Source organism: Muntiacus reevesi, chromosome 5 (genome assembly GCF_963930625.1).
Source record: "Muntiacus reevesi chromosome 5, mMunRee1.1, whole genome shotgun sequence".
Classification (NCBI taxonomy): domain Eukaryota; kingdom Metazoa; phylum Chordata; class Mammalia; order Artiodactyla; family Cervidae; genus Muntiacus; species Muntiacus reevesi.
The window spans coordinates 20,383,658-20,455,746 of NC_089253.1; positions in this window are offsets into that span (position 1 = coordinate 20,383,658).

Consider the following 72,089-nt stretch of genomic DNA (forward strand, 5'->3'; position numbering starts at 1 on the left):
TACAACATTCGTATGCTGTCTTACAACTTCCATAGCTCAGAATTCCAGGCAGACTTGGCTGGTTCTCTGCTGAGCAGATCGGTCGGCTGGGTTTGGTTTTTATCTTGAGTCTCTGGGGAAGAATGTACTTGTAAGCTCATTCAGGTTGTTGGCAGAATTCAGTTCCATTTTCATGCTGAGTGTTGACCTGGGACTGTTTTCACCCACTAGTGACTATTCCTGGTCTTTAGTCTGTGCCTTTTCTATGTCAGCAAAGGAAAAACTCCCTCACATTGAATTCTTTTCTTCAGTCTGACTTCCTCTTCTACTAGTACCCAAAGAAAATGCTCTGCCGCTAAAGGATTTCTGTTAGACCAACCTAGATAAACTTCCTACCTCCTAACTTAGTTATCTTGGTTCCAAGATAATCTTACTAAACAGATTAGTAGATTTAATTCTATCTAAAAATCAGTTTTACTGTTTGTAATATAAGCCCTGAAATAACACAAGAGGGCAAAGTTAATGGGGTCAGATATTTTAAAGAGTCCACGCTACATGGCTTAAGCCACACTGTACATTATTTTATTGCCACTAGATTGGTACTATTTGTTTACTATCTATAAGTAATTGGCATTTGCCAAAGTATATCATGTTGGCAAAAGTACAGAACATTTTCAAATTCATTCTTGTTTAAGTGTTTGGTGTACTGTGGGAATGGAAAAAAATTATTTTTTAAATGTAACATTTAGAGCTACAAACTAAATATTTGAAGATCACACATATTCAAATTATGGCTAGTGATCACTTGGTTTGATATTTAAATCAAGGTTTCATTTTTAAAAAACTACATAAATATTGACTATATTCAAGTAATTCATTTTGAAGGTCATGCATGCACTTCATTTTTAGATCATGGCTAGTGATCATTTGGTTTGATACTTAAATCAAGATTTCATTTTAAAAAGCTAAATAAATATTGACTATATTCAAGTAGTTCACTTTGAAGGTCATGCATGCATTTCTTTTTTAGAATATTTGGGTATGTTTTAAACACAATGTAATGTATGCCCAATGAAGTTTTTTTTTTCCTTTACTTCATTACATACTTTATTTCTAATGTATTTTCTATTTTAATCACAAACCAGAGGCTCTGTAGGGCAACTTTGAATAATGCATTGCATAATCCTAAGACCAACTCTCCCCACCATAACACAACCCAGAAAACTCCTATGAACTAGATTTAAATTCAACTCCAAAACAAATAAAAGAAAATATTTTCAAATCTTCAAACCAAGAATACTTTGAACTAAATGACATTACTCATATGGATAGTTAAGTACAGAAGAATCTGTCACAAGAAAATTAATATAAATGAAGCAAGAACCTCTTTATCAGTTACTCTGAGCAATCTCAAAGCTCTGAAAATTCTGCCCAATAGAACACTTACTCATTCTTGCTGTTTCAGGAAAGGGTCTAAATGGCAAATATAACAGAGTTACTGTCTGCACTGGGCTTAGTTGCTCAGTCATGTCCGTCTATGCGACTCCATGGACTATATATACAGTCCACCATATATTTATGTATCAATATGTATTGTATATGTATATATATAATTTTTTCTTTTTTTTCTTTTTATTAGTTGGAGGCTAATTACTTTACAATATTGTAGTGGTTTTTGTCATACATTTATGGGAAGGTCCATAGAGAGTTCTTAAAATATATGCGTATTTAAATATGCACATATTTTAAGAACTCTCTATGGATCGTCCCATAAATACATGTACATTTCCAAACTGCTTATATTTTAAGTTAAACTGTCCTACAAACTATCCTGTCTTTAAAAAAGATAAATGTTTATATATAATCCACCATATAAATATATAAATGTGTATTAATTATGTATATATATTTTAAAGTCTCTGTGGACCTTCTATACAGTCAGCAAAAACAAGACCAATAGCTGACTATGGTTCAGATCATGAACACTTTATTGCCAAATTCAGATTTAAATTGAAGAAAGTAGGGAAAACCACTAGACCATTCAGATATGACCTAAATCAAATCCCTTATGATTACTCAGTGGAAATGACAAATAGATTCAAGGGATTAGATCTGACGGAGTGCCTGAAGATCTATTTATGGAGGTTTGTGACATTGTACAGGAGGCAGTGATCAAGACTATCCCCAAGAAAAAGAAATGCAAAAAGGCCAAATGATTGTCTGAGGAGGCCCTACAAATAGTTGTGGAAAAAATGAGAAGGCAAAAGCAAAGGAGAAAAGAAAAGATATACTCATTTGAATGCAGAGTTCCAAAGAATAGCAAGGAGAGATAAGAAAGCCTTCCTCAGTGATCAGTGCAAAAAAATAGAGGAAAACAATAGAACAGGAAAGACTAGTGATCTCTTCAAGAAAATTCGAGATACCAAGGGAACATTTCATGCAAAGATGGGCACAATAAAGGACAGAAATGGCATGGACCTAACAGAAGCAGAAGATATTAAGAAGACGTGGCAAGAATACAAAAAAGAACTATACAAAAAGATCTTAATGACCCAGGCAATCACAATGGTGTGATCACTCACCTAGAGCCAGAATCCTGGAATGCAAAGTCAAGTGGGACTCAGGAAGCATCACTACGAACAAAGTTAGTGGAGGTGATGGAATTCCAATTGAGTTATTTCAAATCCTAAAAGATGATGCTGTGAAAGTGCTGCACTCAATATGCTAGCATTTGGAAAACTCAGCAGTGGCTACAGGACTCGAAAATGTCAGTTTTCATTCCAATGCCTAAGAAAGGCAATGCCAAAGGATGCTCAAACTACCACATAATTGCACTCATCTCACATGCTAGCAAAGTAATGCTCATGATTCTCCAAGCCACGCTTCAACAGTACGTGAACCATGGACTTCCATATGTTCAATCTGGATTTTAAAAAGCCAGAGCTACCAGAGATCAAATTCCCAACACCCCCTGGATCATCAAAAAAGCAAGAGAGTTCCAGAAAACATTTATTTCTGCTTTATTGACTACACCAAAGCCTTTGACTGTGTGAATCAGAACAAACTGTGGAAAATTCTTCAAGATATGGCAATACCATACCACCTGACCTGCCTCCTGAGAAATCTGTATGCAGGTCAAGAGGAGACAGTTAGAACTAGACATGGAACAACAGACGGGTTCCAAATCGGGAAAGGAATGCATCAAGGCTGTATATTGTCACCCTGCTTATTTAACTTATATGCAGAGTACATCATGCAAAATGCTGGGCTGGATGAAGTGCAAGCTGGAATCAAGATTGCCGGGAGAAATATCAATAAACCTCAGATATGCAGATGACACCACCCTTATGGCAGAAAGCGAAGAAGTACTAAAGAGCCTCTTGATGAAAGTGAAAGAGGAGAGTGAAAAAGTTGGCTTAAAACTCAACATTCAGAAAAGTAAGATCATGGCATCTGGTGCTATCACTTCATGGCAAATAGATGGGGAAACAATGGAAACAGTGAGAGACTTTATTTTCTGGGCTCCAAAATCACTGCAGATGGTAACTGCAGCCATGAAATTAAAAGATGCTTGCTCCTTGGTAGAAAAGTTTGACAAACCTAGACAGCATAATAAAAAGCAGAGACATTACTTTGCCAACAAAGGTCAGTCTAGTCAAAGCTATGATTTCTCCAGTAATCATGTATGGATGTGAGACCCAGCAATACCACTTCTGGGCATACACACCGAGGAAACCAGATCTGAAAGAGACACGTGCACCCCAATGTTCATCGCAGCACTGTTTATAATAGCCAGGACATGGAAGCAGCCTAGATGCCCATCCGCAGATGAATGGATAAGGAAGCTGTGGTACATATACACCATGGAATATTACTCAGCCATTAAAAAGAATTCATTTGAATCAGTTCTAATGAGATGGACGAAACTGGAGCCCATTATACAGAGTGAAGTAAGCCAGAAAGATAAAGAACATTACAGCATACTAACACATATATACGGAATTTAGAAAGATGGTAACGATAACCCTATATGCAAAACAGAAAAAGAAACACAGAAGTACAGAGCAGACTTTTGAACTCCGTGGGAGAAGGTGAGGGTGGGATGTTTCAAAAGAACAGCATGTATATTATCTATGGTGAATCAGATCACTAGCCCAGGTGGGATGCATGAGACGAGTGCTCGGGCCTGGTGCACTGGGAGGACACAGAGGAGTCGGGTGGAGAGGGAGGTGGGAGGGGGGATCGGGATGGGGAATACGTGTAACTCAATGGCTGATTCGTGTCAATGTATGACAAAACCCACTGAAATGTTGTGAAGTAATTGGCCTCCAACTAATAAAATAAAATTAAAAAAAAAAAAAAAAAAAAAAAAAAAAAAAAAGAAAGCTGAGCACTGAAGAACTGATGCTTTTGAACTGTGGTGTTGGAGACTCTTGAGAGTCCCTTGGACTACAAGATCAGACCAGACCATCCTAAAGGAGATCAGTCCTGAGTATTCATTGGAAGGACAGATGCTGAAGCAGAAGCTCCAGTGCTTTGGCTATCTGATGCAAAGAATTGACTCATTGGAAAAGACCCTGATGCTGGGAAAAATTGAAGGCGGGAGGAGAAGGGGATGACAGAGGATGAAATGATTGGATGGCATCACTGACTCAATGGACATCAGTTTAGGTAAGCTCTGGGAGCTGGTGTTGGGCAGGGAAGCCTAGCATGCTGCAGTCCATGGGGTTGCAAAGAATCAGACATGACTAAGCGACTGAACTGAACTGATGGACCTTCCCATAAATAGATATATATTTCCAAATTGCTTATATTTTAAGTTAAACTATCCTACACACAATTTACCAATTTGAAACATATGTATAGATTATGTAAGTCTAGTTTTGATAGCTAGGTAACACAATTCCTCCTACATTACAGGAGCTGCCATAAAGTAACAAGCTAACTCTACATAAGTCATTCCCCATATATGCTACAGAATATCTAAAGTTTTAGGGGTCTCTCTCAGACTCTAAAAGACTACTCAAAAAGGCAAGAGTGATGAAAAATTTAAGGTGAAGAATAGGAAAATTGACCAAACTGTTTCAACCAGATGAACTGAGTGTATTTCTTCGGACTAAGAGCTCTAAGTCAGGTGGTATCTGAACTTTTTAATACAATAGTGGGAGTATGAACCAAGGTGTAATTTTCATTTAAAATGTCAAGAATATACAGCACTGATGCCAATTATCGCCGCAGTGGTCATGGAGATTTTTCACTTCAAAATTACAGCTCCATACACTAAAATGTGTGGGTACAAATTGCTGCTTTCACTTGCTCACACTCCCTCACTCTTTAACCCCTTTTAATCTGTTTTCAACTGCCCCTCTTGAGAAATGGTCATCTTGAGTTTTACAGGTGGTCATCTTTCTAGAAATTCAATTGAAAAAATAAATTTATTGAGTGCATTCTGTAGTCTCAGGGCTCTGAATACAGAGTTAAACAGGGTAAGAAACCTTGTTCTTAAAAAAACAGAAACAAAAATGACCTCTCAATGAAGAATATGAAAGCATGCAAATATTTATAATTCTAATCAGTGCGTTGTACTTTGATGCCATTATAAGATCTTATGAGGTGCTAGAGGAAAGAGAAATAACTTTAAAAACAATCTGGAGGAATTCACTGAAGAGTTGAAATTTAAGGTACACTTTTGTAGAAAACATTTTTTTCCTAGAAAATTAGCAGCAGGAGCAATGTCAAAAGTTTCTGGTAAGAATAAAAATTTCTACAAAATGTTTCTATAGTTAAAAACCTCCTGCCTTTTTTAGCCAGTCTCTTCAATAAATGGTGCTGGGAAAAGTACAGATACATGTAAAAGAATGAAGTTTTTCTCACACCATAATAAAAAATAAACTCAAAATGGATTAAAAAATAAATGTAAGTGAAAACCATAAAAACCATTTCTCTTACAAGAAAATATGGGCAGAATACTCTTTGACCTAAGTTGTAGCAATATTTTAAAAATCTGTCTCATCAAGTAAAGGAAATAGAAGCAAAAATAAATAAATGGGTCCTAATTAAACTTAAAAAGTTTTTGCACTACAAACTACACCACTCTCAAGAAGACAGGCAACCTACTAAATGGGAAAAAATTTTGTAAATGATGTAACCGATAAGGGGTTAATATCCAAAATATATAAACAGCTCATAAAACTCAATACCAAAAACAAAACAAAACAAAAACCACACATGATTAAACCATGGGCAGAAGAACTAAATAGGCATTTTTCCAAAGAGGTACAGATAGCCAACAAGAAATGAAAAGTTGCTCAACACTCTAATCATCAGAGAAATGCAAATCAGAACAACATTGAGATATTACCTCACACCTGTAAGAATGGCTACCGTCAAAAAGACTACTAATAATAAATGTTGGAAAGGATGTGGAGAAAAGTAACCCTAGGAAGCTGTTGCTGGAAATGTAAACCGATGGAGCCACTATGAAAAATAGTGTGGAGTTTCTTAAAAAAAAAAAAAAAAAAAAAAGCTAAAAACAGGATGACCATCTAATCCAACAACTGCACTTCTGATTATATCCAAAGAAAATGAAAACACTATTTTGAAAAGATACATGTACCCCTACATTCATAGAAACATTATTTACAATAGTCAAGATATGGAAGCAACACAAGTGTCCATTAGCTGAAACTGGATGTACAGACACACACACACACACACACCCACACACATACACACGATGGAATAATATTTAGCCGTTACAAAAGAATGACCTTTTATCATTTACAACAACATGGATGGACATGGTGGGTGTTATGCTTAGTGAAGTAAGTCAGACAGAGAAAAAAAAACACTGTATGTTATTGCATATATATGAAATCCAAATAATAAAACAAATGAATATATTTAAAAATCAGAAACAGATACACAGATATAGAGAACAAACTACTGTTTACTTCTTACCAGTAGGAAGAGGAATAGAGAGAGGGAGATTATAGGGATAGGAGATTAAGGGCTACGTACTTCTTATAAAATAAATTCAGCACAAAGATGTATTCTACAACACAAGAAATACAGCCAATATTTTAGAATAATTTAAATAAAATTATCTTAAGAATAATTTAAATTTAATAATTTAAAGTATTTTATAATAATAATGAATCACTATGTTGTATCAGTTCAGTTCAGTCACTCAGTCATGTCCAACTCTTTGTGACCTCGTGGACCGCAGCACGCCAGGCCTCCCTGTCCATCACCAACTTCCGGAGTGCACCCAAACCCATGTCCATTGAGTCAGTGATGCCATCCAATCATCCCATCCTCTGTGGTCCCCTTCTCCTCCCGCCTTCAATCTTTCCCAGCATCAGGGTCTTTTCCAATAAGTCAACTCTTCGCCTGAGGTGGCCAAAATATTGGAGTTCAGCTTCAGTATCAGTCCTTCCAATGAACACCCAGGACTGATCTCCTTTAGGATGGACTGGTTGGATCTCCTTGCAGTCCAAGGGACTCTCAAGAGTCTTCTCCAACACCACAGAGTACCTGAAACTAATGCAATATTTTAAGTCAAATATACTTTGATTAATATATATATAATAAATTTTAAGAAGTTGTCTTTTTAAATCAATCATGGCATATACCAAAGAGCACTATATTTCCAAGTAATAATTCTGTGAGTTCTGTATAGAATTAATCAGCTGAGAGGAGAAACAGAATACCAATAACAGAAAGGAGAGAGGTACTTTATCAAAAATTATACAGACATAAAGAGATAGTAAAGAAATATTTTGAACTAAGTTTAAACAAAATTTTGAAATATTTTGAAATAAGTTGTATGCAAGTCAGTCTGACAACTTATGTGAAATGTAAGCATTCTTTAATTTAAAAACTGCCAGAGATTACTGTATTAAGCAGTGTTTTCCAGTAAAATAGAACAATAGAATGTGTGTGTTTATTCAAGTACTTGTTATAAGAAGTTTGCTCACACAATTATAGAGGTTAGCAAGTCTCAGCCTCTGCATGGTGAGTCTCTGAGCTGGGGACTCAGTAAAATCAATGGTGCAACTCTAATCCAGTGTCTAGTAGGCATGAGACCCAATATAAGTCAATGTTTTGACTCAAGTCTGAAAGCAGAAATGAATTATGTGCACTGATTGTAGGAATCAATATTATTAAGGTGTCCATATTTATAAAATTGATCTAGAGATTCAATGCAAACACAGATTTAAAATTTGGAAAGCTTATTCTAAAATTGACAGAAAATATAAAGGAACTAGAATACTTAAACCTATTTTGAAGAGAAGGACAAAAGGGAAGAGTGTACAGTTATTACAAATCTATAATAATCTTGAGAATATGGAGTTGTCTTTTTTTTTTTTTTTTGAGTTGTCTTTAAAAAAGAAAAAGTAATTCAGTGGAGAGCTAGGTCCACAGATAGACACACAAGAATATAATTAATTGACACTACACAAAAATGCAAAGGCAATTTAGTGCAGAAAGTATATTCTTTTCAACAATTGGTCATTCAACTGAAAAATAATGCATTCAAGTCTTGCAACATATATAAAAATATCTCAAAATCAAATATTTATCTAAATGTTAATCCTAAAATATAAAAATACCCTAAAATATAAAGATTCTATAAAAAATAGATGTTGAGTTAGTTGGGGAAACTTTCTTAGATAAGACATGAATGCATGATCTATAAAGAATAAAAAATGATAAGCTGATTTTATTAAAAACTTATACTATTCAAAAGACATTGTTAAGGGAAATGAAAAGACAAGCCACAGACAAAGACAAAATTTGGGGCAAATAATTTTCTGCAAAGGGATTTTGATCCAGGCTGTATAATAAATTCTGAAAACTCAACAATAGTAAATAATCAACATGTTTTAAAAAGGCATTTCACATTTATATGAGATGTATGAATAGAAAATAAGTACATGAAAAAATGGTCAACAATTAGTTATTAGAAAAACACAAGTCAAAGCCCAAGTCTAACATCAAATGTTAATGAGGATGTAGAGAATTAAAACTCTCATACACTGCTGACAGTAATGTAAAATAGTACAACTAATTTAGATTATACTGTGACAATTTATCATAATCAAAAACAGAGTCATTGCTCTTATTCATATTGCATTAAGAAAAATTGTTTTTATCAGTTTCTAAACATGGAAGACTTTTAGTACAGATATTCTGATGTTTTGGTTGGCTTTTACAAAACTCACTTAAAACAGTTGAGAACACTTTAAGGCCCAACCCATTTCACTTCTGGGTATTTATTCAAAATAAATGAAAGAATGGTAGGTATTATAACTACAATGAAAATTGTAAACGTGCAAAATGTCTGTCAGTAGGGCAATGGATAAATAAGTTGTGGTGAATGCATAAAATGGAATGTGGGTGTGTGCTAAGTCACTTCAGTCCTGTCTGACTGTTTGCAACCCTGTGGGCCATAGCCCACCAGAATCCTCTGCCCATGGGATTCTCCAGGCAAGAATAGTGGAGTGAGTTGCCATGTCCTCCTCCAGGAGATCTTCCAGACACAGGGATCGAACCCCTGTCTCTTAAGTCTCCTGCAGTGGTGGGCAGATTCTTGACTACTAGCGCCACCTGGGAAGACCATAAGATGGAATACTAAACAACAAGAAGAAAGACATGGATGTAACATAACATAGATGGATCCCAGTATAATTATGCTAAAAGAAGTCAGAATAAAGGATAAGACAGCTTTATAAATAAATCAGACAGCATTATTTCACTTATGTAGAGTGTACATTTTAGATATCTCACAGAAGTGGAATCATGCCGTTTTTGTCCAACTATGACTGACATTTCACTCAGCTACAGTTCACCAGGCTCATTCATGTTTTCATATATGGCAGGATGTTCCTCTGTTTTAAGACTGAATAATATTCCATAGCATGTGTACACTGTATTTAGTTTCATCTATCCAATTGTAAAGGGCAATGATGTTACAATGAGACCAACCTAAGAACGAGAAGAGGGAAATGAGTAGCCGATGTTTAACAGATATACCAATTCATCAGGTTACGCAAGATGAATACATTCTGGAGATCTGGCATACAACTTTGTGCACATGGTCAACACTACAGTATTATGCACTAAGGTTTTTTTGATACAGTAAATCTCAAGTTGTATGTTTATCATAATAAAAATACATAAATAAATGCATAATACCATATGATTTCACTCATACAGAACTCTTACTGTTGTTTAGTTGCTAAGTTGTAGCCCACCAGGGTCCTCTGTCCATGGGATGTTCCAGGCAAGAATACTGGAGTGGGTTGCCATTTCCTTCTCCAGGGGATCTCCCCCACCCAGAGATAGAATCACATCTCCTGCATTGGCAGGCAGATTCTTCAACACTGAACCACCAGTGTAAAGAACTCTAATGTGTAAACTAATCTAGAGGAAGAAAACAGCTAAATGGTTGCCTGGGGAGAGCTTAGGAAGGGCCAGAAGGAGGAGTTAGAAAGGATCATTAGAACAGATTTTCTGCTGATGGATATGTTAATTTTCCTTAAGATAGAGATAATTTCATTGTGTTTATAAATGTTCACACTTTGTGCCCAATTCATTGTCTGTCAATTATTCCTCAACAGTAAAGCTCTAAAAGCCATTAGGGTCCCATGAACACATTTTTCAGGCCTTCCCTAGGACTCTGGAAAAGTTCTGTTTAAGTGAGACTTCTGGAACTTTACTTCCTTGGATTTACTATTACTATAAACCTATGATATTTATGAGATACAGCTAAATTTATACTGAGCAGTGTCTTGTTCCTCAAATGAGATAAGAGTTTGATCATAAAACCCTTTGAAGACAAGGACTTTTCAATCTCATGATTGCACAACAGCATTTATAACTGTGGCCAGAGATTCAAATATTTTTATGAATCAGCTCATATAATAATAAATAAGTGGCTAGTGATCAGAAATTCATCTGTTTATTATTCAACAATTAAACTCTTCTAAAAGAAGAGGTATGACTAAATGATTCATCACATCTTAAATATGAGAAAACCTAGAGATTCATTTCTACTAGATCATTTTTTTTTCCCCTCAAACTGTTACACAAATCAGAGGAGTGTGAAGAGTCAAAGAAAAGAGATGTATCTCAGGAGTAAGTGAAAGATGTGGTTGAAATAAAGATCACACCAGCATCGGTGATCAAAGAGACTAGTGAGACCAAGTAATAGATGGGCTGCCTTCCTGCTCACAGAACCTGCCCTCCAGGACAATGAGGGCTAAGTAGTCATATACTCAAGAATTTTTTTACACAGGTGGGGAAAATGAGGTCCAAAGATTTAGCCAAGTTAACAAACTCATACATTCCAGGTTCTTTATTTATTGCATCACTCTGCCCTGGTAGCTCAGCTGGTAAAGAATTCACCTGCAATGCAAGAGACCCTGGTTCCATTCCTGGGTAGGGAAGATCCCCTGGAGCTAGAGATAGGCTACCCACTCCAGTACTCTTGGGCTTCCCTGGTGCCTCAGACAGTAAAGAATCCACCCATGATGTGGGAGACCTGGGTTCCATCTCTGGGTTGGAAAGATTCCCCCAGAGGAGGGCATGGCAACCCACTCTAGTATTCTTGCCTGGAGAATCCTCATGGACAGAGGAGCCTGGTGATTACAGTCCATGGGGTTGCAAAGAGTTGAACATGACTGAGTGAGAAAGCACACAGCTTTTTATTTTTATCCAGATTTAGTTCACACATTTTTTCATGTATGTGCATATCTGTGTTTGTATCATTCTAAGGAAAGAAAAGAGGAAGTGTGTCATTAATAGAAAATTGATGTCATCACTTCATCAAAACCTGTTATTTCTATTCCACTTGGTGTTTGGTATTTCTAATACCACTTGGCATTATGCAAAATACCAAGTGGGCACAGACAAGAATGGTATAACCCTTGCTTAAGTCTTAGCTCTTCCCACACTTTCCAGGTTTTTCCAACTCATTTGAAGGCGAGTCTGTAATCTATTGCCAGCAACCTGGAAACCTCAAAGACAAGGTTATGAACAACCCACCCAGCGAGTATTAGAAGGAAATATTTTCTGGATGTAATACTTCAAATGATATCTATCTATTTCTATTTTATTAACCTTAATTCAGTGAATTATATTATATGTCACTAAAAAGTCTTCTAAGAAGTACTGTGAATATAAGTTAGGAATAAATGTGTGGACTAGCCTGGAAATCAGAGGTCTCATGTCAGTTTTTGCACTCATTTGCTATGCTACAAGAGGTTTTGACAATGTCGCTGTGCTGTGAGCTAATTCAAGATAATGGGACAGATAATCTCCGTTACCCCATCAACTTTGACATTCTAAACTCTAGCATAAGGATTTAATATGGCTATATTTTATAATGTATGATATGATTATATTTTAGATATAGACCACTAATATTCTGATGCCAGTTTACATCAGAGATTGGAGTGAGAGACTGAAGCCAGGAAGATCAGGTTAAAAATTACTGTAGCAGGAAAATACTAAGATGATCTTGATTAAAGTTTGGATGGTTGTTGTTTAGTCACTAAGTCGTGTCTGACTCTTTGTGACCACATGGACTACAGCCCACCAGGCCCTTCTGTCCTTGGGATTTCCCACGTGAGTGGGTTGCCATTTCCTTCTCCAGGGGATCTTCCCGACCCAGGGATGGAACTCACGTCTCCTGCGTTGGAAGGCAGATTCTTTACCGCTGAGCCACCAGGGAAGACAAAAGTCGAAAGCATTGCCTGTTTTATCCGACCTTGAATCACTAGGTCTCAGCTCACAGCCTAGCACAACATTCAGCATAGGGTCTGACAGGAAGCATGGGGAGTAGTAAAGAAAAAGAGGAATTAAATGAGAATAACTGGTCATTAGTAATAATGTTACATAAACTAGGGAATGAAGAGAAAGAGCTAATAATATGTAAGTAGGATGGATAAGTGACTCAAAAAATTGAGTTTTGCACATTTGTGGATATGGCAGGCAAAATTTTAAAACAGTCCCCAGGATCCCTGTTCTTCATGGCACCATATAGATGCTCAGTAAATATTTGTGAAATGTAAGGAAGCTTAAAATATCTTCTACAGAAATACATATATTTCATTATATATGTGTGTGTGTGTGTGTTTATACACACATACGTGTGTGTGTGCATATATCCTACTTCTGTGTTTTGTGTTCAGACTTTCGCATCAAAATAGATCCAGAATAAAAACATTTCTCATGGCCTGAAGCAGCTCCTTTCACAGACCCTTCTAGATCCTCTTAGTACCCACCTCTACATGCTAAAGTCAACTTAGACTTATATGAATCTCTACCTGAGGGCTTTGGACTTGTTACAGGAGCATTCTCAACCAGAAGAAGGCAAGCCAGAAATGTCCCTTCAAGCTGCCCTCAACCACTGCTTGACACACCTTTCCCACACCTCTTGGCTGGAATAACTGAAGTATTAACATGTTCTATGCTTTTTCGGAGATGCTGAGCACCAGGTGCTTGCAAGCGCTAGTAACTTGTCAGATGCTGCATTCTCATACTGACTCCCTTTCTCCCATCTATTCCAGTCGCCTCCCTGTATCTCCTTCTACTTGTCCTGAGATACTTAACCTCAAAATCTGCTTCTCCAAAAGAGCAAATAAAGATTCCACCTCTGTTGCTACTTGCTTGTCCAAACCACCAATACATTTTATTGGATTTTTAAAATAATGTTCTTCTTGCTTTCAACTTTGCAGTCTCTGCAAAATTTTCCAACTTGAGCCATTAGAATGTTCCTTATAAACTTGTCACACCATGTCACTTCTCTGATCAGAATACTCATTACACCCCTCACTTATTTACAAGAATGGTGAGAAGGCTCTGCATGGTCTCATTCCAGGCACCTCTATGGCCTCTCCTTCTCCTCCTCCTTCTGCTCCCTCTGCTGTGGCCACTGCTGTCTATGTTATTCTTCAACACAGTGGGCACAGACCACCCCCAGTTCCATCAGCCAGGGGTTTTGTACTTTCTCTATGACCCAAAATGGTCTTCCCCTTTACATCTAACTGTTGTGCAAATGCTATCCTCTCAGTGAGGACATCCCCCATCAGATTTTATTTATTTTTTTCCCCATCAGATTTTAAACTGTTGTGATTCGTGAGTTGCTATTGCAGTTATCACCTTTTAACCTGCTTCAAAATATATACCTCCAGCCCAGAACTCTCTTCAATTCTATAATTGTATACCCATGTCCAACTACTTTACTTTTCCATGTAGAAGTCTAACAGACATGTCAACTCAACATAGCCCAAACTGAACTGCTGATTTTACCCCCAAACCTGCTTTCCCTCTCAGTTGATGGCAGCTTTATATTCACATTTCCTCAACTACTTAGGTCAAAAACCTTAAAGTTAACTTTGCTTGTTTACCCCAGACCCAATCTTTCAGAAAATTCTACCAGTTCATTATTTAAAATATAAATGAATAAAATATAAGTTAAGTACATAAAGAATGCTTGAACTGCACTCATCTCACATGCTAGCAAAGTAATGCTCAAAATTCTCCAAGCCACTCTTCAATAGTACGTGAATCGTGAACTTCCAGATGTTCAAGCTAGATTTAAAAAAGGCAGAGGAATCACAGATCAAGTTTCCAACATCCGTTGGATCATCAGAAAAGCAAGAAAGTTCCAGAAAATTGTCTATTTCTGCTTTATTGACTATGCCAAAGCCTTTGACTGTGTAGATCACAACAAACTATGGAAGATTCTTCAAGAGATGGGAATACCAGACCACGTCACCTGCCTCCTGAGAAACCTGTATGCAGGTCAAGAAACAACAGTTAGAACTGGACACAGAACAACAGACTGGTTCCAAATTAGGAAAGGAGTACATCAAGGCTGTATACAGTCACCCTGCTTATTTAACTAATATACAGAGTACATCATGAGAAATGTTGGGTTGGATGAAGCACAAGCTGGAATCAAGATTGCTGGCAGAAACATGAATAACCTCACATATGCAGATGACACCACCCTTATGGCAGAAAGTGAAGAAGAACTAAAGAGCCTCTTGATGAAAGAGAAAGAGGAGAGTTAAAAAGTTGACTTAAAACTCAACATTCAGAAAAGTAAGATCATGGCATCTGGTCCCATCACTTCATGGCAAATAGATGGGGAAACAGTGGAAACAGTGACAGACTTTATTTTTGGTGGCTCCAAAAATCTCTGCAGATGGTGATTGCAGTCATGAAATTAAAAGATGCTTGCAACTTGGAAGAAAAGTTATGACCAACCTAGATAGCATATTAAAAAGCAGAGACATTACTTTGCCAGCCAAAGTCCATCTAGTCAAGGCTATGGTTTTTCCAGTAGTCACGTATGGATGTGAGAGTTGGACTATCAAAAAAGCTGAGCACTGAAGAATTGATGCTTTTGTACTGTGGTGTTGGAGAAGACTCTTGAGAGTCCCTTGGGCTGCAAGATCTAACCAGTTCATCCTAAAGGAAATCAGTCCTGAATATTCACTGGAAGGGCTGACGCTGAAGCTGAAACTCCAATATTTTGGCCATCTGAGGCGAAGAACTTACTGATTGGAAAAGACCCTGATGCTGGGAAAGATTGAAGGCAGGAGGAGAAGGGGACGACAGAGCATGAGATGGTTGGATAGCATCACTGACTCGATGAACATGAGTCTGAGTAAGTTCCTGGAGCTGGTGATAAATAGGGAGGCCTGGCATGCTGCAGTCCATGGGGTCACAAAGAGTCAGACATGACTGAACAACTGAACTGAACTGAAAATAAGTAAATAATAAATATAAGTTGTTTTTTAGTCTCTCAGTTGTGTCTGACTCTTTTGCAACGCCATGGACTGTAGCCCGCAAGGCTCCTCTATCCATTGGGTTTCCCAGGCAAGAATACTTAGTGGGTTACTATTCCCTCCTTTAGGAGATTTTCCCACCCAGGGATCAAACCTGCATTCCCTGCATTGTAGGCAGATTCTTTTTACTGCTGAATCATCAGGGAAGCCCAGTAAATATAAATAAGCAAATATAAATTCCAAAGTTACCACCAGTTCAAGCCACCATCAGCTCTCATTTGGGTTATACTGTAACCCTTCTCTGGTTTCTTCACTTCTGTTGTCAAAAAAGAGTAGCCAGAGTGATGATTTTAGGACATACTTCAGGCTCTTTTTCTGAAAAACCTGAGTTTTAGTCTGATCATGTAAATCAAAATCCTTGTAAGATTGTAGTACTTTGTATTACTGAATTCTTCATTTCCCTTCTGAGCATCTTAGCAGTTTTGATCTAGCTGCTCCCCCTTCTTGGAAAACTCTATTTTTATTTCTTGGCATCTAGCAAAAACCTTCATATTCTTCAAGTAATATCTACCCTACAACCCTATATATTGCTGCTTCAAAATGGGCCTATTGTTAGGAATACCAACTCTCTCAGACCCCCTTACTCTATTTTCTATGTTCTTTTTAAATAGGACACATCACCTTTTAGCAATGACTATAATTTATTTTAAATTTTTAATGTCTGTCTCTTCTTAGTAGAATACATAAGCACCATGAAATTTGAAATCTTTTCTTTGATTTTTCAAATTATTCCAAGTAAACAAAACAGGGAAGTAAGTAGTCCATGGAAGTAGTCAAGAAGATATGCTGACTAACTCACTATATTTTTTGTGTTAATTTTGTCCAGTGTATCTTTACTTACTTAAGCTGCACATAATATAATATACATATTCCGGTCTATGTGAATGACAGCCTTGGTAAAGCTGTAGGTATAGCCTTTGAAGCCCAGGAAGTTGCAACCTACACAAAGAAAAAGACTGTCATCTACGTTTTTCCTTGCTGTATCTTCAGATTCTAGAAAAATGCCTGATGCATAGTAGACATTTAATAAATTATTTATTAAATAAATAAATCAGTAAAATCATCCATTCAAAATATGAGGAGAGTGCAACTGGACTAAGGTGGATGCTTTAAACGTTTTACTTGTAGATCTCTCTGATATTGGCATAGTGAATGAGAAACTAATTATATCCTGTTAAAGAATAGATAAAATCAACACACAGAACTTAGTAATTGTTAATGATTATAATGGAAGATGAAAATCAAGAATAATAAGCTATATATTGTATTTCTTTGTATTCACATTCTTTCAAAGTATATCCCGTCATCTTGGACAGCTGTAGGGCAAGGGGAAAAGAAAAAGAAGGTCAAAGTTATAAAATATCTACAGCTGACACAGGTAGGGGATTGGGATAAGAGAGATTTCATGAGTTAGGTCACAAAAAAACATGGTGAAACAGATAATCATCACATGATGGTTCTCTGATATAGTCTTGTATACATGCCAAAGAAGACTGGGTGAAGCTAACAGCCATCTTTCAAAAGTAAGAAATAAATACCCCCAAACTTGGACATGAGAAAAGAATAATTCTGAACATTTTTGACAAGGAATGCAAGTACACAGTATTCACTTACGTAGTCACATATAGACAAATACACACACACACACACACACACACACACGCGTGCGCACGCGCACACACACACACACACACACACACACACACACACTACTCCAAACTGCTGGATTCAAATTTCTATACTCTGGAGTAGGATGATTAGGGTGGAGGTGGTAGAGAACCTTCACTGTCCCTTGATATTTATGATCAGCATTTTTTTTTCCCCACAGCCATACTGTTTATTGATCAAAAGACCAAAATCAATAAATTTGTATGAGAGGTGAGACAATGGGAATGGAATGTACAACTCTAGCCAATCAGAAGCAATTGTCGAGACTTTTATTGAACTGTCATTTTATTACCAACATCTACCATTTCTAGTTTTGCTACGTTTGGATAAGCACATTAGAAAGAAAATATAAACTAAATACTATGAAAGTTCACCTTTAATGAAACATGATCTTGATAGGATATGGATATATAAATTGAGTATTTTATTGCATTGTTAGAAAATTATATTATGAAAGATACAAAAAAAAATCAATAGCTGTTATTATTTCTATTTACTTTCCAATCAGTACACCATCTTTTGCCAATAATGGCTTTAAAGTTTCATTTTGCCCAACAGGTTTCAAAGAATAGTTTATTACATGCTTTAAAACGTCAGTTAAAATATTTGCAAATTCAAAATAGATGTTTCAAAATTGAAAAAAAAGTTTACCTGAGAGTTCATTATAACATTGTTATTTTTTTATTTACTCTGTTAAGAAGAGTAACATGGGCTATAAGCTCACAATTTCAGCCATCAGTGTGAGTCTGGGAAAGACTTGACCAGCAGTTTTAAACTCTGCACCATTGATTCCCATTCCATCTGCACCACTGACAAGGACTGATGCTTGTGCACATGAGTTTCTCCCAAGTATCCCATTTGTTTTAAAATTGAAAAAAAAAAAAGATTTTCAAAGCTTAGGCATCATCCAGGACCTGCTGTGTTTTAGATCATGACTGGGTTCGTGAAACTCCCACAATGGTTGCTATGCTGTGCATTTTTACTCAGCCACTAAGCACCTAACAGAGAAATTTCTAAAATTCTCAAAATAATGAAAAGAGCAAAACCTACCTGGTGTTACAGAAAACAAATCAGATAATGATTCTGCTTAGTGGAACTTACTAATTGTGGGAGATATGCGGTAATTAATAAATGAGTAAGTAAGTACATTGTGTTGTACAGTAGAAGTGATAAATACTATGGGTTAATAAAAAAATTAAGGGATTTCAGAGATGTATGTGTAGGTGGAAGGTATTTTGCAGCAGACCCAGGTTAGTGTGCAAATCATTTATTAACAATATTTTCAAGAGAAAATGGTATTAATTGGGGATAACAGGATAATAATGAGGAAGAAAACAAAGGTTCATTTTCAAGTGAATGATTGGCCTCAGTCTCATACTGTAGAGTTGCCTGGAGTGTATGTCAGTTTCTGGGCTTCCTTGGTGACTCAGCGGTAAAGAATCTGCCTGCCATGTAGAGACATGGATTCTATCTATGGGTCAGGAAGATCCCCTGGAGAAGGAAATGGCAACACACTCCAGTATTCTTGTGGGAAATCCCATGGACAGAGGAGCCTGGAGGTCACAAAGAGTCGGACATGACTTAGTAACTAAACCAAACAACACCAAGAACAGTATCAGTTTCTGCCTTAACAAGTGATAAGAGGACTGGGTTGTTATACCTCCACTCAGTCAGTCATTGACTAAAGGTTACTCTGGTGGGAATAAGGTGGAACAGAAATTTCTAGAAACTGCAGAGTTTTTGCAAAAGGCTAAGCAGCTTCAGTAACATAAGGACAATCCTCCAGAGCATTTCAGATGCATGTTTTAGAAGGAAAGCTAGGCTCAGAGAATAGGAAAATAGTAAAAGGAATATGAGGACCTCTGGGCAGAGTACCAATGGTGTCTGCAACAGTCATGGTAGGTTTCATTGACAAAGTAGATTTGTGCAAAGACTTGAACATTAAGAAGGTTAGCCCAGCAGAAGTCAAAAGAGAGCGTTTCAACAGTGGGGAATGCTGAAGCAAAATCATTATTTAAATAAGTCCAAAAATTCTCTGGTGCTTTCTTCAAAAATTTTACCCAGATTCCCTTCCTTTTTAGTGTGGACTGGACTTTGTAATTGGCTTATATTGAATCAAATAAAATGAAAGAGATGGTATGCAACATCTGAAACTAGATGGTAAAAAGCACTGAAGCTAATTCTCAGTCTCCTTCTCTTGGATAACTTACTCTGAAAGAAGCCAGTTGCCATATCCTGAGAATGAATCAAAGTTCCCTGAGGCCCTCTGATGGAGGGCCTGCCTTGAGGCTCCTTGCCTACAGCCCTATGTGCCATCTTGAAGTATATTCCCCAGGCTTATTTAATCTTTCAGATGACTCAACCCTGGTCAACATCTTGACTGAAAAACGATGGGAACTCCTAACAAGAGCCACGCGCCAAGGCCACTCTCAAATTTCTGATCCACAAAATATGAGAGTTTTTGTGAGTTTATTGTTATAAATCACTGAGTTTTTGGGTAATCTGTTATATTGGAATAGATAACTAATAAAAGCCTTAAGTGGAGAACATAACTCCTTCAAGAAACATGCTAGGTATGTTTGAAATAATAAAGATTAACTTAGTAGCAAGAAGACAGTTATAATACAAGATCATCCTCAATTAGTTATTTGGCTTATAGTAGATTTTTTAAAAGTTTACTCACATGAAAAATAAATGTAGTGAAAATGAAAGTCCCTCAACGATGTCTGGCTCTTTGCGACCCCATGGACTATAGCCCGCCGTGCTCCTCTGTCCGTGGAATTCTCTAGGCAAGAGTACTGGAGTGCATTGCCATTCATTCTCCAGGGGATCTTCCCATCCCAGGGATTGAACCCAGGTCTCCCGCTTTGCAGACAGACCGTGCAAGTGGCTTACTCACAGGTTCTGGTGGATCTAGATATTTTGGAGAGATCATTATTCAATCTGCTCAATTGTTAACACTTATTTGTACAAGACAGGGCTTGCAAAATTAAGGTCTGTCAAACCTGCTTTCTGCAAAGGCAAACATAGCAATTGAGTTTCATTTGCTATTTTTTTTTAATGCAGCTTCTTGAAAATATGTGGTATCAAGGTTCACTAGTATATGATCAGAATGGACAGGCCTCAGCAGGCTTGTTGCTAATTTCCTTTGAGAAAGAGCAGACTACAAAGTGGGGTATGAATGTATGAATTTTGTTGGGGAGTTTATTCCTATTATTTACTTCACCTCTAATAATTAAAATAACTGTTTCAAAGACTGCCAGTCAGAAGACAGTGAAATTATAAAAATCTGTCCTCTATTTATATTACCAAAATCTCCAGAAGATTCCTCACAAGATGGAGCAGGTGTGGAGTCGCAATTTAAGGGATGCTTAAGTCCTGGTCCTGACAAGTAGGAAAGGAGCCAGGGACAGGGTAGTTGTTTCTGATGTTAGAGCAGAGGCTCTTAAAGAGGAGAGGGAGTGGAAAAGAGGAAAGGAGGTGTCAGAAATTCTGGGAGAAGGTAGGTAGAGGAATGTATGTGTTTGAAAACTCATGTGATATAGAATAGCATTTTATATCTGAGAAACTTAAAAAGGGTACCATTGTTCTCATAACACCAATTATAAAATGCACAACTCAGGGAAATTTTCATGAGTTGAAAATTTGGGGTTAAAATCGTTGGGAGATACTTCTTTAGAGAACGTGCATGCTTAATCTATTATATATACTTATAGTTTGATGAAAAACTTCCAATGTGGTTACATTTGTCTTCTTTTCATTCTTAAGCATATTAGGAAAAATTATAATACATTATTTAAATTTTAGCAGTGCTCCAGAGTCTCTGTGACAAGTATATCAAGATAAAATGTCTTATGTAAAACATTGGCATTAAGATGAAAGAAAATTCATGAATGTGTCTTTAAAATTCTTATGCACTAAACCTGCATCCCATGGTTTGCACTTAGCATAGTGAAGGGTTGTTGGTTATATGAAGGTAGTCAGTTGAAAGAATGAGAAACACAATTGTTAGTGCATTCTTAGAATATGTCATTAAAGCAGGTTTACTGAGGTGTAATTTACACAGGTAAAATTCAGCTCTTCTGAGAGCATTATTCTATGAACTTTGTCTTCAAAAATTAAATCCAAATTCTCTTCCTCTTTAGTTTGGACTGGGCTACCTTCATATAAACAACAATCCTTTACTATGCTAAATGCAAGCTGGGACATCCATTAGCAACTAGAACTCTTGTGCACTAATGAGTCATCTGCTGTAATACACACATTTGATACTCTTTCAAGTAGTTTTTTCTTTTTTCCCTGGCTGCCTTTAAGATTTTTACTTGCTTCTGGTTTCCAATTGCTTCTATGATGTTTGTAGGAATGTGTGCTTCTATACACATGTGTATATTGTGGGGAGACTGTCAAGAAGAGTAGGATGGAATTTAAGAGGCAGGACTTGATGCTGCAGGAAAATTTATTCTTTGGCGGAGAATTCTGAGGTCCATTCTTAAGGCCTTTTGACAGGAAGAACCCACTCAGACTATCCAGAACCATCTCCATTATATAGCTAACTGGTTATAGATGATAATTATTTTTGTACAATACCTTCACAGCCACACCTACTTTGATGCTGCCATAGCCAAATTGACACATAAAACCATCACCCATGGAAGTAGAAAAGGCCTGGTTTTTGTAATTAGAAAACCATCACCCATGGCAGTAGAAAAGGCCTTCTTTTTGTAATGAAAGGCTTCCTTCAGTGCCTGGAACTTTGCCAGTCATCTTGTAACCATGGGTTGAATTAAACTGATACACCAGCAATGTCAGGGAGAAGAAAAATGAAAAAAAAAAAAAAAAATCTGGATCCTTAATGACACTGTTAGGCCATTGATTTAATTAACTCTGGAGCCGCTTTTGTAGGATGGTAACATTTCTGTTTAAGCCAAGTGACTCAGAATTTAGTGTATGTCTCAATGAAGAACGTCCTGCTATACTTCACTCTGGATCATTCAGTGGTAATAATCTCAAAAATGTGTATTAAGATAGAAACACTTGCAAAATTACCAAGTTCTTGCACTAAGAACTTCTTGTTGGTTTTTATTTTCATGAACTTCACAAGTTCATGGAAAGAAGAATGTAGCTTTTGCTTAGTTTTGAAAGTCCACCTAACTTTCTGGTCTTAATTGGTTTGGTTGTAGCATGCCAGCATGATTTGCAGTGAGTTGTTTGATTAATAAATACTGATTTGATATCCCTCTTACAAACACTATTGGTGTTTGGGGATAACTTAATTAGCTAAGTCCAAAGGCCCTTCTATCAGCATGTGGGCTGATTTTGAAGTTAAAACAAAAGCAAAGTTAAGAGGTATGTTAAAAGTGAATGTGGAGGGCATGAGTGCTTGCTTGCTGGAACTAAACCCACAGGTTTCACTGCTGGTAGTGATATTCCATAAAGAGAAAGAGAAATCTACTGGATATCAGAAAACTGGTCATCAGTGTGTTTGGGAATGTGCCTTGAGGAGAGACAGAAAGAATGATACAAAATCGAGTGACTCAAATATATGTATATAGATCTACACATAGTATATCGGTATATGTCCTCCAGATGTGCATTCAGACAGCATTATTTAAAAGAAGTCCCAAAGTTCTTAGTAGTCGTTGTCTCTAGGTGTGTGAAATTTGGGGTCATTTTTTTGTTTGCTTATCCATTTTTTCAGTCTTTTAAATCCCTATTGTAGTGTGTAAATGCTACTTAAGCTAAAATTCCATGATGGGAACTTGCACTCAACATGTGCAGTGTGATTGTGATTCCCCACACACTTCAATACATAAATCACTGTTGATTAATAGCCCAGTTGGAGTCAGATAATCTAGGCAGCAACACTGGGTCTACTACCAATTTCCTTCATAATTCTCTGCTAGTTACTCCTTTATATATAGTTTTATCATCTATAAAATGAGATGATAATGATACCTTGCTCATATTGTTGTGGAGATAGAGTGAGACAGTGTACATCAACTACAGAGTGAAGATCTGTAAGTATGTATGTATAAGCGTACACATTATGTACACACACATGCACACAGATATATAGCTATGTTTTTGTATATATCATCCTGGAGAAGGAAATGGCAACCCACTCCAGCATTCCTGCCTGGAGAATCTCATGGACAGAGGAACTTGGTGGGGTCGCAAAAAGCTGGACACAACTGAGCGACTAACACTCTGTATATATCATATTATAGGGCTTTCTGTGTGATTACTTAATGACTTTCTAAGCCAACTATTTTCAGATTTTAGGGATATCAAAGTGAGATATGGAGTAGATGTTAAGCTAGAGCACATATATTTAACTGAAAAATATGAGTCTTCTGGTTTTTTGTAGGTCAGAAATTGTTGTATTAATACATTGGCAATTCTATATGTATATGCTTTAATATATTGCACAGCCTATGGTGCCTGTGTTTGAAGAAACCTGTGAGATAGAGAAAGGATATGCTCCTCTCTGTGGAGAATGGACAAACTCTAGATAGATAGTAGTTGGAAAGAAAGTGGTTTGAGGGATCAGAATAAAGCTATAGCCACAGCAAGACTATTAAGAGAAGATCAAGCCAGATATTGTATGCTGGTGGCAGTTGAAGCAAAATCCACTCTCCCTCGTCAGCTAATGTATTCAAATATTAGGGAGAAAATGACTTAGTGGCAGCTGCCTTAATCACTTGCATTTATTATGGTCTACTTGTGATCAAGTCTCTGGGTATTTTTAGGACAGTTAAAAGTCACTGTGATTTTATTTTTTTCCTCATGAATAATCTTTCTTTTATCAGGACAGGTATTTTATAAAGAGATTTTCATTACAGTCCAATCAAGTTGTCCACTGCAATTTCCAGGAAATAAGGCATGCTCAAGCATCAATATAGGATTATTTGCTAAACCCCTTACATTTGCAACAGTCACTCCTATGGCTTTTATTTGGTGCAGAATCTGAACTCCTTGACCGATTAAGTGCAAATGATGACAAGCTTAAACACCGTGTCTGACACTTGTTAATGAGGAGATCTGTCAAAAGAAACCGTGTTTCCTTGCTCAGAATGGGCTGTGCTAGAGGAGATATAACAAAGGCTTTACTCGCAGGACAGGGCCAGTTGACAGCTTATAGTTCTTTTTTTAATTTTATTTATTTTTTGGATGTGCTGGATCTTCGTTGCAGCTTGGGCTTTTCTCTAGTTGTGGCAAGCAGGGGCGGCTCTAATTGTGATGCACAGGCTTTTCATTGCAGAGACTTCTTTTGCTGCAGAGCACAAACTCTGGAGGCTCAGGCTTCAGTACTGGCGGCCTCCAGGCTCTAGAGCACAGGTTCAGTGGTTCTGGTCCACGGGTTTAGTTGCTCCATGGCTTGTGGGATCTTCCCAGACCAGAGATCAAACCCATGTCTCCTGCATTGGCAGTCGGATTCTTAACCACTGGATCACCAGGGGAGCCCTATTTTTCAATTTTTTGGAGTATAATTGCTTTTTTCTTTTTTGGTGGGAAGGTGCAGGGCTTCCCTCATAGCTCAAGTCGGTAAAGAATCTGCCTGCAATGCAGGGAACCCAGGTTCGATTCCTAGGTCGGGCAGATCCCCTGGAGAAGGAAATGGCAACCCTCTCCAATATTCTTGCCTGGAGAAACCCGTGGACAGAGGAGCCTGGCAGGCTAGTCCATGGGGTCTCAAGAGTTGAACAGGACTTAGCGACTGAACTACCACTACTATAATTGCTACAATGTTGCATTGGTTTCTGCTGTACAAGGAAGTGAATCAGCTGTAAGTATTCATACATACCTTCCCTTTTGAGCCTCCCTCCCACCCCCACTCCTAACCCACCTATCTTGGTCATCACAGAGCACTGAGCTGAGTTCTTGACTTTGGAAAATTACCTTAAAAAGTCTTCCATGCCTCAATTTCCTCGTCTCCAAAATGGATGCATTATCTGCATAAATAATGAGTGAATGAGTTTTGTTGTTGTTGTTGTTTTTTTAATATGCCATAATTCCTAATAGTGTTTATAAATGGCAAAGCTAGGTCCATATGCTTGCTTCAGTTCAAGCAAGCATATTATGCAGTTACCATGTATCAAGCACTGGGCCCACCTCTGGAGATACACAGATTAATAACTCAGGGTCACTGCACTCAAAATCTTTACGGTCTAAAAAGAAACCAGTAAGACATAATTTCACATCATTGTGGTAAGGGCTGGTAAGATAAGTCAAATGTATTAAGTCTCCCCTATACACTGGGTCTTTTGCCATAAACATTATTTGCATAATATCATGCAATCTTCACAACAACCTAATGAATAAGTTATTATTTTAAACGTCATTTCACAGATGAGAAGGAGTTTCTCAAAAACTTAAGAAATTTTTCCAAGGTGGAGGTGAAGAATTTGAATCCCTGTGCAGTTACCTTCCTAGCCCCTATCTTAACCACCAGATAGTGTTAGGATAGTGGTACGAGCGGTCCGCTAGTACACAAGTACCTCACTAAACACATTCGTGGGTTTGGGATTCTCTAGAACATATTAATGGAGAAGAAAACTGGATTTCATATTGTAGAATGAGTAGAAATTATTTAGATAACAAAAAAGAGAAACAAAATTATAAACACAGGCAAAAGATTTAATAAATCTCAGAAACTGGAAATACCATGGTGTCTTTTAGGAATCACAAACATTTTTTTGTTACTGGAGCATCCTTTGTGAAACAGAAGTAAATCATGGAGGGCCTAAATCACGGAAGCCCTTGCAGTGAATTTATCTTTTCCTAAAAGATGATGAGGGACCACTGAAGCAGGATCAACTATGAAACAACACGGTCAGACTTTTCTTTAAAATACAGTGTACCTTAGTTAGTTAGATAGTTCAGTCGCTCAGTCGTGTCTGACTCTTTGCGACCCCATTAATTGCAGCACAAGAGGCCTCCCTGTCTGTCCATCACCAACTCCCGGAGTTTACCCAAACTCATGCCCAACGAGTCAGTGATGCCATCCAGCCATCTCATCCTCTGTCATCCCCTCCTCCTCCTGCCCCAAGTCCCTCCCAGCATCAGGGTCTTTTCCAATGAGTCAACTCTTCACATTAGGTGGCCAAAGTACTGGAGTTTCAGCTTCAGCATCAGTCCTTCCAATGAACACCCAGGACTGATCTCCTTTAGAATGGACTGGTTGGATCTCCTTGCAGTCCAAGGGACTCTCAAGAGTCTTCTCCAACACCACAGTTCAAAAGCATCAATTTTTCTGCGCTCAGCTTTCTTCCCAGTCCAACTCTCACATCCATACATGACCACTGGAAAAACCATAGCCTTGACCAGATGGACCTTTGTTGGCAAAGTAATGTCTCTGCTTTTTAATATGCTATCTAGGTTGGTCATAGCTTTCCTTCCAAGGAGTAAGTGTCTTTCAATTTCATGGCTGCAGTCACTATCTGCAGTGATTTTGGAGCCCAAAAAAATCTGACATTGTTTCCACTGTCTCCCCATTTATTTCCCATGAGGTGATGGGACCAGATGCCATGATCTTAGTTTTCTGAATATTGAGCTTTAAGCCAACTTTTTCACTCTCCTCTTTCACTTTCATCAAGAGGCTTTTTAGTTCCTCTTCACTCTCTGCCATATGGGTGGTGTCATCTGCATATCTGAGGTTATTGATATTTCTCCCAGCAATCTTGATTCCAACTTGTGCTTCATACAGCCCAGTGTTTCTTATGATGTACTCTGCATATAAGTTAAATAAGCAGTGTGACAATATACAGCCTTGACGTACTCCTTTTCCTATTTGGAACCAGTCTGTTGTTCCATGTCCAGTTCTAACTGTTGCTTCCTGACCTGCATACAGGTTTCTCAAGAGGCAGGTCAGGTGGTCTGGTATTCCCATCTCTTTCAGAATTTTCCACAGTTCATTGTGATCCACACAGTCAAAGGCTTTGGCATAGTCAATAAAGCAGAAATAGATGTTTTTCTGGAACTCTCTTGCTTTTTCGATGATCCAGCAGATATTGGCAATTTGATCTCTGGTTCCTCTGCCTTTTCTAAAACCAGCTTGAACATCTGGAAGTTCTCGGTTCATGTATTGCTGAAGCCTGGCTTGGAGAATTTTGAGCATTACTTTACTAACATGTGAGATGAATGCAATTGTATGGTAGTTTGAGCATTCTTTGGGATTGCCTTTCTTTGGGATTGGAATGAAAACTGACTTTTTTCAGTCCTGTGGCCAGTGCTGAGTTTTCCAAATTTGCTGGCATATTGAGTGCAGCACTTTCACAGCATCATCTTTCAGGATTTGAAATAGCTCAACTGGAATTCCATCACATCCACTAGCTTTGTTCATAGTGATGCTTCCTAAGGCCCACTTGACTTCACATTCCAGGATGTCTGGCTGTAGGTGAGTGATCACACCATTGTGATTATCTGGTTCATGAAGAGGTGAATGGACTTCCTAGGTGGCGCTAGTGGTAAAGAACCTGCCTGCCAAAGCAGGAGATATGAGACGTGGGTTTGATCCCTGAGTCGGGAAGATCCCCTGGAGAAGGGAATGGCAACCCACTCCAGTATTCTTGCCAGGAGAATCCCGGGGACAGAAGAGCCTGGTGGGCTAGCTTAGGTAGCACAGAGTCAAACACAGCTGATGCCACTTAGCATACAGCGTGAGCAGGAACAGCAAGGCCAGGAAGAATCAGAATAGTTTAAGTAATAGACAATGAAGACTCTAAGCTTGGGCCATGTAAGTGAAGATGGTGAGGATAAGACAAACTTGAGAAATGTTACAGGTGTAAAATCAATAGGACTTTGGTGAGTTGTTGACTGTATAGGGAGATGCTATTGACAAATCCCCGATTTCTTGTTTGGGTGGCATAGACAGGCTACATACTGATACTGTTCATTGAGATATGAATACAGAGAGTGTTTACTATTACCATGACCACTGTTATTGAGGGACGAAATTCTAGAACAAATAAAGAGACTACATAATCCACTTGGAAAATCCTCTGTTTGATATAGAAAGATGAAATATATTCATCAATTTCTATTCAATCATATATCTAAATTTATAAATATTTATTACATATTGTTTCAGGAAATGAGGATTGAGTGTGATAGATTCTACTTTATCAGTAACCACACAGTGCCAAGCACCTACATAATGAGCTTTATACCTCGCTTTTGGTATTTACCAAGCTATATTTTGATAAATCAATGTAATCTTACAAGGTTATCTTATTTTTTCCACTAGATATTGAACTTTTTAAGAGCAATGACTATCTTACAAATTTCTTTTTATCTCACATGGATTTTATCTCTTGAAATAGAATAATTTCCAAATAATTTTTTCTTTGAATTGATGTTAATGGGAAAATAATTCAGATGAATCACTAAACTTTTTAAAAATAAATTATCAAATATTAACTTTGTATGTGTTTGGATTACAAAAACACCTGAATTTGAAAAATATCATAAATGTGTCAGCTACTTTGCAATGATCAGTCAGCTGGTGATTTAAGAAAAAAAAAATAGCTGATGTCCTTAATGCCATCTATTCCATCAGTTTCATTTTTGATTAGTTATTGTCACTCCTGCTGGAACTGTCTGTACTGATATCAATATGTGAGGAAATCCTGCTGGGTCAAATGAAAACCCTGGGCTTATAGATCAACCACAGAAAATCTTTGTTCCTTTCTATTGACCAGTGCAAGTTTGATGCATGAAGCAGGGCACTCAAAGATAACCTAGAAGGATGGGGGTAGAGAGGGAGGTGGGAGGGGGCTTCAGGATGCTGGAACACAAGTACACCCATGGCTGATTTATGTCAGTATATGGCAAAACCACCACAATATTGTAAAGTAATTAGCCTCCAATTAAGATCAATTAACTAATTTAAAATTTTACATGGTACAAATAAATACATAAATTAAAAAAGGAATGATTAACTCCTAAATGTGTAATAGAAAATCCTATGTACATTTTAATATACATTCTTTTATAGGTGAAGTATTTTTGAGGTTCAATAGTGTGTGGTTATTTTTTAAAAAGAAAAACTTGTATCATTAAATTCATGTAGCAATTTTGTTTTTACTGTTGAATGAATTATAGTTTATGGTTCCCTAAAAAAAAAAAGTCAGAGAATTTAAATAATATATACCAGATCAGTAAGTCAGAGAAGAAAAATGAAGGCAGTCATATTTAATCAATCGTGCAGCAGGATTTTCACATATTTTCTTATTACTCACTTCTTATATTAACTCTGAGAGACATATGGGTTAAGTGACATTTTCATCATTTTAATAATCAGAAAATTGAAGTTTAGAAAACATTAAGTGCTCTGGTTTTGTTTCTGATGGGTTAATACTGTATATATTGTTTACAAAAATTACCTTTCAATGAAGACTGAACTTATCTGTGCTTATGCTCAACGATGGAAACAGTGACAGACTTTATTTTCTTGGGCTTCAAAATCACTGCAGATGGTGACTGCAGCCATAAAAGTAGAAGATGCTTGCTTCTTGGAAGAAAAGCTCTGACAAACCTAGATAGCAGATTAAGAAGCAGAGACATTATTTTGCCAACAAAGGTCCATTTAGTCAAGGCTATGGTTTTTCCAGTAGTCATGTATCGATGTGAGAGCTGGACAATAAAGAAAGCTGAGCACTGAAGAACTGATGCTTTTGAACTGTGGTGTTGGAGAAGACTCTTGCTAGTCCCTTGGACAGAAAGGAGATCAAACTAGTCAATCCTAAACAAAATCAGTCCTGAATATTCATTGGAAGGACTGATGCTGAAGCTCTCTAAATACATTGTGTGTGGGTGTGGGTGTGTATACCTATAGCTACTTTTCCTCATTTGTAAAGTAAGGCAATTGAATTACATCTTAAAGCTCTACAATATTTCTAAGAAATTCTGATTTTATAAGACATTTTGGAAATAGAGAGTCTTTGTTAAACAATTTGGGAGACACTTCCAATATACCCCTATCTTAAGGCTACAATGTATATTTATATTCCCATACTAACAGATCAGAGGTCCATGGGGCCATGTGACTTCAGGACTGAACAACAACTAACAGACCTGAGGAGACTCGGAAGGAAAAAAAAAAATAAGAGACCCTACTTATGTTTGCTTAACCTACCTTTTATCAAAGTAATGTCTAAGTATTTTCAGAGTGGAAACAGTGACAGACTTTGGCCATGAAAGTAAAAGATGCTTACACCTTGGAAGGAAAGTTATGACCAACCTAGATAGCATATTAAAAAGCAGAGATGTTACTTTGCCAATAAAGTTTTGTCTAGTCAAGGATATGTTTTTTCCTGTGGTCATGTATGGATGTGAGAGTTGGACTATAAAGAAAGAAAGCTGAGCGCCGAAGAATTGATGCTTTTGAACTGTGGTGTTAGAGAAGACGCTTGAGAGTCCCTTGGACTGCAAGGAGATCAAACCAGTCCATCCTAAAGGAGATCAGTCCTGAATATTAATTGCAAGAACTGATACTGAAGCTGAAACTCGAATACTATGGCCTCCTGATGCGAAGAGCTGACTCATTGGAAAAGACCCTGATGCTGGGAAAGATTGAGGGCAGGAGGAGAAGGGGATGACAGAGGATGAGATGGTTGGATGGCATCACTGACTCAATGGACATGGGTTTGAGTAAACTCTGGGAGTCGGTGATGGACGGGAAGCCTGTCGTGCTGCGGTCCATGGGGTCACAAAGAGTCAGATATGACTGAGCAACTGAACTGAACTGAAGTATTTTCAAGTCTTTAGCCGACCCAGGTCCCCTTCCTCTTACTGTTTTAGTGCAAATCTGCCTTCCTAACTGGAACCTGCTAACACTTGTTCCTTTTTCCTGAGGGATTGTCTCTGTCTCTCCTACCAATGTGTTGTGTGTCCACAACGGGGCCAGAAATACTGGTTCATGGCTCCACCTCCCGGCCCAGGTTCCTCTGCAGGAGTAGGGGTATACGGAAGTGCTCCCGTCTCTGACTCTGAGGTGTAACACTGGCTTCCAGTTCCCACAAGGACAAAGCTCAGATTGCTCTCACAGGAGTCTGGCACCATCCTGTCCCCTTTGGCTGACATTCTTCCTGTCTCTCTTCTCTGATGTTTGCTTCACTTCCCAAGGAGCCATTTCCACTCAGGGTCATCTTGGAGGAAGGGGAGAAGCTCAGTTAATACATATATTTGGATATGAATGTGGTACAATATCTTAATGACTATTCCCAGTTCCACTTTTCAATGACCCAAATATATTGAGATTATTTCTGACAGATTCAGGACACACGCTTCTGGTACCTGGCTTCTCTGAGTCACTGACTAAATGTTTCCCGAATAAATTAATTTCTCCAAAGGGCAATGCCACAAGTCTTTGCAAAGGAAAAGGCATGAACTCAGAGGACACTGCTTTTAACCTTCCTATCTTTTGGGAGACTTAATGGACGTGTAGACTCTGTCCCGGCTCTTTGCACACTGCCTGTATCATTGGCCTGTCTCTCTGGTGGCACTTTCCTCCAGTAACGCAATGTCTCAGTACCCTTTCCTTTCCTCTTCATACTTTCAGTTTGTTGAATACTTAAATAATTATTTTTCCCTTTATGCCCTTGCAATTCATCTTTGACAAATGGAGAAGAAGAAACTCTTTAAATCTAATATTAATGCCATTTTTGAGAGCCTGCTATGACAGGTAGACTATAGTGGTAGACTATATCCACATGATGATTTCATTAGATCAATTAAATATTAATATGTGAGATAACATGGTATTTTATGGCAAGAAAATAAATATTTAAACATAAAAAAAATTTTCTCTGTCCTTTGGCCTCCTATCTATGCCCTACTGTGCATGGTTTTGGGTTGGCCAAAAAATTGGTTCAGGTTTTCCCATATGATGTTATAACCGAACAAACTTTTTGGGCAGCCCAGTATATGTGCATTATTGCATTAACCAAATCTCCTTCATTGGCAGAAATACCTACTCAACCATAAATAGTGATATTCTAGCATCAGTCAGACAATTCCTGAAAAGATAACAATCCTTCTTAATCTTACAAGGGGCCACATGATGCTTATATCAGGATTGCATAGACTGTCAATCATGTTATCTAACATACAGCCTTCTGTCCTGAGAAACTTACATAACTGTGTTTTGACTCCTAATGGGTGGCACAGTTCTCAGAAATGTCTGAGATGTTGTTTCTGGTTATAATCCTCAAATTTGACTTGAAAAAGCTTCCATGTATTTCTTTGACTGACTGATTAATTTTTCAAACATATATGATTTTATTAAATCTCAAAGAAGCCAAAGTAAATATTGGTAGGCCATTTTTGCAGATGAAAAAAATGAACTCTTAGGGAGCTTAGGTAACTCTTCTCAAAGTCACGCAGCTACGTAGGGGCTGAGCCAAGTCTCTGAATGAAGCATGTAGAATGCCAAAGTTTACCTCATCATCTCAATACTATATTGCTTCCTGCAACATTTAGTTTTTATTTATTTATTTTTTGGCACTTTAAACAACATTTATTAGTGTGCTTTTAATACAGAAAGAAAAAGGACAAAAATGACTCACATTTTCATTCCCCATATAACCCTAATTTCCATTTACATTTTTTAAACTTCAGATTTATTAAGATATAATTGAATACAGTAAAATTGTCCCTTTTAAAGTGTACTATTCAATGAGTTTTGATAAATGGTTTAGATGCTGATTTAAAAAAGCAGAAGTGGCTTCAAATATTTGGCCTGTCACTTCCCAGCTTTATGACTATGATGAAATAGCAAAGATATAAACATGTTAGCTCATTCTTAGAATGATGAAAACAATAATATCTATTTTATAGTTGTTGCTAAGCATGGTTTCTGGTAAAAAGAAATAGGATACAAAAATAATGCTTCTTTAGACATTTTATGTGTGTATGTGCCCAGAAAGAAATAATAAAAATTTCATGTTCTTCCTAGTTAAGGTACCAGGACAACCATAATGGTTGATTACTTGCTACAGTCAAGATGCCTTTTAGTGAAAGTCCTTGGGTAATCGAACTAAACAGTGCTACATGTCATGGAAAATGAAGCAGAACAAAAATCCCAATTTTTCAGTACCCCTAGTTCTGCTCCATAGAACCAGGACTTTTTTTTATTTTTTGTTTCTTGCTTTACATAACTTTGTCGCCTTTTTGTTTTTCTCTTTATAGAAAGAAGGGACTTCCTAGTCTTATATTCTTATCCACAGCTTCTATGAAAATATTGCTTTACTAGTCCAGGACTACCTTTCTCCCATTTCAAATTCTTAAAGTTTTTCAAATTTATTTGACCTGCCAGTTGTGATGTATTTTAATCAAACCTTGGATTGTCAAATGTTTACTAACAAAAATAGTTGCCAGTTATTACTATTTTATTTTGAGTCACCCAATGAAGCATAAGGTATATTTCTTTAGTATGAGTATGAATATGTCCTATACTTTGGGACATGTTAATATTAAAAAAAAAAAATTGTTGCTCATCTGAAATTCAAATTTAACTGGGTGACCTCTAGTTTTATTTGTTGAATCTGGCAACTCTAGCTATATTATGTTCCAGAAATGGTGCTAACCACTTCAAATGAGTGATTTCTTTTGATATTTATGATGACTTTAAGAAGTAAGTACAGTTATCTTAATTTTGTAAATGAGGAGTAGAGATATTAAAAAAGATGCTTAGGTCATACAGCTATTTGAGAACAGACTTGACAACATAAGACCACCTCACAAGGGGAAATGAGATAAGTATTTCCTAGGATGTTCATCATAAGTACCCACTATGTTAGGTTAGCAAACATTCCTTAATTTTATTTTTAAGGATATGTGAAGTTACGCAGTATAATGAAAAGAGTCTGGGATTCAGTGACACAAAGTTTACTTTTACTTTACATTAAAAAATAATAATAATTTGTTTACATTTTAAATTTTCTATTTTAAAATAATCTTGACATAAAAATTTGCAAAAGTGGTAAAAAAAAAGAATACAAATATCACCCAACTTCAGTAAATATTAACTTTCAATAATACAGTAAAATTATCAAAACTAGAAATTAACATTGATAAAAATTATTCAGTTTTTGCCGACTGCTCCACGTATGTCCCGTTTTTGGTTGTTATTAGAATTTAGTAGAGAATCATACATATTTAAGCTGTCATGTCTCCTTAGTCTACCTCAATATGAGACAACTTGGTTTTTCTTTGTATTTCATGACCTTGACACACTTGCCAAATAATAATAGCAGCTATTGTATATGATGTCCATAGAATAAAATAAACATGTATGACCCCATTCTGTTGTAAGTATTGGGTAGTTCTCTGCTTAATAGTGTAATTCCAAATGACAAATACAGAAAAATGGTGAAACTAGAAAACCAATACTGGCAAACACTACAGTAATAATTATTTCAGGTATGCTTCAGATATGCAGGTAACACCACCCTTATGACATAAAGCAAAGAAGAACTAAAGAGCCTCTTGATGAAAGTGGAAGAGGAGAGTGAAAAAGTTGGCTTAAAGCTCAACATTCAGAAAACTAAGATCATGGCATCTGGTCCCATCACTTCATGGCACATAGATGGGGAAACAATGGAAACAGTGACAGACTTTATTTTTGGGGGCTCCAAAATCACTGCAGATGGTGACTGCAGCCATGAAATTAAAAGACGCTTGCTCCTTGGAAGAAAATCTATGACCAACCTAGATAGCATATTAAAAAGCAGAGACATTGCTTTGTCAACAAAGGTCTGTCTAGTCAAAGCTATGGTTTTTCCAGTAGTATGTATGGATGTGAGAGTTGGACTCTAAAGAAAGCTGAGAGCCCAAGAATTGATGCTTTTAAACTGTGCTGTTGAAGAATGCTCCTTGAGAGGCCCCTGCACTGCAAGGAGAGCCAACCTGTCCATCCTAAAGGAGATCAGTCCTGAATGTTCATTGGAAAGACTGATGCTGAAGCTGAAACTCCAATACTTTGGTTACCTGATGCGAAGAACTGACTCATTTGAACAGGGAAAGATTGAAAGCAGGAGGAGAAGGGGACAATAGAGGATGAGATGGTTGGATGACATCACCATCTCAATGGACGTGAGTTTTAGTAAACTCTGGGAGTTGGCAATGGGCAGGAAGGCCTGGAGTGCTGCCGTCCACGGGGGTGCAAATGTTCGGAAATGACTGAGCAACTGAACTGAACTGAAAACTCATTCCGGACTCCTGACCTCTAAAACTGTAAAATAATAAGTGTATGTTGCTTTAAGCAGCTAAATGTATGTTCATTTATTATAGCAGCAATAGAACACTAATTACATATACTATGGATTTGTGTTAATATTTGCATAAATCAAATATATGAATAGTTTGTCAAACTGTAAAGTTCAACTTTATATTTTTGAGATTCACAGCTGAGTCAAAGCAGTCATTGTTAATGGTTGTGTTATCATTCCAGTAAGTGAAGAATCATCCTTTACTAATCCCTTCTTAGGATGGCTGCATATTTACCCAGTTTCATGTCTGCCTTCCTGGTATATAATTGCCCTCTGATCACCATCTATTTTCTCCTAGAAGCTAAGTAAGCTTTGTTTGTTTGTTTTTTATCTTACCTGAAAATTTCCCCCAAATTCTCTTCATTGAAATAACTATTACAAACCTTGTATCACATATGATTTACCTCTTTCAAACACTCTTTGCTTCTTTTTGTGTTTAGCTATCACAGTCAAGGAAGTATCGAACATCTTTGTACATATCTTCTTGTACACAAGTGTGAAAATGAGTTTCAAAAGTGGATGCAACGAGTGGAATTTCTGGGTAATATAAGAATGGGAGTTGCCAGCTTTACTAGATTTTGCCAAATTCCTCCCCACAATTACTATTCTTGTTTGTATTCTTTGCCCTTATTTTCATCAATACTTTATCCTAACAGATGTTTTGTTTTCTCGATTGAATGAGTGTGAGATGACATCTATATTTTCTAAGGAAGACCCTAAGTTTTTCTAACAAATAAATCCAAAACCATTGTGGATTAAACACAATGAAAATTTATTTATCTGTAGTGTCCAAAATAGAGTGTCAGGCTTCCCTGGTTGCTCAGCTGCTAAAGAACACACCCGCCAAAGCAGGAGATGCAAGAGACATGGGCTCAATCCCTGGGTCAGGAAGATCCACTGGAGGAGGAAATGGGAACCCACTCCAGTATTCTTGACTGGAGAATCCCACAGACAGAGGAGCCTGGCAGGTACAGTCCATAGGCTCACAAAGACTTGAACACAACTGAGTGCACATGTGCGCGCGCGCGCGCGCACACACACACACACACACACACACACACACACACACACACAGAGTTGGAGATTAGCTTTGCCAACCTGAGCTCATTACTTTAAGATCACTCTCATCTTTGCCATGGGCTTCCCCGATGGCTCGGCAGGTAAAGAAACTGCCTGCAATGCAGAAGATGTGGGTTCTATCCCTGGGTCAGGAAGATCCCCTGGAGAAGGAAATGGCAGCCCACTCCAGTATTCTTGCCTGAGAAACCCCACGGACAGAGGAGCCTGGAGGGCTACAGTCCCTGGGGTCGCAAAGAGTCGGATGTGTATGAGATGCAGCAGCAGTCTTTTCCTTGACTGAGTGGGTTTGGGGGGACAAAATGAGGAAGTTCAAGAAAAGAGTTTGAATTTTTAAGGAGGTGACCATAAAAGAAATACACTTCACTTTTTCTCAGATTCTGTCTGTGGACCTGTAGTCACCAAACCTCAATTAAGTCCAAAGGGAGACTGGGAATTCTGTATCTTGCTGGGTGACTGAACTTGCAGGAATGAACTCTTACTAGTTAAGAAAAGGAGGAAATATTGAAAGTCAATTAATAGTATCTGTCAAAATCTACTCCCACTGAATTCCTAAGTTGCTATGTATACATATGGAACCAATCCGATTGCACGTGAGCTCTAATTACAAGAATTCAGGGTGACAAACAGTCCTCTCCATAGAAAGTTTAACCTCTCCATGTGTAATAGTGGAGAAAACCATCATAACCTCAATAAAAAGAGAATGGATGGGGAGAAGAGGGAATGTACAGTAGTCATTGTCCCATGGCAATGAGGGAATCCTAATAGAAATTGTTAAGACCTCTGCCCTTGACTATACATTCTCGCCAGTCACCACCTGTATTTGCCTTATTTGCCTTATTTGCCTCCAAAAATATCCAGGTAAAGTAATTTTGTTTGAATAACTTTTTTTTAGTCATCATTTTAAACACTCAGATTCTCCTTACCCTGCCCCTTTTTATTTAATTTGAGACGTGTCTGCTTACTTCCTCCTGCTTCCTTTCACTAGTGACAGTTATCCACACATTTTCTGAGATAAGATGCTTAAGTGAGAAGGCAATTAGCTCAAGAACTAGCTTAGAAGGTCAAGTTAGAATATTACCCAGAAGCCTTAAAAAAAAAAGCTGAGACACAATCTCATCCCTTTTGTTTGGGACAGATGAATAGTTAATGTTTCCAACGCTTTAAGCACTGAATTTCAGAACCCTCCATCCAGTGGTCGCAGAGTAATCATCTACCTTTATCCAAGTTTTGTATTTTTTTTTTCTGATAAAGCAATTATATAAGTCAATTATGACCTTGTAGCAGAAAGTGAAGAAGAACTAAAGAGCCTCATGATGAAGGTGAAAGAGGTGAGTGAAAAAGCTGGCTTGGAAGGACTGTAGCAGAAACTGAAGCTACAATACTTTGGCCGCCTGATGCGAAGAGCCAACTCATTAGAAAACACCCTGATGCTGGGGAAGATTGAAGGCAGGAGGAGAAGAGGATGACAGAGGATGAGACGGTTGGATGGCATCACCGACTCAATGGACACAAGTTTGAGCAAGCTCCAGGAGATGGTTAAGGACAGGGAAGCCTGGCGTGCTGCAGTTCATGGGATCACAAAGAGTTGGACACAACTGAATGACTGAACAACCACAGCCATAAGAAAACCTTGCTAATAATTAAGTTTTTCAGTAGAAATTGCCATGAAAGTTGCATATTTAAGGAAGTTTATAATACCTCCTACAAGCTCAGTTGGTGAATGGTACCAAGCAATTCTGGTGAAAGGTTTTCTTTCAGCTCAGTGTTCCATTTGACTTTGTATTGACTGGGCAGTTTAAAACTCTGTAGGGGCAGAGATTTACTTTCTGCTTTTTGTCTGTTAAAGACACAAATAGTTTCTGCCAGTGGAACAAATAACCACAGAGATTGTACTTCATGACACTATGAGACATTAAACCATTTTTGTTTCTAACTCAGCATTCCTATCCTGTTTTTAAAATTGTCTCTATGTGCCTAACTTTTAAGGTGGACTAGACTGGTTTAACATCTTAATGGCACTCATTTATTAATGAATTAACTAAAATCATTTTATATTCAAATGAGAGTCATGATTTTGCCTCTTAAAAATTATAAGTTAACAGCTTGCATTAATCTGTTTATTCACTGGTGCAAATTACTTCCACCAAATTCTGATAAATTGCTTGTGCTCAATATCAATTGTTCCTCTTGAACAACTAGTTTTAATGAAATGCTTAATAAAAATATACTGTAATGTCAAAATTGTGCTCATTTCATGTTGAAACAGGATGGTTACAGTTTCTATGAGAATACATGTTCAAATATTCATAGCTTTAAAGTATATCTAGATCATTTCAAAAGTATTGGCATTTTGAAACTATTAGCCTAGATAGAATTCCAGCAAGTTGAAACCCTACTGAAAAAATACTCTTAGAACATGGTTATAAAATAAGCTTTAGAAATACAATACTTAGTTTTTCACTTTGAATAAAGAACAGGAAAGCATAGTAAATCTTTATTCTTAATGAAAGTCAAAGGTTAAAGCTGAATCTTACTTTTAGACAAATTATGTTTCATTTAGGACAAGTAAAGCCATAAAAATCATGCAAACCATTGAGATGAATCGAGAACACTTCAATATATTTAAATACTCTCCCTGACCACACATGACAGCACATTTGCCTTGGAAGTCTATAAAGGTTTTCTGTTAGGAACATAGGTTTTGATAAATTTGCCAGTTTGCTAATTTGCTTAGGGGGAAAAAGTACATATATCAGAAAAGAGTATTTGTGAGCAGAATTCAAAACAAGTTCCATGCCTTTGAAAAATTTGTTTTTCTATACTTTATGAAATAGCATCTCAGACCATCTTTATGTTTTAAAATGTTTATCTAACAATTTAATAAATAATGTGGATATTTAAAAACACTTTTGTATAAATCATACATTTTTTCTTTCATTGAACTAAAGGCATACTGATCCGATAATGTTAATAAATCATAAGAAATTATATGAAAAAGATTTTGATAACCTTATCAGAAAGAGAATTAAAGTGTTCTTAATTAATGTTTAGATGATCACATTGAAATAATTATAATAATTATTTTATAGCCACTAAAGAAATGTTCTCTTTTTCACTGAAAAATTAACTTATATAAGATAGAAAAAAAGAATTATTCTAACTCATATGTGTACATATGGTGTGCATTCTTGTTACACAGTGAGAGAGCATGCTCAGTCACTTGCTCAGTCTAACTCTTTGCCATTCCATGGACTGTAGCCTGCCAAGCTCTTTTGTCCATGGGAATTCTCCAGGCAAGACTACTGGAGTGGGTTTTTATGCCCTCCTCCAGGGGATCTTCCCAACCCAGGGACTGAACCCACATCTCTTCTGTCTGCTGCACTGGTAGGTGGGTTCTTTACCACTAACGCCACCTGGGAAGCCCTGTTATACATCTTAACATCCTACATATTTGAAAAAAATTCTGTTGTGAGAAGAACTGCCAATTTTAAAGTTCATTGTTAGGATCTCAATGTGTGGGAACCATAGTTTCTGTTTTCTTTCTTTCCATTTTCATACTTTCCTACACTATCAATTATTCCCTTCATCCATGGTCTGCAACATACTGTCTCTATTTCTTTTTTCTTTCTGTGTAATAATCTTTTATGTGACTATGCCCAGGTTGTTTATCTGTTTTTTTCTAAATGGCCATTTTGGTTGTTTGCACTTTGGGATACTTAAGGAAAAGTTCTCATACACATTAACATAATAAGTCTTTTATAGATGTTCGGATTCTTTCTCTTAAATGTTTACCTAGGAATACTATCACTTGGTTACTAGATACAGGTAAGTTTAACTTCACTATATAGTAACATAGAGTTGTCCCAAGTGATTGCTCCATTATACACTCCCACCTACAAAGTATACAAGTCCCACTTGCTCCTGATCTTTATCAACACTTGGATTTGTTATATGTTAAATTTTAGTCATTCTGGGAGATACAAGTATTTATCTACAAGTAGTAGTATTTACTTGTGATTGTAGTTTGCATTTGTTTGATGAATAGAGATGCTTGGCACATTTTCATATGCTTCATGGTCATTTGGATATGTTTTATGAAGTGCCAGCTGAAGGCTTTTGTTTATCATTCTATGTGGTTGTCTTTTTCTTATTGTCTTGTACGAGGTAGTCATATTTGAAAGATGCAAGGCTTTTGTCACATACATGTGTTGAAAATATTTCTTCCAGTTGTGGTTTTTATTTGCTTATTGGTATCATTTGATGAGTGGAAGCTTTAAATTTACATATCTATAATACTTGCATCTCCCTATTTATCTATAAAGTTCTCTCTCTATATATACTACAAAAATGGACATTCTGCTATAAATTGCTTTTTTGTGGTTTAAACAGCCAATCGTGTATTTATTTTTAATTTTCTTTGTATTTCCTCACTTTGTTTTTGTTTCCAGTAATGTTTATTTTTCCTGTAATTCTCTTCTTTCATGTAATTTATTTTCATCTTCCTGAATAATTTCCCTCAATATTTTTTGAATAGAAGAAATACTACTGATAGATTCTTTCTCCTTCTCTTAAAAGGAGAGAATTTTTTCTTTCTTAAAAAAAAAATTTCCTTCTCAAATGTCTCTTTGCCTGAGTTGACTGTGAATGGCCTCCAGAAGGGTCCCAATTGATTCATTACTTTAATAGAACAGAGAGAAAAGAAGAGAGGCACAGTTAATATAATAGTACTGGAGAGCTATTTCCATTGACAGCATATCAGGGTGTGAACTTACTAGCTAGAAAAAAATTACTCAAGCCTTGCTAATGGAATAATATCTCTGTTCCCCTCTGCTGCTCCTAACTGATTAATTCCTGCTTACTGGGAACTAGGAGGTATCAAAAATTCTTTATGAGGCCAGATTCTTTGTGAAAAGTAAGACAGAAACATTCTCTTTGTGGACTTCAGAGGGACCTTGTTGACAGAGGACACAGTAAAGAAGCATGTGCCAGAAGCACTTTTCCACTTTGGGTAACAATGTTCTTAATAAGCATGGACTTTGCTTCACTTGTTGAAAAAGGGAAAAATAACCCACCAAATATTTTTAGCTCCAGAAGCTTGCCATTTACAATAGATGCTTTCACAAATAACTTTTTTTTAATGTTAAGCTATATCACTATTTTATGACACTTTTTATGTGTCATAACTTTTCTGAAAAAGAAAAAAAAACAACCCACTATCACTGATTGCTGTCAGCTTGGAGGTAATCTGGCTCTAATGACTCTGCCATCCTAAACCTAAATAATGCCAGAGATCTCCAACATAAGACATAACCATTCTCTGACTGTAACATATAAGGACAAACACAAGACCACTCGAATTATGTCTGAACACAGACAAAAATGAGAACAAAATAGGTGAAGGAGATTAAGAGGTAAAAACTTCAAGTTGCAGAATAAATGGGTCATGGTGTGAAATGTACAGGGTAGGGAATGCAGTCAATAATTCTGTAATATCTCTGTATGGTGTGAGATGGTAGTTACACATACAATAGTGATCAGTTTGATATATAAAGAAGTATTGAATCACTGTGTTGTATAACAGAAACTAACATAGTTCTGTAGGTCAATTATTAAAAAAAAAAAAAAAAAACTCATGGAAAACTAGAACAGATTTGCAGTTATCAGAGGCAGCGGGTAGAGACAGAAGGGATTCAGAAAAGGTACTCAAAAATTGTTGTTCATCCTCTAAGTCATGTCTATGTGCAACCCCATGAACTGCAGCACACCACGCTCCCCTGTCTTTTATTATCTCCTAAAGTTTGCTCAGATTCAGGTCCATTGATTCAATGATGGCATCTCACCATCTCATCCCCTTCCCTTCTTTTTCCTTCAATCTTTCCCAGCATCAGGGTCTTTTACAGTGAGTCAACTCTTCTCATCAGGTGGCCAAAAGTATTGGAGCTTCAGCTTCAGCATCAGTCCTTCCTATGCGTATTCAGGGTTGATTTCCCTTAAGATTGACTGGTAAACTACCAGTTATAAGAAATAAGTTTTAGGGATGCAATGTACAACATGATAGGTAATGTACTGCATTTTATGTATGAAAGGTGTTAAGAGAGTATTTCCTAGGAGTTCTTAGCACAAGGAAAAGGAAAAGGTTTTTCTTTTTTTTGTTCGAGTGTGTTCACTAAACGCATGTTCACTAATGTACTGTGGTAATCATTTCATGACGCATGTAGGTCAAATCATTGTGCTGTTCAATTTAACCATATAGTTCTGTATGTCAAATGTATCTCAAGAAAGCTAGAAGGAAAAAATAAAGTAATTATTGATAAGGAAACAAACAGCAAAAAAAAATAAATAAAAACAAAGGTACATTTTAAAAATGCTTCAATGAGAAAGAAGACGAGGAAGCAAAATGAAAAACATAAAACTCAGTAGGCGTAAAGAATAAAAACAAAAGTGTCCAAATAATGAAAATCACAGAAAAAATAAAAACAATTTTTTTAAAATGTGGTAGATATTTGCAGAGATAATGTAGACTAAAGTCCCAGATTTTTAAAAAGATAACAGGTCTAAGATTGAAAGTGCCTACATTGCCAAAGCTTCCCTTGTGGCTCAGCTGTGCCTGCAATATAGGAAACCTGGGTTTGATTCCTGGGTTGGGAAGATCCCCTGGAGAAGGGAAAGGCTACCCACTCCAGTATTCTGACCTGGAGAATTCCGTGGACTGTACAGTCTATGGAATCTGACATGTTTGCAAAGAGTCAAACACAACTGTGTCTTCAACTTTTCACAGTGTCAAAGAAGATAAACAAAAAACTCAAAACATCATGCTAAAAAAGGATGAAAAAGATATAGAGAAAATTCTAAGTGCTAAGGAAAAGGAATAAGTATCAAATAATTCCCAAAAAAAAGAAAAGAAATGTGGTAACTTTTGTTAGAATTCCCTCTCTCATTCTTAGCAGACAAGGACCTGGGGGTTCTGCTCAGTGCCTTGGAGGCAAAAACTAACACAAGACTCTCCTGAAGTAATAATTTGAAACTCTGAGCAAAATGCAGAGTCTCTGGAGGATGCTTGGAATAGAGGCTGCTGCTGCTGCTGCTGCTAAGTCACCTCAGTTGTGTCCAACTCTTCGCGACCCCATGGACTGCAGCCTACCAGGCTCTTCTGTCCATGGGATTTTCCAGGCAAGAGTACTGGAGTGGGGTGCCATTGCCTTCTCCTGAATAGAGGCTAGCACTGGGTAAATTCCTCAATTTTCTAGCTTTAGCTTGAAGGACCACATTTGCAGGGCACTACAGCTGTATTCCCAATGTAAAACACTTTTTTCTTCTGGTCTGGAGAACAAGAGAATAGAACTTAGGACAGCCACAATTATTTTGTGTATAAACACGAATTCTATGTATAAAGGCTACATAATTGACAAGCCGATTCCTGAAACATACATACACTGGGAACTCTCAATGCAACCTGTAAGACCAAAAGAACTAAACAGATTGGCAATGCTATTCAATGCATATAACACAGACTTAGTAGTTTGAATGAAACTTGATAAAACCGAAGTATCAACACTCTTTGGAGAAGTATAACAGAAGAGAGAATCTCAACAACAAAACACAAAACATATCCAGAAATTGTCATTTTATTTATTTTTAAAATTTTATTGAAATATAGTTGACTTACAATATGATATTAGTTTCAGGTATACAACATAGTGATTAAATATCTTTATAGATTATGACTAACTCATTGTATAGACTCTTGATTAAGTCAAATTTCTCTGGTTATTTTATTTGTTTATTTTCATAGCATCTTACCTTGTTAGACTTAAACTCCAATCCCTTTCTCTCTTATGCTAGGAAATATCTGAATTCTTTGCTCAGTTTCCTCAACTTCCAACTGCTGTCTTTGCCCAACACTTTGGAGTATCTTCCATGTACTTATAGATCAGTGTTTAGGGAAATATTTAGAAAGGGCTTATGTACATATCCTGAAGCTTACACTCCTCAAGGCTCCCTTCTTTTTGGACTCTACTTTATGATTTCTTACTCATTTGATAGTCCAGAAAATTGTCTTCTGACATATTCAGCCAGTAAAAATTAAGTTTTCAATATCCCACCCCCAGTCAAAAAGCCAAAGGTATTCATGTCTCACCCATTATCATTCCCATTTTTAAAAGTTGATTTCCTTCTAGTATCTTAGTATGTTTGGCAAATATATATTTCATTAGTTTGTTAAAAAAATAACATTTCATCTAAACGTCATAATTTTTTATCTGTGTGATAGTTAATCCAACCAAACTGCTTTACAATGACTGGATGCTAATCTCTCATTACTCAAGTTTTGGTCCCATTATACATGCTCCATTGCAGTCAATGTAATTTTGTCTGTCTATGAGTAGGCAGGCACTTATTAGAGTCTACTCAACTAAAGTATATATAGGAAAGTACAGCAGAAAACCAGGAGATCAAACTATATCCAACAATTTTACTAAAATTTATTATACTTTATGTATTGAGTGGTCTTCTGAACTTTCTGATTCTTATTGATGATGAGAAAGCATCAAAAATTCTGTATATGTGGTTCAAACAATATTACATTTAAAATTTTAACTCTTGCCATGACTTCCTGTCTCCAAAACAGTGGTACATTTCACAGTTTATCTTGGAAAAATAAATTTAATAATATTATAGCCACTATGGCAAGCAGATCTGTATTTGGAGGTTGGTTAGAGGAATAAATATAGGAGAAGGAAAAGAACTTTTTAACCTCCAAAATCAGTGCCAACAGTAACTGCAGCCATGAAATTTACAGATGCTTGCTCCTTGTAATGAGCGCTATGACAAACCTAGACAGCGTATTAAAAAACAGAGATATCACTTTGCCAACAAAGGTCCACCTAATCAAAGCTACGGTTTTTCCAGTAGTCATGTATGGATGTGAGAGTTAGACCTTAAAGAAGGCTGAACACTGAAGAATTGATGCTTTCAAATTGTGATGCTGGAGAAGACTCTTGAGAGTTTATTGGATTGCAAGGAGATCAAATCAGTCAATCCTAAAGGAAATCAACCCTGAATATTCATTGGAAGGATTCATGCTGATATTGAAGCTTTAATAGTTTAGCCACCTAATGCAAAAAGTCGACTCATTGGAAAAGACCCTATTGCTGGGAGAGATTGAAAGCAAAAGGAGATCTGGGCAACAGAGGCTGAAATGGTTAGACAGCATCTAAATGGATATGAACTTGAGGGAGATAGTGAAGGACAGAGGAGCCTGGAGTGCTACAGTCCATGGGGCTGCAAAGAGTCAGACATGACTTAGCAACTGAATAAGAACAACAACAACAAATTCTAGATTTTAGAAGATTCTGAACAGTACTGTTATTTCCTGTTTGTTTTTCCCCAAAGACTGTTAGTGAAGGTGGAAGTGGGATAGGAGAGAGATTTTATTTGGTGGGGGGAAAAAATGGAGGCTCCTACTACTTTTAGCTCTATGGACCTTGATATGGCAGCACTTACTCTCAGAAACAGTAATGTGCAAAGAAACCGTTCTTGAGAGTACACTCTAAGCACACACACAGGAATTTATGACACCTACTGATGCACTTCATTACCAAGTGGGTCAAATTGAATGAGCTGAGCCTTGGCCTTCTAAACTTAGAGGGAAAGAAACTGTTCTACAAATATCTAAGTTTCTTTCTATAGCAGAATATAAAAAATAGTATCTCTTCTCTCTCTTTGATGTTTCCCTGTGCTCTCTGAAAATATGATAATAAGGTGTCCAGCTTAGATTCTACAAATACAAGGCAAAATAAATAGTGCCCTTACATAAGTTCAGACATCACACAGGTCATCATCAAAGAAGTCAAAGATAATTCATGTCAATGTATGACAAAAACCACTAAAATATTGTAAAGTAATTAGCCTCCAACTAATAAAAATAAATGCAAAAAAATATTGAAGTTCAGTCGGAAAAAAAAATAGTCATTTGGTCCTTTCTATTTGTTATTTATGATTTATGCACTAGGTCCACAGAAATCTGAAATCATGTTTTTAAAAAGCAATCTGTAAAGATAGGGTACTAAAAAGAAAAACTGTTAAAATAATATAATACCTTAATCAGTAATTATTTAATTTGAAAGAGTCAACATTAGCAAACAACTTGAGTTCAACTCAGTTCAGTTGTTCAGTTGTGTCTGACTCTTTGCAACCCCATGGACTGCAGCACACTAGGCCTCCCTGTCCATCACCAACTCCTGGAGTTTACTCAAACTCATGTCCATTGAGTGGTGATGCCATCCAGCCATCTCATCCTCAGTCGTCCCCTTCTCTTCCCACCTTCAATCTTTCCCAGCATCAGGGTCTTTTCAAATGAGTCAGTTCTTTGCATCAGGTAGCCAAATTATTAGAGTTTCAGCTTCAGCATCAGCCCATCCAATGAATATTCAGGACTGATTTCCTTTAGGATGGACTGGTAGGATCTCCTTACAGTCTCCAAAGGACTCTCAAGAGTCTTCTCCAACACCACAGTTCAAAAGCATCATTTCTTCAGCACTCAGCTTTCTTCACAGTCCAACTCTCACATCCATACATGACCACTGGAAAAACCATAGCTTTGACCAGATGGAACTTTGTTGGCAAAGTAATGTCTCTGCTTTTTAATATGCTGTCTAGGTCGGTCATAACTTTCCTTCCAAAGGGTAAGTCTTTTAATTTCATGGCTGCAGTCATCATCTGCAGTGATTTTGGAGCCACCAAAAATAAAGTCTGTCACTGTTTTCACCGTTTCCCCATCTATTTGCCATGAAATGATGGGACCAGATGCCATGATCTTAGTTTTCTGAATGTTGAGTTTTAAGTCAGCTTTTTCACTCTCCTCTTTCACTTTGATCAAGAGGCTCTTTCGTTCTTCTTCACTTTCTGCTATAAGGGTGGTGTCATCCGCATATCTGAGGTTATTGATATTTCTCCCAGCAATCTTGATTCCAACTTGTGCTTCATCCAGCCCAGCATTTCTCATGATGTACTCTGCATATAAGTTAAATAAGCATGGTGACAATATACAGCCTTGATGAATTACTTTCCCTATTTGGAATCAGTCTGTTGTTCCATGTCCAGTTCTAACTGTCGCTTCCTGACCTTCATACAGATTTCTCAAGAGGCAGGTCAGGTGTTCTGGTATTTCCATCTTCTTAAGAATTTTCCAGAGTTTGTTGTGGTCCACACAGTCAAAGTCTTTGGCATAGTCAATAAAACAGAAGTAGATGTTATCTGTACATCTCTTGCTTTTTCTCTGATCCAGTGGATGTTGGCAATTTGATCTCTGGTTCTTCTGCCTTTTCTAAAACCAGCTTGGGCATCTGGAAGTTCATGATTCATTTACTTACACAGGACTGGAGAAATAGACTCTTGGAGGACACAAATAGAACGTTATGTGCAGCAGGACCCAGGAAAAAGGAGCAGTGACCCCAGAAGAGACTGACCTAGACACTCAAGGGAGTGTCCAGGAGTCTCATGTGAGGCCTGGGTTGGCGGTGGCCTGCTGCAGGGTTGGGGGCACTGAGGGTAGCAGTGCCTTCATGGGGCCTTTTGAAGAAAGTCACCATTGTCTTCATTATCTCCACCATAGTTTAGGGCTTCCCTTGTGGCTCAGCTGGTAAAGAATATACCTGCAATGCAGGAAGCCTGGGTTTGATCCCTGGGTTGGGAAGATCCCTGGAGAAGGGAAAGGCTACCCACTCCAGTATTCTGGCCTGGCCACCATAGTTTGGCCCCAGGTAAATAACAGGGAGGGAACACAGCCCCCACCCATTAACAGAAAATTGGATTAAAGTTTTACTGAGCACGGCCCCGTCCATCAGAACAAGACCCAGTTTCCCCCTCAGTCAATCTCTCCCATCAGGAAGCTTCCATAAACCTCTTATCATTAACCATCAGAGGGCAGACAGACTGAAAATCACAATCACAGAAAACTAACAAATCTGATCACATGGACCACAGCCTTGTTTAACTCAATGAACCTATGAGCCATGCCATGTGGCACCACCCAAGATGGACAAGTCATGGTAGAAAGTTGTGACAAAACATAGTCCAATGGAGAAGGGAACGGTAAACCACTTCAGTATTCTTGCCTTGAGAATTCCATGAGCAGTATGAAAGCCAAAATGATATGATACTGAAAGATGAACTCGCCAGGTCAGTAGTTGCCTGATATGCTGCTGGAGATCAGTGGAAAAATAACTTCAGAAAGAATGAAGAGGCGGAGCCAAAGCAAAAACAACACCCAGGTGTGGATGTGACTGGTGATGGAAGTAAAGTCTGATGCTGTAAAGAGCAATATTGCTTAGGGACCTGGAATGTTAGGTCCATGAATCAAGGCAAATTGGAAGTGGTCAAACAGGAGATGGCTGGAGTGAACATTGACATTTTAGGAATCAGTGATCTAAAATGGACTGGAATGGGTGAATTTTACTCAGATGAGCATTATATCTACTACTGTGGGCAAGAATCCCTTAGAAGAAATGGCGTAGCCATCATAGTCAACAAAAGAGTCCAAAATGCAGTACTTGGATACAGTCTCAAAAATGACAGAATGATCTCTGACCTCTTCCAAGGCAAACCACTCAGTATCACAGTAATCCATGTCTGTGCCCCAATCAGTATGCAGAAGAAGCTGAAGGGGAATGATTCTATGAAGACCTACGAAACCTTCTAGAACTAACACCCCAAAAAGATGTCCTTTTCATTATAGGGAACTGGAATGCAAAAGTAGGAAGTCAAGAAACACCTGGAGTAACAGGCAAATTTGGCCTTGGAGTACGGAATGAAGCAGGGCTGAGGCTAATAGAGTTCTGCCAAGAGGATGCACTGGTCATAACAAATACCCTTTTTCAACAACACAAGAGAAGATTCTACACATGGACATCACCAGATGGTCAATACTGAAATCAGATTGATTATAGTCTTTGCAACCAAAGATGGAGAAGCTCTATAGTCAGCAAAAGCAAGATAGGAGCTGACTGTGGCTCAGATCATGAACTCCTTATTTCCAAATTCAGACTTAAATTGAAGAAAGTAGGGAAAACCTCTAGACCATTCAGGTATGACCTAAATCAAATCCCTTACAATTATACAGTGGAAGTGGCAAATAGATTCAAGGGATTAGATCTAACATACAGAGTGCCTGAAGATCTATGGATGGAGGTTTGCGACATTGTACAGGAGGCAGGGATCAAGACCATCCCCAAGAAAAGGAAATGCAAAAATACAAAATGATTGTCTGAGGAGGCTTTACAAATAGCTGTGAAAAGGAGAGAAGCGAAAGACAAAGGAGAAAAGTAAAGATATACCCATTTGAATGCAGAGTTCCAAAGAATAGCAAGGAGAGATAAGAAAACCTTCCTCAGTGATCAATGCAGACAATATATTTAAATATAAAATATCGTCATTCCTTTTCAATGGAAGGCATCCCCTAAAACAGCTACCAGTGATCCCCATCTCTTAATTTTCCATTCCACAAGGATCCCCTTGTGTCTACAATTCCCACACTTGAAATGTGGGCTTGACCTACTGATTTCTATTCAATAGAATATAGCACAAGGAATGAGATGTCACTTTTGAGCTTTGACTTCTTGTGTGCATGTCTGTCTCTCTGGAAATCCTCACTCTGAGAGTAACAGACTAACAATGTTAGCTACTGTGTGGAGAGACCCATGTGACAGGAAACTTACATCTTTGCCAATAGCTTATGAAAACCTTGAATGAGCTGGGAGGTAAGTCTTTTCATACCATACCTTAAGACTCTTGTAACTCTGGCTGACACTTTCGTTGCAGCTTTGTCAGTAACTCATAAGTATGTTTGCATATTGGGAGAGTTTGCTATCTCTAGGAATCTGCTAACCATGGGAAAGGCAGTCCTTCCCTACTCAGCAAGACCCCACATGCCAAACCATTTCATAAGAAACTAGAGAATGTGGTTAATAGAGCCAAAGTCTATAGAGTGTAGTCACTAAGTCGTGTCTGACTCGTTTGCAACCACACAGACTGCAGCCCACCAGGCTCCTTGGTCCATGGAATTTCCCAGGCATAATACTGGAATGGGTTGAAATTTCCTTCTCCAAAATCCTATAGTACTGACAAATCTACCCCTTTCCCATCTACATTGAATTTCTATCATAAATTTTTCTTCTCACCTTTCTTAGTTGTAGATCTCTGGAACTGATGACATCTATCTCCTCTGAGAGGATTTGGAATGGTTCATTGCTAAGAACCACAGTATTTCTTTCTGACATTGTAATTTTCAGTGGCTAAGAGTAATCAGCCAATAATCAGATTGTTATTAATGCTTCCAGTTTTCCTTTCACTCTTACTAGCAAAGTCAGATAATAAATGGTGAGGCATGTTTTCATTCCCTTCCAACTGTACAACTTCAGTTCATGCCCAGTTTATTTATCCCAAATGTCTGTGACAATAAGTACATCTTCAAAGCTATTTTAAGTGATTGTAATTTATCGTAAAGGTGAATGTAACTTACTGAACACATACTATGTGCTACATCTTATTCTTATCACATTACCACACTAATACATTTAATCTTCCAAACAGCTCTGTGAGGTAAGATTAATATTAGCTTTGTTTTACAGTTGAGAAATTTGAAGCTCAGGGAGAATTAGTTACCCAGCCAAGGTAACACGTCTAGCAAAATAAGTGGTATCTCAGAACTGAACCCAGGCAGTGGGTTGTTCTAGCTTGATTTTCTCATTTGGCTGTAGCAAAAGTGAGTACAGATGAAATTGATAAAAGGAAAGTGGAAATTGATCCCAGATAACCTCAACAGAAGTAAACTGGGTGCAGTTTGGTGACCTAAAATACATGTAACCCCTTCTCAGAGGCACATCAAGAATATTTATGTGAAGCTTCGTCGTCCAGCTACATGGAGATGTATTTGAGGATAGATTATACACAAATGAAAGTCCCATTGGCATATAATATTTTTGGTTGCATGCTGTTGTTCCAAAAGGCATGCACCTGATAGCTTCAGTGACAAGAATACATGTAAAGGTGTGGTCCCTAAAGGCCAAATTTTGCCAGATGCTTTGTGGGGATATTAAGTATTGCTTTGGTAGGGGTACTACGGAAGTAACTGAAAGGCGATGCTAAAGGCTCACCATGAAGAAAAAGGCTTGCTAACCTATCCAAGTAGTGATGCTAATAAGAACTCTCTTCCAAAAGAGTGACTGTGTCTGTAAACCAACTTGGGAGGCTTCGCTGGTGACTCATTGGTGAAGGATCCACCTGCCGGTGTAAGAGACCCAGGTTTGATCCCTGATCCGAGAGGATCCCAGGAGCCACAGAGCAACTAAGCTTTCTCACTATAACTGTTGAGCCTGTGCTCCAGAGTCTGGGAGCCACAACAACTGAAGCCCTTGCGCCCCAAAGCTGGTGCTCCTCAACAAGAGAAGCCAGAAGCCACCATGATGAGGAGCCCTTGCAGTGCAACCGGAGGGCAACCCCCACTTGCTACAACTAGAGAAAAACCTCACACAGCAGTGAAGACTCAGCACTGCCATAAAGAAAGAAAGAAAGAAAGAAAGAAATAACACAGCCTGGGAGGTCGGGGAAGGTATAAGCAGCTTGGTTAATCAAGTAATTACTTCTGTCAATAAAACTGGGAGAGGACTTGTCCTTTCACCAAGGACAACTGGATATTTTAATTGCTGAAGAATGTGAATCTTTATTGTCTAGTGCATTTGAGGTCAAGATGAGGGGGTGTATTGTCTAGGGGAACATTAAAATACACCTGAATTCTGAGAGGGTATTGTTGGATGCTTTGGCCTTTACCATTGTTCTATAATAGCCTGGTTAAACACAGATAAAAAGGAAACTAGTCAAAGATTGAATAGAGAGCATCATCTTTACAGAAATTAGATTAATAGCATTATCTAACTAGTACTAGGAATCTGTGTCTGTAAAACACTAATATTTGGGATATGGTTATGCTCACAAGCCATATGAAATAAAATTTTACTGAATAATGCCTCCTAGTCAAAATTCTAGTCACTGGGGATATATGGCCCATAGGAGACAGTCATTTCTGTTAGGAAGAAATAAAGAGTGATGCTCTAGTTTTATTAGATGAATGATACATCAAATATTATTTTAATCTCTGTGCTGCTCCAAGGTATATTAAAGGGTTTGTAACTTCATTAGTAGAATTAAAAAAAAGAGAAGGATTTATATGTCCTCAGATGAGAAAATTGAGGAGCCTGATTTGAAGTTCCCAAATAATATAACAATGGAAAGTGATTGACCAAAAAAATTAATGAATTTGGTCTTAAAAATTGACTCTCACAATTAAATGCCTCCACTAACACATGAAATGGTACAAATGATTTTGAATGATGAAATAAAAGAACAATTAAGTGATTGGGATAAGATCAAAAGATCCCTGTAGGGTTATAGTCACAATTAGCATGCTTTATAGAGGGAATTTCTATTCCCTTCTTGGGTGATTTAAATCCTGGGTAGTTATATGAGGTGTCAGTGGGCTTGTTATATTTAAGACTGTGTCATATAGTGGGAAATACAATGTAAGTAGAAAGTCTTGTGGTTTCTATGTCTTTCTGCCACAAAATCTGTGCAAGTGTGTTCAAAATTCAGACACGGAAGAAGTAATGCTAATTTTCTCTAAAGAGCATTTTAAAATAATTTGTGTTTGTATTATTAAAGTAATTAAACAAGGAGACCATTAGACTGAGGGTGGTTTTAATGCTTTGGTAGCCTATAAAAGCACACTGAAAAATATGCTAGAGTTAGTTCCTGTAAATGCTCTCATATCAAAGAAAACAAAATTTAAGAACAATCAATCACATATAGCCAGCTAGGCTTTCTCAAATAAGGGAGCTGCTTAAGCTATAGCCAATCATATGATTTCCCTGCTTTACTTCTGTATAAGCTCTAGGGAAGCCTTCTTCTAGCTCCTAAAACTTTTTTCCAGTTCAAATTGATGTTTCTCAAATAAACTCTGGAAAATTTTAATGTGCCCCAATTTGAGAGTTGGACTGTAAAGCTGAGCGCTGCAGAATTGATGCTTTTGAACTATGGTGTTGGAGAAGACTCTTGAGAGTCCCTTGGACTGCAAGGAGATCCAACCAGTTCATCCTAAGGGAGATCAGTTCGGGGTGTTCATTGGAAGGACTGATGTTGAAGCTGAAGCTCCAGTAATTTGGGCACCTCATGAGAAGAGCTGACTCATTGGAAAAGACCCTGATGCTGGGAGGAATTGGGGGCAGGAGGAGAAGGGGACAACAGAAGATGAGATGGTTGGATGACATCGTCGACTCAATGGACATGGGTTTGGGTGGACTCCAGGAGTTGGTAATGGACAGAGAGGCCTGGTGTGCTGTGGTTCATGGGGTCGCAAAGAGTCAGACATGACTGAGCGACTGAACTGAACTGAACTTATCTTTTAACAGTTTGTCTCTATATTACCATAAATAGAGCATGAAATGACATAAAGTACAAATTATCTCAAATGTTTGAACAAAACTTTATAATATATACTTATTTTCAAACACTTAAAATTTTTTGGCAAATCTAAAAATCATTTTTATGGCAGTCACATGTAACAGATATTAATACAAGTCAATTAATTTTTAAATTAATAGCATGATTGAAATGTCGCATATATTTGGTCACTTAATTCTCATAACTGTCTGAAATATAAGTAGTGTACCCATTCTACAAACAGAAAAATAAAAGGTTCAGTGGATTTAATTTCTCCAGTGTTATGCAGGCAATAAACTGTGGAAGTAATAATCTTCAAATTAATATTTCTCTGGGGCTGACTTAATGCATTAGGCTACTTAACTTAAATAAAAGAATAAATTTAGCATTTTCTGAGTTCCTCTTTTCGTGAAAATCTGTGAAAATATAATGATATACAGTTAGTGAGTGAAAATTTTAGGTGTTAAAAATATATTTAACAATCTGGTAAATATATTTTAAAATTAAAACTGAATATCCTTCTGGCACCACTTCCATTCTTGGGAATCTATCCAATAGAAAAGAGAATCCTGGCACTTAAGAATATTAAGGTATGTAGCACCTTTCATACTTGTCTTTAATTAAGTAGCTCTATAGCATAAAGGTGCTCAGTTGCTCCTGACTCTTTGCGGCCCCATATACTGTAGCCCACGAAGCTCCTCTTTCCATGGAATTCTCCAAGCAAGAATACTGGTGTGGGTTACCATGTTGTCCTACTCCAGGGATCTTCCCAACCCAGGAATGGAACCCTCATTTCTTATATCTCCTACATTGGCATGTGTACATAGCATTCGTGTACATAGGAAGCCCCAATATAAAAGTAAAACAGAGCAAATATAGAAATATAGATTACAAAAGATAAAAATGATGAAAATATGACCATAGAGGAAATGTCTTTCTCTTTGAAGGACCATGGACAATTTCATTTAAAAAAAATCCACCTGAGATGGGCCTTGGATCGTTCACAAGATTATAATGTTTGCTAAGAGGAAAAGGGACTTCTAAGAAGGGAGCATTCTTGAATTTGTGTGTGTGTGTGTGTGTGTGTGTGTGTGTGTATGCATGTGGATATCAGAAATTGATCCAAATTTTTACCAAGATATATTAAAAGCAGAAAGATATGAATTACTCTTCTCTTCGCTTACAAAGATCGTTTCTTTCAAAGTGCTTCTTTATTCATTGGTCAAAGAATGGATATGCATGACTTTCATTTACTGAGTTGTCAATGATAATGAAATGGTGATCACAGGTATCTATTTCCTGGCAAAGAGTTGTAATATCTGCCCTTTAATCAAACACATGATAACAGTAAATTTTTTGTGCCTACCATTTTCTTCATGTGATATGAAAAGATGCATGACTGGTTATATTATGATTTGATTAAATGAAGTCAGTCAGATTCCTCCAGTGTGAATTTACTATATGCTTTACATGTTCTAGTCTTTGGAAATACATCACTTAGTTCAGCCCACATTCAAAGGGAGGAGGAGAATTAGGCTTCAACACCCATATGGGTGTGTATCTGCATTTATGCTTTAAGAGCCTTCTGTAAAGAAGACGTATCCCTCATCCACCCTTTGTATAGTCAGTTATTTATTTATATCAGTATAGAGTCCTATTTCTGTTCTTTGATCATAATACTATATTATCATTATTTTTAGCTGCTCAGTCACTTCTAATTTTGACAATTGGCAGATCTTTCAAGTTGGCTCTCTGTGCTTTTGACATGGCTCATCCTGAAGTGTTATTTTTATTTTACTGACTGCTGTGGACTGAAATGTGTTCCTCCCGATCTTCCCACATAGAAGTTGTAGCTTCCAAAACCAACGTATCTGGGTACAGAAGGTAACAAAGGTAGAATGAGGTCATGAGTGTGGAGTCCTAATCCAAAAGAACTAATATAAGCAGAAGAGACACCAGAGATCTCTCTCTCCTCACTCCTGCCAAAAGGAAAAGCCTTGTGAGAACAGGGCAAGAAGGCTATCAAACCCAGGAAAAGAGACCTCACAAGACAGTGATCCCAACAGCACCTTGACCTTGGATTTCTAGTCTCTAGGACTGTAAGAAAATGAATTTTTTTGCTTAAGCTCCACTGTCTGTGGCATTTTTGTTGTGGCAGCCCTAGCAGACATATGCATTTTGACCTTAGAACTTAACTGCTTGACTCCACTCTGTGATACATCAAGAGCAGTGGTTATTCAACTTTTGAGATTACAAGCTTCCTTGAGAATCTGCTGAACGTATGAACATTCTACCCAGAAGGAAAAAGTATACATACATATCTAAAATTCTACAAAAACAAACAAAAGAAAAGGCAGATACCCAACCCCCGAAACCATTCTGTGAATTCCTTGCAATTAACATAGGAACCCATTAACAAGTCACTGAGTCTTTCTTAAAAACAGCAAAAACAGACCAACAGACTAAAACAAAACAAAATAACAACAACAAGAACAACAGAAAACCTGTCCTGGTTGAAATCCTTTGAATATTTAGAATTTTTCTAGATGAGTTTCAGATAGTAAATTGTGGTTTGATTCATCTGAAAGCCACTAACAGAGGAGTGTACATAGAACTGTGTTTTTTATTTACATCTATATTATTTATGGGGCCTTCCCTAGTGGCTCAGGGGTAAAAAACCCACTTGCAGTGTAGTTGCCTCAGGAGATGCAGGTTCAATCCTTGGGTTGGGAAGATCCCCTGGAAGAGAAAATGGCAACCCAGTCCAGTGCTCTTGCCTGGAGAATCCCATGGACAGAGGAGCTTCGGGGGCTAGAGTCCATGGGATCGCACAGAATCAGATACAGCTAAAGCGACTAAGCACACATATTATTTATATATTTAGACGTATATCTGTTGGCATCAAACACAGTCAGAGAGCAGGGAAAGAGAAGGGTGGAAGAATTTAAGACAGACTTCCATTCAGCAACAAATTGAGTTTCCTAGAGGAGCTCATGAATCAGATGGCTGCTCTGGTGTCTGCCCTCTGTCAGTTGTAGGTTTAAACATATTCTTAGGTCAGGAGACATTGCAGTAACCACGTGCCAGAGTCCAGTCTCTAATCACATGTTCCTTAGGAAATAACACAAACTCATTCCTCCAGTGAGAACATGTTCTTTGTCCCCAGGTTAACTGTGATCATCATTTGCTGGGACCAGATTCACTTAACATTTTCGTAGGCAATTGTCAGTGTTCTCATGAGCAACTCTGAGGATCAGTGGGAAGGCATTTCTGAATCACTCTGAGCTCTTGAAATGAAAGGATTTACATATATGAAAGGTGATGGTTTCATTACTATAAAAGTGCCTTTGGAGATTTCCAGTTATACAAGCAGGGGATCATGTAGGCCTTATGTCTTTTCATTTTCTCATTTAGAGTCTTTTTCTAAGTGGACACAAGGTACAGAGTGATAGATTTGAAAACCACACAGGATACCAAGACTGCCAGATGAACCCAGCTCTCAGTCAGATACATGTGGAAGAAGGTTTATTTTATAAATCAGTTATGGGAACCTTCTCTAGGGAGTGAAATGTGTTTCTTTTTTTTTTATATGAACACACAAATTTAATCAGAAGACAACACATTGATCAAGTGTTGACAGGGTCATTTTTTTCTGCAGTTAATAGTCTTACTTTCTAAACTACAGCAAGCATTTTTGAAATTTTCTGCCACTTCTTGAAAACAAAATTCACATTTTATTTAGATTAAAATTCATTGTGCAAAATTGATTTTTATCACTTTTGCCCATATATCAGAACAAAAGAATTGCTATAGACTGTATTCTCCTAAAATCCTTGTATTGAAGCCCTAACTCCCAATATGATTACATCTGAGGCTAAACTATAATTAAGGTTAGAAGAGATGATGAGAGCGGGCCCTGATCTGGTGGGGCCGATGCCCTTATGAAAAGAGAAAGAGACAGCAGAGCTCTTTCTCTGAACAAGGTGAGGACACAAAAGGCTGCCGTCCCCAAGCCAGGAAGAGAGCTCTCACGAGAAAAGAGCAAACCCTACTGGCAGCTGGGCCTTGGACTTTCCAAGCTCCAAACCTGTGACAACATTAATTTATATTTTGGAAGTCACCCAATTTATAGTATTCTCTTCTGGCAGCTGAAACAGGCTCAGTAGATAGTAGACACAGTAATGGAGAAAGATAGGAGAGAATAAACACATGAGTTCTCTGTATTCATGCTCTCTGTAGCCATCTTTACTCTGAAACAAAAGTGTTCAACATATACCTGGTAAAAAGCTTCTGATGCAGTTATGGTGGGAATTCAATAAGGAATGTAATGAGGACCATAAACAGGAAGCAACAAAGGCTGCCTCTTACGTTTGATCTTTAAGAGTAACACACTCCTTTACGAAATCTGCAAGGAACACTTTATATGAGGAACTCATATTTTTCCTTAGTTTCTGGTAATTTCCTTAACTGTCCACTATAATTTTTAGCAGCAAGCTTATATCTCCTAGTAGTCAAAGGTCAGTTGCAAACTTAATTGTAACATTTCATAAAATGTATTCTTTCCTACCACATCTCCTCAAATGTTATTTACTCAATGACCTGAGTAATGCAATACCTGATAATTATATCCAAGGGGATAAAAAATATTTTATCCAAAATAAGTTAATTAAAATGCTTTCAGACTCCCTCCAGTAGAGACGCCACAGAAATAAAATGTCTTTCAGTGTTATCTTCTGGAAGAATACAAAGATTTCAAAGCATAAGTGTTTTCACAGGAGTTGTTTAAACAGGGAGATTATAAATGACTAATATATTCAACAAAAGACTTGTAGGCAAAGATATTAATTGATTGAGTAGCCTACATACTTTGCAAATTGTCCTGCAAATTCACACACACACACACACACACGTGTGTGTGTGGATCCATAGAAAATATCACACCTGTTTTAAAACGCTCTTTTAGTTATTTGAATTACTGGAACCTCTGATATAATTGTATAGAATTTGATTCTATACCTAACAGCTTGTACCTCTTACTCTCTTACCCCTATATTGGCCTTTCCCCCCCCACCTCTCCCCGTTGGTAACTACTAGTTTGTTCTCTGTGTCTATGAGTCTTTCTATTTAATTCACTAGTTTGTTATACTATTTTTATTCCACATATTAGTGCTGTCATATAGTATTTATCTATCTCTGTCTGACTTATTTCACTTAGCATAATGCCTTGTAGGGCTTCCCAGGTGGCGCCAATGGTAAAGAACACCCTACCAATGCAGGAGACTTAAGAGCCATGGGTTCAGTTCCTGGGTCAGGGAGATCCCCTGGAAGAGAAATGGCAATCCACACCAGTATTCTTGCCTTGGAAATCCCATGGATGGAGGAGCCTTGCAGACTACGGTCCATGGGTTCACAAAGAGTTGGACACGACTGAATCAACATAGCACACATGCAATGCCCTATAAGTCCATCCATGTCATTGCAAATAGGAAGAACTCATTCTTTTTATGGCTGAGTAGTATTCCATTTTGTGTGTGTGTGTGTGTGTGTGTGTGTGCATCCGTGCATCTCGTATATTTCTTATCCATTCATCTGTTGATGGACACTTACGTAACTTCCATATCTTGGCAATTATAAATAATGCTGATACGAATATTGGAGTGCATTTATCTTTTAGAATTAGTGTTTTCTTTTGTGAGGGATACATATATATATGTATATCTCCCAGAGTTTAATTGCTGGATCATATGACGATTCTATTTTCAGGTTATTTTAGCTACCTCTATACTGTTTTTCACAGTGGTTATACCAATTTACATTTCCACAATAGTGTGCAAGTGTTCCCTTTTCTTCATGTCCTTGCCAACATTTGATATTTGTGTTCTTTTTGATGCTAGCCATTTGACAAGTGTGAGGTAATATCTCATTGTCGTTTTGATTTGCATTTCCCTGATGATTATTGATATTGATTATCTATTCATGTATCCATCTGAATTTACTCTTTGAAAAAAAAAGTTTATTCAGTTCTTCTGATCATTTTTTAATTAGGATGTTCATTTTTTGATGTGTGTGTGTGTGTGATGTCTCACACAAGAACAAAGATATCAAGATATCACACACAAGAACAAAGATATCAAGAAGAAAGATATCTTGTAAGCTATTATATTTTGCATCAATTTATGATGAGTGGTACAAATTGTTTATATATATTGGATATTAACCCCTTATCAGTCATATCATTTGTAAATATTTTCTTCCATTCCGTAGATTGTTTACTTAGAACCTTTCTTCTTGTTTTGCAAAAGCTTGTCCAACATTCTTTGCCTTACTGGGCTCAAATTTTTCCATGTCTCTTTGTCACTTACTATAATCTTAGATACCAAGAAGATTTCCTGAATTCTGGTTGATGTCATTGAATCCTGAAACAAATAAACATCCAGGGTAAGAGTTCGCACTAAAGGCATACTGGTATAAGTACAAATACTAACTCTCACCAACTGGTGATTTGGAGAGGTTAATTAATCTATGAGTCTCAGTCTTATTTTGGATTGAAAATATCAGTACCTTTTTTGAATAAAATTTATATTTTTAATGCAAAATACTTTTTACATAGATATTCTGTGTTTGTTCTCTTAGCTAGTAAAATGCGTTTATTGGTCATATGGTGGCAAAAATATAGGTTGGATCTCAAGATGTGGAAGTTGATCAATAAATAAATGGATGGCTGATTTGACCTATGAAAGAAGTAAGAAAAACTGTATTTCTGTTATGGAAAACAGGGAAAGTGAGGCATATCCTAAAGAGGTAGCATCGGATAGGGGTGGAAACAAGAAAGAAGGAAAAAGGAAGGAGGGAAAGAGACAAATTAACATGTGGCAGAAGAGCAGGGACCAGAGAGAAAACTTGGTCTTTGAAAGGTTGCCTGTAAGAAGAAAAGCTAATAAACTTTCAAGAACAAAGATATCTTGTAAACTATTTTATTTTGCATCAGTTTATGAACTATAACTATGAGCTGAATAACTGTTCCCTAGTTATCCAACACATCAGTAATTGTCATATATCTGTTAACTGTTGAGAGTCATTAAAGAAAAGGGACAGTTTCAGTTTACTTTGGGGTTCATATGGTAGATAGATCAGAGAGTAGACCAAAAAAGTAACACAAAGAAGAGTAATCAAGTCTAAGTGGAAGTAAGAAATCTAAGCAAGAGCTTCTTAGGAAAAAAGGAAGATCTCAGAAACTTCTCAACATTACTAAGAGGACACTAGATTTCTATCTGCATATGGTGTGGACTGGGGATCAAGACAATTTTAAAAATAAAAAAAACAAATTTGGACTATTGGTGATTCTCAAAAAATTTGGACTATTGGTGATTCTCAAGCTAATGATATTTCTCTTAAATCATGTATGTGACAATCACTTGGCAGATATTATAAATATTTAAATATTTGTTAAGTATTTCAATGAATATTTAACCTCTTTTTATATTTTTCTCTCAATATATAAAAAAAAGTGTGGCTATCTTTAAAAGATTAGCCATCATCATTTCATTGTCAATATCACCGCTATATCATTTTAACACTGAACATAGCAGATACATGGACACTTGGTAAAGTTTCAGAGGTCTCAAAATATGTCTATTTCTTCACCCATCTGTAGATGGTTTGTCAGGTACAATTTACTACATGTCTCACAAGGGAAAACTCTCTGTTTTCTAGGCGGTAATCTCACCCTGAGAGTTACGTGCTTTGGTTCACCTGTCACTCAGCACTTTCTACAAAACTAATCAGCAGCCTCAGGACACTTATTTATTTCAGTATTATTGGCATATATTTCAGTTTAAATAATTTTGGAAATGTAAACTAGGAAGTTTATCATAATATCATCTGACTTTGTCATATTCATTTAGAATTATGCATCAATATGGTTAATTGAATATATGTATACAATTGAACATATGTATGACAGAGGATGAGATGGCTGGATGGCATCACCGACTCGATGGGCATGAGTTTGAGTAAACTCCAGGAGTTGGTGATGGACACGGAGGCCTGGCGTGCTGCGATTCATGGGGTCGCGAAGAGTCGGACACGACTGAGCGACTGGACTGAACTGATGCACCAATTACATTATGGCCACACTAAAAGCAGAAGAGATCCTATTTTTAAAGGTCCAAGTGGCATGACAAACACCTATTAATGAAGGTGAACAGTAGTGACAATTTGTATATTTCGATCAGTGGTGGCCACTTGCAACATTTTAAGTGTAATTTTTTAGCTTTAATCCCAACTTACAGTTTTAAAAATGAGCAATTCATGTGTTATCTTGTTGTTACAGACTGCTGCCTTCAAATGTGTCCAAGAGGCACAGTGTTGATTACCACTCACAGTGAATATATTCTGAAGGGTTTTCTTAGAGTGGATATCAAAACCTAAGAAAGTCACAGTTGTTTAGCCTTGTATCTTCAGAGAACACTCTACCTAGTTCTGGACGTCCTAAATTTTGTAAACTGGCCCTGTTGGTCTTCAAATTCAGATTGGGTTTGTTTACCAGCCAATAATGACTCATTAGCTATAAAGAGATGGATTTTTTAGAACTGTTAGGGAAAATAAGACATGAATAAATCCCCTCCTAAAAAATCCTCTTAAGATTTTTTTTTCCTCCTGTCTTCCATCATCCCTTCCTCTGTTTTATTATATTCAAGGATAAAGCTTAACCTACTTTAACTATAAAATTTTAGAAAGAAGGAAATATATTTTTAAAAGAAACAAAGTTTAAGTAACTATTGCCCTTGAAAATTAAAGCTTGGATGTGTGGCTTATAACTAAATTGATTTCCCTTTTTCCTTCATAGAAGGAAGAAATAAAGAAGCTGACGTTTTCTGAATATACTGTGATAATTGTAAAGTCTACAGTGCAAATATTAATACAATCTCACTGTGGCTGCTATATCAGAATATTTACCTACACATGGAATTACCGTGGTATTTTAAATACTCTTTTAAAATTTGTTACATACTGCCTAATTATCCTCTCTAAATTTTATATTACATTACCAGCAAACCAGTAGTGTTTGCAAGTTTCTATTTCTCCCAGCATCTTAACCATAACTGTCCACAAGTCCTCTTCAACTTGGTTAATTTGACTAGTAAAAAGGATATACAATTTATAGTTTGTTTTGTATTGTAACATATGAGTACAAGTATTTTTCATGTATCTATTGTCCGTTTGTGTTCATTTTTCATTTGAATTTTTACTTTTGTGTGTGCCTATCTAACATCCTTCCTAGAATTTCAATTGAAAAGTAAAGGTATTTTTTAATCTCTATTTTGTTACATTAAAAGTCAAAGTATAGTTGACTTTGTTCTTGAAAATGAACATACATATGGTTCATGAAAAAATGTGCATTTGATAAAAGAGCAAAGAAATGAAAATTCTATTAGTTTAATTCAAAATCATCTCTACCTGTCATAGTAAACATTATTAAACTTTCATTTTATAAGAAAGTGTTTATCAGCAGATGAATGGATAAGGAAGCTGTGGTACATATACACCATGGAATATTACTCAGCCGTTAAAAAGAATTCATTTGAATCAGTTCTAATGAGATGGATGAAACTGGAGCCCATTATACAGAGTGAAGTAAGTCAGAAAGATAAAGAACATTACAGTATACTAACACATATATACGGAATTTAGATAGATGGTGGCGATAACCCTATATGCAAAACAGAAAAAGAGACACAGAAATACAGAACAGACTTTTGAACTCTGGGGGAGAACGTGAGGGTGGGATGTTTTGAAAGAACAGCATGTATATTATCTATGGTGAAACGGACCACCAGCCCAGGTGGGATACATGAGTCAGGTGCTCGGGCCTGGTGCACTGGGAGGACCCTGAGGAGTCGGGTGGGGAGGGAGGTGGGAGGGGGGATCGGGATGGGGAATACATGTAACTATATGGCTGATTCATGTCAATGTATGACAAAACCCACTGAAATGTTGTAAAGTGATTGGCCTCCAACTAATAAAATAATATTAAAAAAAAAAAAAAAAAAAGAAAGTGTTTATTATTTATAACTTTTATCAATATAAAATTTAATTTTTCTGTGCCAAGCAATGACCATATACTTCATTTAAGATGAAGCATGAAATAATGTCATAATATTCAGAAAAAATAAATTGTAGAGAGTAAGGTTCAGACATCAAATGTTCCCATTTCTGCATCTGTCACTCTGTTTCTGTTTTGTAGATAAGTTCGTTTGTACCCTTTTTTAGATTCCACATATAATTGATGTCATAACTCAGTATGACAATCTCTAGGCCCATCCACATCATTGCACAGATGTAGAGAACAAACATAGTTTGGATGGGGGATGGATGGATGAATTGGGACATTGGGATTGACATATACACGCTACTATTGACTAATAAGGACCTGTTGCATTCTATCTATGTACCACATTCTTCTTTATCCATTTACCTGTGAGTGGACATTTAGGCCGCTGCCATGCCTTGGTTATTGCAAATAGTGCTGTGATGAACATGAGGGTACATGTATCTTTTCAAAATATGGTTTTCACTGAATATATTCCCAGGAGTAGGATTACTGGATCATATCATAGCTATATATCCAGTTTTTTCTTTCTTTCTTTTTTTTTTTTTTTAAATAAACTCCATACTGTTCTCCACTGTGGCTGCACCAATTTACATTTCCACCAACAATGCAGGAGGTTGCCCTTTTCTCCATAACTTCTACTCAATGCTTTGTAAAAGCCTATACGGGAAGAGTGGATATGTGTATATGTATAACTGATTCACCTTGCTGAAACTAACACAACATAGTTGAGTAGATATATTGCAATATACTTCAACTATACTCCAATAAAATTTCTTTAAAGGTGTTGGCATTTTTGATTGTATAAAGAATGACACAGTGAATATGAAAGTCAAATTTCAGCTTGTGCTGTTTTGTTTCATTTTCATGGTCAAGGACAACACAAAACATCAAGGAGCAGTCAACAACAAAATTCTTGAAGCCCATGTATGCCATGTACTACCACTTGAGAGCCTTAAGCAGATGAAACTAGTTTAGTAGCTTGCATCGTGTATAAAAACTATAGACTCAATACTAAAACTTTTAATTTTTTTTTTCAAAAGGAGTAGATTGTTCCAAGCTTCTATTAACTCCTAAAAAAGCTATTGAAGAAATCACTGGGTTCAAGTAAATCTAGGGACAGGAGAAAACGTAAAGCTTCTTTCGTGTTGCTATTATATTTTTCATATGTCTATTTTTTTTTTTTCAGAATCTTTTCCCACTTAGCTTATTAGAGAATATTGAGTAGAGTTCCCTGTGCTATACAGGAAATTCTTATTGATCATCTGGTTTATGTGTACTTATGTGTATATGTTAATCCCAAACTCCTAATTAGTCTTCCCCACACTCCTGCATTTTAGCTTTGGTAACCGTAAATTTGTTTCCTGCGTCAGTGAGTCTATTTCTGTTTTGTAAGTAAGTTCATTTGTACCATTTTTTTTAAGATTCCACATAAAAGTGATAGCATGATATTTATCTTTCGCTGACTTATTTCACCTAATATGTTAATCTTTGGGTCCATCCATGTGACTTCAAATGCTATTATTTCATTCATTTTTATGGCTGAGTAATATTGCCTTGTATTTATGTACCACATCCTCTTTATCCATTTACCTGTTAGTGGACATTTAGGCCGCTACCATGCCTTGGCTATTGGAAATAGTGCTGTGATGAGCATCAGGGTACATGTATCTTTTCAAAATATGATTTTCACTGGATATATTCCCAGGAGTAGGATTACTGGATCCTACCATAGCTATATATCTAGTTTTTTCTTGTTTTTTTTTTAAGGAAACTCCATACTGTTCTCCATTGTGGCTGCACCAACTTACATTTCCACCAACAATGCAGGAGGGTGCCCTTTTCTCCATAACCTCTCCAGCATTTATTGTTTATAGAATTCTTGATGATGAACATCCTGACTGGTATGAGGTGATACCTCATTGTAGTTTTGATTTAAATTTCTCTATTAATTAGAAATGCTGAGCATCTTTTCATATGCTTTTTGGCCACCTGTTTGTCTTCTTTGGAGACATATCTATTTAGATTTTCTGTCCATTTTTGGATTTTTTTTAATATTTGCTGCATTAGCTGTTTGTATATTTTGAAGACTCACCCCTTGTTGGTCCCATTGCTTGCAAATATTTTCTCCCCTCCTGTGGGTTGTCTTTTTGTTTTGTTTATGGTTTCCTTTAATGTGCATAAACTTTTAAGTTTCATTAGACTTCACTTGTTTATTTTCATTTTTACTTTTATTACTGTAAGGAGTTTAATCCAAAAGGTATTGCTGTGATTTATGTCAAAGAGTGTTCTGCCTATGTTTTCCTCTAAGAATTTTATAGTACCAGTCTTATATTTAGGTCTTTAATACATTTTGATATTATTTTTGTACATGGTGTTAGAGAATCTTCTAAATTTGTTTCTTTTTCTTTATACATAGCTCTGAGTTTTCTCATCATCACCTATTGAAGAGACTGCCTTTTCTCCGCTGTATATTCTTGCCTCCTTTGTCATAGTTTAGGTAACCATAAGTGCATAAGTTTATCAATGGACTTTCTAGCCTGTTCCATTGATCTATCATTCTGGTTTTGTGCCAGTGCCAGTATAAATTATTTTTTAATTATATGATTAAAATAATTTTACTGAAAATTTCAGAAGGTGCAATATATTATTTTTCCTGTATATGAAAGTGAAGGTGTTAGTCACTCAGTTGTGTCTTACTCTGTAGCCTGCCAGGCCCCTGAAAATGAAAATGAAAATGGAGTCGCTCAGTCATGTCTGTCTCTTTGCGACCCTGTGGACTGTTGTCTACTACGCCCCTCTGTCCATGGAATTCTCCAGGCAAGAATGCTAGAGTGGGTAGCCATTCCATTCTCCAGGGAATCTTTCCAAACCAGGATCAAACCCCGGCCTCCTGGATTGCAGGCAGATTCTTTACCATCTGAGCCACCAGGGAAGCCCATATTTTTCCTATATATGATCACTGTATAATTGGTGTGATATAATTATTCTTCTGCAATTAACCCATGGAATCAATCTTTGTATTCTCCATTCCTGTTACCAGTTCACATCACATTCTATAGCTATAGTTCCTGGGGAGCTATAATTAAGAGAAAGTCCCATTTGGCTGGCTGAATTTCACTGGGCTTTATTGGTCCATGAAACACCGCATGCCATTGATAACAAATTATATGCTACTTGAAGAAGCTCAATAAACACATATATTTTCTTACAAATTTACAAGGTCCCAAATTAGAACAATATCCCAAGTCTGTATCCACTGTTTCCAATTTGTCCTCCTATATAACTGAAAAGTTTTCACTTTTATCTAAAAGGACTTATCTTGTTCTTCAATATTTCTTATAATGACAAGGCAGTTTCTTGCCTCTTACTAATTCCCAAGGGAGGAAGTTATACACTTGATTTTCCAATTTTTTCCTTTAGGAATAGATCTGCATTTATAGTCCTCAAGCTTTTACAACTGTCATTCTCTTATTGAGGAGTATTATGAACACTAAATAAAATATATATTTTTTAGATGAGAATGCCAAAGCTATCACAATATTTAGAAAAACACAACATATTATTTTATTAATAAATTACCTGTTATACTTCTTATACTCATCACATTTATTTATGAATGAGTATGCATGGGAGCTATTCCAGGAACACTTCACTTTACTTTTGGTTGTTTCAATACACTGTGGTAATTTTCCTGCCTTTTCTCTAGAATCATTCTGTTTCATCAGAACAAGGTGCATCACATACTCTAAGATATTATTCACCTTATTGGAATGAATAAAATATAACAACACACTAGTGAGTATTGCAAAAATTACAGGGATTCTGATTAATTTCTCTTCAGTATATTCCAACAAAACAAATGTATATTATGCTTATAATTGTATATGCTTCATCATCTTCATTGGATACATACTTAGAAAATTTGATCTTCCATGTTGAATGGGCCACCATGTGAATTAAATCACCTGCTTACAAGTTCATACCCTGGACCCTTATGGAATTTTCAATATGCCATATTCTCTTTCTGTATGTTTCGAACATTATTTCTCTTCTACTGTGCTCGTATTTCCTTGGCTCTGATCTCTGAACCTGCACTTCGGGTCATGACACCAGGTGAGTTGATGCCATTCGCAGTGAAGCTCTGGTTCTATCTCTGTCTCCATTTCTCGCCTCAGTCCAGGCTGTAGCTTCCCTTTGTCTCCAGTTATTTATGTGTAAGAAGAAAAGTCTAGAGTAGATGTTCTTTAACATTAGTCACTCAGCTTACTACTAAAGTTTCTAAAATACTGGGAAGAAATTTAACAGGGAATCAAGAAATAAATATTTGGTTAAATTACATACAGTGTAACAGAGAGAATGAATATGTTTAGGTAAGAAGGAGCAGCATTATGAAAAGGGAATACATGTATAAAACTGAACAAAATTTGGGGCAGAAGCATGATATAATTTCTGATGACCCAAAAATAAAACAAAAAAATGACCCCCCCAAAAAAAAATTTCTAAAGATTTGCCATTAAAAAAAAACACAAAACACTGAAGTTAGCCATTTTAAGGGAAAACGAATTCTATGGCAGTGAGATAAGGCATGTGAGATAACTAGATCTCTTAACTAGATCTGATAGTCAGAATAGAGAATATGTCCCAGAATGAGTGGCAAGAATACGTTTCATGTTAGGCAGAAGCCAAGGTCAACAATTAGAGCGTGGTACCAGGAAAGTATGATAGCCAACAGCAGATGACATCGCAGGAGCATTACTGCCTTCCATTTGTGTCTGAGCGTTTTTGATGAACATTTGGATTGTGAGCACAAAGAAGCCAGGAATAAGCTATTTTCAGTGATTAATGCTGTAGTCAGCATTGGGCAAATCTACTAGTAGGCAAGCCAAGGATTGCAAACCAGAGTTTAGTCCTTGGAAAAGTGAATGCAAACTGCAACTGAGTCCAGTACTATACAGGCAGGGGTTACCTGAAAACTCAGTCTCAAAGTTTCCATTGCTAAAACTATAAGAAAAACACAAACCAGTCAAATGGTGTTTTAGACATTCTCATTATGCATGTTTTGTGACTGATTTTAAATCTGCATTTTGTCACTTATTAACTAGGTGATACCATTGTGGTACTGACTCCTCTGTGTCTATTTTCCTCATTACTCAATTGAGGATTGTGATGATGCTTTGGCTGTGAGGATTAGATGAGATTATATGACTATATAAAATATTTAGCAGTATATATAACACAAATGCTCAGTTAATATTGTTATTAACAGTATTGTTGTCATTGTTACAATTATCTTAATCTATTCTTGGCAAAAAGTGTATGTGGGAGAAGAAACTACACCTGACATGTGGATTGCTCCTAAGGATGAAAGCTACTGACTGGTAAGAAGAATGTATTGGAGATTGCAAGGAGGAATAGTATATAGACAGGAAAGATTGGAAGAAGAGCTTACCTAAACCCATTTATAGAGTGAATTCTGTGTTCAGAAACTGTGTAATGTTTAGCTTAAAATACATTTATTTCTTCAGACCACTTCTGGGCATTGACATTCATATTTCTTGCTTTACATATTTCATAGGAAGTTGAACCTGAGTGGGTGTATGCTTGCTTAGAAATGAACACTGTATGTTGGCATATGGTTGGAGATCCTGTGACTTTAAGAAGATACAGTGGCAGTGCAGGAAATCAAGAGAACCAGCTGACTGGATAACCAGGGGCCACGTAGAGTATGTGGAAATAAACAGTGTGTAGTGGTTTAGTGTGAGAATTTAGGAGTGCAGACGTGGAACAAACCATTCAGTAAAGCCCACCTCTAATGTTTACTATCACTATGACTATAGGGAAGTTACAAAAATCCTCTGAGTCTCAATTTCCTCATCTATAAAATATCACCAGAAACATCGTGAAGATTAGAGAAGTTAATGTAATTTTAGTATATATAAAGTGCTAGAGAGTACAAAAATATAGTAGATGTTAGTTTTCTTACTGTATTTACAGGGGTTTTATATAGTCATTCTTAATCTTCTGAATCTCATAGACAAATATCTCCAACATAGGTTTTTGGGGAGAAGAAGTTTTTTGAACTTTGATTTTTTCCGAGTAAGGACATTTAAATTTTGTCAACTCCTGTTGACTGTCATCATCATTTCATAGGACAAAGGGTATTGTAATACAAAGAATGTGGGAAAAGACAGAATGAAAGAGTGTCCATTAAATTAACAAATAAGCTTAATTGAAAGCTCTGGGATACATTGCTTTTATTTTCTTTTCCTTACTTTTTCTCAGACATGTTAAAATCTCATTATAGACCAAATTATGAGGCATAACCCAGTGGATCCTTTGGTCATACAAGTGTAAATAAGATTTCATTTGTGAAGTTTCAAATTTGGAGCTCAACGTCAAGTTCCTTGGCATTTCTGTGGAGGACAGAAGGAACAGCACAACTAGGGTCAGGCCATCAGCATAAAAACATCAAGGGCTCCAGTTCTGACATAAAGAGGTTGAAACCCAGATATATTAGGGAGAATGAACAAGTGTCTACCTAAAGGAAGCAGAACTGTGGTTGTCACTGTATTCACAAGCACTGGATCATATTACTGCCAAAAGAGCTGGAAGCCAGCATTTGGGAAGCCAAACTCCTAAGAAGTATTGGCTTGTTTCCTACAGACACCAGATGAGAGGCTATTTGGATGAGCCTTTAGAATAAATTCAATGGGAGGAAAATGCAAATGTATTTTGGACAGATGCAGTTAGAATTCTGAGTGGAAGAATGATTTTGAAAAAGCATATTTGCTAGAATCTGTAATTTTATGAAGGGGAAAGGGCTTCCATAGGACATACTTAACTCCTTTCCCAGTACATCCTATAACTGGCTTGGGAACATTCCAAAGTTGCCTTTTAATTGTTTATGTTGAAATAAATGTCTAGGGAGCAACTGTCCCAAGCACTAAATGATACCACCGTTAAGCAGAGAATATGTCTTAGTGAAGGGAAATTAAAAGCTGCAACAATAAGCTATTCAAATGACAAAGAAACTAACTCAATGAATTGCCACTTTGCAAACCACCCTTTTTTTCTTCCCAATTGTTGCTAAAACCTAACTTCCAGTGCTTTATAAAGCTTTTATAAAACTTTTCACACTTACTTATTTCACAGTGAAAAGAAAGGCATAAGATGATGTTTGCCAACCTCAGTAACAATTAATATGATTGGTTTAACTCCTATTTCAATATTATGTTGCACAATTTAAAAAATATGTCAGGAGTGAATAGTACATATGTAATAGTGTCAGTCAAACATGAGAGAATATTTCCTCAGTTTCTGTTAAGTTTGAAATAGTATAGTTTAATACCTGCTTTAATTCTCTTTCATAAGTATTTGCAAATAGGTCATCAAAATGTTTTGGGCTTTCTTGCTGGTTCAGTGGTAAATAAGCTGCCTGCAATGCAGGAGACTGTCTGCAATTACTGCCACTCCAGTATTCTCGCCTGGGAAAATCCAGTATTCTGGCCTGAAGAATTTGATGAACTGTATAGTCCATGGGGTCACAAAGAGGCAGACACAACTGAGTGACTTTCACACACACACACACACACACACACACACACACACACACACACATACACGTGT